Genomic DNA, 67,669 nt, shown 5'->3' with positions numbered 1-67,669 from the left:
TGTCTAAAAGGAAGAACTCCAGATTTTTTAGAAAATTCAATCATTGTAAATGTCTGTAAAGTAAATCTTTACATACTTAAAGTAATAACATTCAAGGTTTATCAAGCAAAGACAAATGCATTAATATTCTTTGCCTGATTAAACAAGAAATCCATGACTTGGAGGGTTTATCAGAGCTACAGGCGGTCAGGCAGGTCAGTGAGAACGGACGTGTTGTGTGTAGAAAGGTAGTGGCCTCTGTCAGCTTGGAAATCCATCAGTCTCCTGAACCCTGGAAACTAAAACACCCTCCTCACTGCTGCTGCTGCTGGGCCGACGCTCAACAAGGCCGCAGCCTTTCTGCTGCGAGTCCGAAACATCCCGACAAACTCACAGAATCGAGGAGGCTCAAGCCTCCGCTAAAAATGTGTTTCGGTCCTTGATGTTCACCTCACAGCACGCTCGCACCGACGTGTGTCCCTTACCTGGTATCCGTATGAAGGACCATCCGTGGCGGGGGTAGAGGGCCATCACGCCGCCGGGGCGCGGCGGGCGAAAGGCGGTGGCTCGCGTGTCCCAGTCCGAGGCCAGTTCAGGTGAACCGTACAGGAAGCACTTCCTGAAGATGGCGCCCCCTCCGCTGCGCGTCACCCGCCACTCGTACTCGGCGCTGCGGTCGTCGCAATAACGCTCCATGGGGAGCGCCGTCACCTAGGAGACCAGGAGATAGTACTGCGTGATGGAATTTGACACGGGCGAACGTTTGCTTTGCAGGTGGCTTTCAAAAACACGACCACTGATCGGTTTATGGCAGAACAATCGATGCTGCAGATGGATGTTCACTGCATGATTAGGCTGAATCAGCAGGTTCTGTGTGTGTGTGTGTGTGTGTGTGTGTGTGTGTGTGTGTGTGTGCGCAGGAGGATGCTTGACAACTGGTGAATAGCCTGAGTAAAGAGCCCTTTTTTTAGCGGCTGTTTGTTTTAGATGCAGCTGGAAGGCACTGATGTCAACCCCACACACACACACAAACACACACACACACTCTTCAGAGATAAGAGTCTCTTTGTTGGGGGTCCACAGAGGCATCGTCCACAGCGCTTCCTACTTCCACGACCACCCAGACTCTTCACTGTCCTCCATGTCCTGCAAACTGGCTCAAAGCTTTCACTCGAGAGCGATTTGCTCTACGTACCCTGGGCGTGGCCGCCAGCAGGAACTTGGGTGGCAGCGTGGGCTGGCAGGGCCGAACCACGGTGGCGGCAGAGCTTCTGCTGTGGATCACCACGTCTGTGTGTCCCACCATGCCGGGCCTGGAGGCCGTGAACACCAAGTCCTGGAAAAAAAAAAAAAACGAAAAAACCCATAGCCACACACGTACACATTAACATTGCTATCTTGATCCACTGGGGGGACGGACTGTGTAAATTGTAAGTGGTGAAATGCCTTAAAAAGCAAAAAATGTCCATAAACACCACGACTGTCATTACAGCGATTTCCTGGACGCATTCTTACTTTGAACTGCCGCGACATCGGGAAACAAAAGAAAACTAAAAACCCACAAATTATAGGCGATGCGGAGCAGAAGCACACAAATTGGAGCATGTAGAGGTTATTGAGTCCGCCGCTCATGGGTTCAGTATGTTCAAATTTAACTTGCTGTGTTTCTCAGCCGTTATATAACATTTCAGCTAAATGCTAAAACTATTATGTAAAATGTATGATTAATCCAGCTTTTATGAAATTTTAATTGCATATGTCACAGGATGAACTGGCTGCCTTATCGTGTAATCACACATTTGGGCACAAGACATGGTGTGGAAATGCAAATGTGAGCATGCACATGACGGACAGCTTCAATATAGCAGGGAGAGAGGCTTTAAAGGAGTGTAGAGATGTGCTGTGCATGAGTGTAGTGCCACAATGCCACCTAATGGCAAGTGGAGCGAAATAACTTCGACACAGAAAGTAGAAATTTCTCTTTTTCACTCAAAAACCGAAGGGAAAAAAAAAGGGTTCCTGGAAGATATTAACTTTTCAAAACAATGAATGGCCAAATATTTCAGGGAGTGAAGCAACAAATACTCTCATAACCGCTGTGGATACACCAAAGAACAACAACACACAGTGTGTGTGAGGAAAAATGAGCAGGAAGTCCTTTCAGAGTGTCTCCATAAATCAAAAATGGTTAGATTGTTGCGTGGAAGCCAGAAAATAATTGATGAATGTACATCAATGTTTTAAATGCACCATGTTTACCAGGTACACAGCATATAATCCATTTATACAACCACTATACACCTGCCTGTCTTGTGATACGTGGGTGGGATTCAGGGCGTAGCAGGAGGTGTTCAGTGCTTCTGTTTGTCTCGATCCTTCAGCGGGACCAGCAGGAAGGCTGAAAGCAATACTGACCGCTCTCTCTCTCTCTCTCTCTCTCTCTCAAAGCGCAGAGCCAGAACGAGACGAGCCAAGCAAAGAGAAGTGGCACGCTGTGCCAGCTCCACGCAGCTTCAGGAAGAAAAACGAGGAGCTGAAAGAAGTTTGCAAAAACTGTGGGAGTCTGGAGATCAGCACGAGCTCCCCAGGTGTCAGAAAGTTTCTGCCTCTCGCTCATATCTCAACTTGTTTCTTATATTTTTTTCTGCTTGCTCCTTCAAGCCGCTCTGGAGGGGGTCGAGGGGGGGGGCTAACATCTGAGACGTCTGCATGAGGAGGCCAAGACAGGAGGAAGAGGATGGAATTACCCCGTCAGCATTTACTTCTGAGCATTTTCCACCCAGAAAGGGAGGAACAACGAAAGCTGGAAATGTGACACTGATGCATATCACGGCTGAAATCATTGATCGATGTGTTTCTAACCCTTCTGAAAAGAAGACTCCAACAGTCCTGCAGCTGTTCCTCAGTGAAGAATATGCAGACGTGTGCTCTATATGTTTGAACTGGCCCATACACACAAGTACACACATCTTTTTTAGAACTTAACAATTCCTATATTGCAAAATGAAAAAAATAACAGTCGATGAAATATGTATCCTTGCAGCACTCGGCTGCAGAATCCAACACTTAAGAAGCCAGAGGAGTGCTGCAAAAAACAGAACAAACTTCTCAAACTGCTGAAATACCAGGATATTTTGATGGATCAAGACCAATTCACCACCTTTTTCCAAATCCCTCGAATAACATCGAGCAGCGCACACTGGTGCCATGTACCAATCCAACTCCTGTTACCAAAACTCCCCAGAGCCAGGACTCGAGTCTGTGCTGAAGGAACAGCAGACGCTCAAACTGTTTCCATTGGACGGCGTGATGGAGAGACACGGCGTGTCACTCAAAGAGTCTGCTCAACCGCAAGACGGTTCCAAATCATGTTGATACAAAACAACTGATCTATATAAACAAATCTATTAAAAAATGGTCGACCGCGTGCATATATGGAGCAGAATGATTCTGTGAAACAATTTAGAGTTTTAAATGGTCTTATCTTAACTGTCAACGCAGGATTTGCTTTAGTGCTTTTAGACCTGACTGCAGTGAACCACACTATTCTGCTTTCTTTTCTTGGAAACTAAAGCACAGTTCTGAGATTTTTCAAGTCATATCTGACGGATAGAAGCTTCTCTGTTCACCGCTTCAGCTCCGTCATGGCTTCTGTTGTGCACAGAGTGAGCGTCCAAACATTTCTCACCTGCAGGACAGGGCTGGTGTGAACGTTGGGGAAGGCGACGGGTCTGTTTATCCACAGAATCAAATCCCTGCGAGACAGGCGGTTCGTCCGGGGCTGCGGCTTTCCTCTGACCTCCTCATTCGTTCCGCCTCGACTCGTCTCAGATTCCTGACCTTCTTCTTCAAGGTCAAACAGGCGCTGATGGTGGAGCCGGTACGCGGCTTTCAAGGACAGAAAAAGTGCTAACCATCTGTGGAAGAGGATCACATAAGAGAAACAGCTAAAGCTGGTCACTGTTACTAAATCAACAACCGCTAGTGGGTTTTTATTTACAAAATAGTTTGGATCTTTTATATATTGGCTACATCTTAACCCAAAACCTTCATCTTGATCGGTTTCAACAGATCTGCTCATGGAAAGTGACACCCACCTCACCAGGGTGCCTTGGAGCATCTGATTGGACATTTCAGCTGGCGACACGTCGATGAAGCGCAGGAAGGAGAAACAGCTGCCTTTGTCGTCGCCTGAACCGGTAAAAAACACACAGTTTAGAAACCCTGAATAAAGTAGCAATAATCTGTGGAAATAAAACGAAATGGTGGGGCGATTCAAAGGGGTAAACAGGAAGCCGATGGTTTTATGAAGAATTGCATGCCTTCATGCTCACCTTTCCTGTGAAAAAGAGACTGCTGGATGTGATTTGGGGAGAAGGGAGACAGCAGCACTTGAAGCAATCTGCGGAGGACGCGAGGAGAAAAACCAGGTTACACCACGCAGCGTGACGAGCGGCAGGGCAGACCGGTCTGGTCCCAGTCCAACCCACAAAGTTCCTACGACTGCAGCCGTAATTGAGGTAATTGCCTTTTCTGAGTCGCAAATCAGCAAAAAGTCCTCAAGGACAAACAATTTGTCGGGAAACAGACGTATCACCCCTGCCAGTGTTTACATTGTAACTTTATAAAGAAACTCAATCTCACTCGAAACTGTCAGAAGAACTTTTAATGGATGTGTTTCCTGAGGATTTGGTGCACATTAGTGGATATCGAGTGTGTCTGTGGACGTCTCTGAAGGAACTCACTTGTTCTTGGCCTGGTTGTGTGCGTGGATGAGGCCCTGGCGGTAGAGGAACTTGGACATGATGTAGGGCTTAAGGGACATGTGGAAAGGAGAGCGCGTCTCCTGACGCTCAAACAAGTCGGGGTGGTTGCACACCTACACAAACACACACACACACGCAGCTGGAGTGAGTAAACCATGCAAAGGAAGCGGTACTCCATGCTTTAACTGCCAATTCTATGTTCAACCATTAAGACCTCATGTTTTCTCTCTTATTTCTGCAGAATGTAGGAAAAAACTATAACTGATGAACTATAAAAAATAAAACTGTATTTCTTGTACCTTCCTGAACTGCATGACCAGGTTCATGAGGGAGGAGGTGGTGCTGTGGGCCTGCTGGGCCGTGCCCATGGACGACTGCAGCAGATCCTCGATGGAAATCTTGTTTCTCAGAGCCTGGTAGAGCAGCCTCTGCCGAGACGTCAGCTGGCAGTAGGTCAGGATCTCGATCTGCAACAGGAGCGCGATTAAAACGCTGCACCTTGCAGCAAAGCTTCCGAGAAAAGAGCATTATGTTCTCACAATGATCTGCTTTCTCATGGTTGAGAGAGGAGATAGAAACTCACAGAAAGCGCTTTCCTATTTGTTATACGGTCCTCTGAGAAAACACAATGTTTTCTCAAGGACTGAACCCAGTATTAATTTATGGTTACAGACTCCGTGCCCAGTCTGCCAAACATTCTTAAAATAAACATCAACATGTTGGGTTGTTATCAAGTATCGTGTTTCAGTAAAAGCAGTGAAAATGAACAACAACGAAACACACGACCCCACACTGAACCTCGTCGGTTGGGGTTTGCTTCAGCTCGCTGGCCAAAACAAGAGAAACCAGAGGGAAGAGCAGAGGAAGCGGGCTGGCAGGGCTTCATGTGGGTGCAAAGGAAAGTGAAAAAGACAGATGTGGGGGAGTGGTGAACTCTGCCATTCCTCCGGCTCGGTGTGCGGAGACTCCCACAGTGGATGAGTGAGTGTGTGTGCGCCGCCTGTGACAGCTGGAGAACCCGGGTCCAGCATCTGTCGAGAGGATCTGCCAGCACAAGCATTGCTCAGAGACTTATGACGACGCTTCCCGTGTCACTGAGGCGGAGGCTGGCGTGGACGGAGGAAGCATTAACCAGGAGAGGAGGAGAGTGAGAAGACCTGAAGAAAGAACTGGTACTGTTTGAAACTGGTCTTCGCCACTTCTTTTCGGACCCTCATTTTGCAATCCCGATCTCCTAAATATATGATCAGACCATCTCAACCTCGTCTCTTTCACCAGCTGCTCACACTCCCGCTTACCTTGTCTGAGAGCTCGTTCTCCACATCCTTCTTGATCCTGCGCAGCATGAAGGGCTTGAGGATCATGTGCAATCGGGACAGCTGATCTGAAAAATATGCCCTAAATGTCATCGCACTCATTCTTCTGTGCAAACAAACTGAGAAATATTCTAATATGATTGAAGATTTTCCAAAAGATGTCCTTTCTGCAGTGCGACAAAGTGTTGTAAAATGAAAATTATGAAACGTTTCACAAGAGAAAAGTCAATAACTGAATGATTTAAAACCATCAGAACAGAGAAAACAATCGACGGGCAGTTGAGAGGGGCTCCTTTTTTTGTCTGTACTCACTCTCGTCGATGGCGGACTTGTTTTCGGCGTGGCTCTCGATGTCCTTGGAGAACCACTCGTTGAACTCTTCGTGGGAATCGAACAATGTCGGCATGATGAAGTGCAGCAGGGCCCACAGCTGAGGGACAGTAAAAACACGCGGCGGTTAACGGGTTGTGATTTTCTCACACTGACTCACAGGAGCGCACGGCTCCCAGCGCACGCACACACACACACACACACGCACTGTTCACCTCGGCCATTGTGTTCTGGATTGGCGTCCCGGTCAGCAGCAGTCTGTTTCGGCACTGGAACTGGAGGAGGATTTTCCACCGAACGCTGTGAACGCACAGAAACAAGAGACTGTGGTCTCCTCTCTCCCGGCCGCGGACATTCATCATCTTCATGCATTTTTATTCCAAAATAATCACCCCATCTACTTTCACTGGGAAAGGATCACAGAGCGCCCGAGATTGAACGTTTTCAGGACGTTTTCTGAGCGGACTTGTGGATTTTGGCCGATCTCCAATAGCGGCCAAAAAGCGACGCACGCAGCATCGCTGTGGCTCTACGGGCTGATAGAGATACTTTTCCAGAATTTTATGTTGATTGTAGAAATGATTTAAAGACTTGTGACACTATTCTGCATATTTCTAACTAATCGATGACAAACTTCTTCCACTTAACATTCCTGAAAGCAAGCTCTTCCAAACATGCAGCTGCAGGAAAAACTTAAACACAACGGAGTTATAACAGTGTGGTTATAAAATTGTTGTTTTTTTCTGAATGGGTCATTTATCCGATGAGGACTACAGCTGGATTGTAGGTCAGAAAATTTGATCGTTTATCTTTAAATTTGTGACAAATATTCGAGGCCTGAGACGCGAAAGGTTTTGGCATGTCAACCAAATTCTACATTTTGGTGCTTCAGTGTACCTGGTGCTGCTTTTTAGAGCCTGGGCCTCGTCCAGGACCATGTACTGCCACTTGACTCTCTGGAAGTACTTCACATCTTGGACCACCAGCTGGTAGCTGGTGATCACCACATGGAAGGGCGCGTTCTGCGTGTACAAGGTTTTCTATGGAAGATGAGAGGATGGAAAAAAAAGACGATAGATTAGAACATGTGTTGGTTTATCGTTGAATATTTTGAATTTTCGTCTTTACCTGGCTCCAAAATTTCCGGATCACTTTGCGATCGTGTGGATTTCCCCAATATGGCAGCACCTGTTGGATAAAACATAACAGTTAAGGAAAAAAGAAATGTCTTCTGCAAAAGCTGCACGACTATCGTGACCAACGCAAGAAAAGCAGAGATGTTCTCAGAGGAAAGAGCTCAGCATAACATCACGTCCGAATCACTTGTTGATGTGCAATGTAATGTGAAAAATTTACAAATCATTACATCGCTCGACACATGTTGGCATTCTATTGTTTTCAGTCGCTCTTGCTTTGAGAGTTCAGGAAGCTTATCTTCAAATCATGTAATGGGGTCTTTTCACACCTCATTAGCAAAACAAACTGGAATTGATTTATTTCCAAACTAGCTGAGAAAACGGGAATGGCCGAGCGCTGAGCACAACAAAGAGCTATGCGAGCGACATTGTCAGGATGTGTGTGTGTGTGTGTGTGTGTGTGTGTGTGTGTGTGTGTGTGTGTGTGTGTGTGTGTGTGTGAACTCCAGCACGGCTGACATATTGATGGGCTTGATAAATGATTTTAGCCTCCACACAGTCTGTCAAACACCAGCTGAGGCATGCAACAAAGATTTTTAGATGTTTAGGAACTGGATGAAAGTAGGGGGGAAAAAAAAGATCCTCCAACATAACGAGACAACACTGCCCCCTAATGGAACATTTACAGCATGAATCTTTCTTCTCAGCATGCTTGAGGAGGAGGAAAAGAAAAACAGCAGAGAAACAAACCCCTCAGCCAGCAGTCTCACCTTGAATTTCGGCACAAAGCGGGTGAACTCCTGGTGCCAGTTGTTGAGTGTGGATGCTGGAGAGATGATTAGGAAGGGACCCCAGATGTTATCTCTCTGTGTGGGGAAAAACAAAAAACAGCAAACACTGTAAAGTTGCTGCATCAGCTGGATCACAGGTGGCGCTGCATCCGACCGCCAGGAACACCGGAGGAATCTTCTCATCTGTAATATCTGACTGAAACTACTGTGGAGCTCTGAGTTATTTTAATCAAATTTGACTTAGTCATATAAAACAACAGGCAACGATTCAATTCCTTACGTTGACAAAGCACCTTATTGTTTCACTTCAATTAATGCAGTTAGTCTAAATATGAATGTAACTGTTTTTCGTATCTACCTGCATCATATATTATTGGAATTGTTTTGTATTTCACTTTCCATCCCACAAATGCACGTTCCTTCTGTTCACTCTCAAACTGGTAAGTCTCACCAGGCACTTTTTTTGTAACTAGAAAAGGATGCAGGTCCACATGGAAGCTTGTTTGATAAATGTTGTCACAAGCCCAAAATAAGAGAAGATGCTGGAATGCTCTGCGGTTGGTTAATGAAGCATTTATAGATGTTAACCTCTCCTACCTCTGCGAGGTGAGCCAACAGGGCAATACTCTGAACGGTCTTCCCCAGTCCCATTTCGTCTGCCAGGATTCCGTTGATGCCCTGCAAAAGAAAAAAAACAACACGAATTAGCCGATGTAGATGAAAAATCAGCTCCCTATTCAAACATCTAGTGCTAAAAGTGCAGTCTAATGTCATTCAAAGTAAATGAAAGAAGACAACATCTGGTCTCTGGGGTCAGAAAGGTCTCTGATCGCCGCCAGGTACCTGCTCGTAGAGGTTGGCCAGCCAGTTCATGCCTTTGAGCTGGTAACCTTTGAGTTTCCCATTGAAGATAGTCGGCTGAGGAATTTCTTCGCCTGCGTGGATGGAAGGATTCGAGAGGCTGTAGCTTTCACCGAAACCGGACGCGCTACCTCCACCCGACAGCAGGCCGGCAGCTGCGTGTAGAGAAGCACTGCGGCTGTCTTTGGCCTCCTCGTCAAACATTCGGGTCTACGATGAAGGAAGATTTAGAGATGAGCCTCAGTGTGGACTAGGAAGTGTGTCTGATAACTGCTTTAACTTACCCTCTCTTGGTGAATCTGGTAGGCCTCTGTGGCATTCCTCAAGGCCTTGGATTTGTAATATTCACTATCTGCGACGACAAACCACGAAGCTCATCAGCAGGTCACCATGGGATCATTCAAAATATTGCACCAGTAACACATTAAACTTGACTGAACCACTCGTACCGTAGTCCTCCTGCCCCATGTTGACCATCACTCCCCCTCCGATGTCGATCTGTCGCTGGGCTGCAGTGTCTTCAAGCTTTCTCAGGATTTCCTCCTGAGCTGAATCTCCCCCCGGACCCCCGACGCTGGCTTTCCCACTCATGAAGTGAGCATAGAGCTCCGTCTGAGTGATGAGGAAATTCAGCTTACGCTGCTGGCGCTTGGCCTGCGAGAATCAAAGAGAAACCAAACTGACTGCACAATCTCTTGTGGCAACCCCGGAATCCCGAGACAACCCGAAAAGTCCCAGTCTCCAGTCGCCTCCACGCCACTGACCTCTCTCATCTCCTCGTCCAGCTTCCGTTGTTCCAGAGCTTCCTTCTCGGCCCTCTTCCTGTGCTCCTTTTCCACCTTGTCGTATTTCTTCCAGTAGAGCATCATCTCTTTGGTAAGGCGCCGTGCACGGGGTAGCGTCTCCTTGCAGTTCTTCTGAGCCTGGATGGCCGCACGCCGGACTTCTCGCATGCACTGATGAGCCAACTGAGGCAAAACATTACAAGGAGTTAGATGTTTGGCAATAAAAAGACCAACATTCACACAGAAACACGGAGGACAGCAAGAACGGTTCAGTTTCTTACTTTTTTAGCATTGGTGAGCACAAGGTTCTTCGCAGAGGTCTTCTGCTTGAAGGACTGTGAAAGGAACAATCAGGATATCAGAAAATGATAATGAACATCAAAATAACCCACAAACACAAAACTGTGAGAAAAAAAAACAATGAGTCCGACCTTTCCCTTCCCACATACTGACCTTGGGGATCTCTTTTTTGGCGATGGTGAGCCAGACCTTCCGTCGACGTGCGTTCAGCTGCTCCGCCGTCAGATGTTTCTTCTTTACCACGGGCAGCGGAGCATCATGGGAAAACTTCGCAAAAATCTTAGTGATATAAGGTCGCTCATCGTCCAAAAACTCTCCCTCTCCCCGTTTTTTCTTTTTCTTCACTTTTTTCAGTTTGGCTGCAAGAAAACAAAGTGAATCATCTGTCAAATGTGGATTTCTCTTAGCTAAACTCAGGTGATCAAACTCATATCTTTTTTTTTTTTTCTTACCTTTAAATTTCTTCTCATCTTTGATTTTCTTTTTCTTTGGGCCCAGTAGATGACGCTGTTGCTCGTAAAAGGGGTCATGAGTGGACAGAAGTCCGGTGCTGTAGTGCTGATATTGGTGAAGCTGCAGGAAACAACATACAAAAAGATGTTTAAAATGCTCACCGTGGTCACTCTGATCAGCTGTAGACATCGGATTGTGTTTGTTTTTGTGTGTCTTTGTACCTCCCGATCAGAGTAGAACTTGCTCTGATGCTGCCTGGTGTAACGGTGCAGCCTCAGCATGTCGTGCAGCTCCTCCCGAGACAAACTGAAGTCAGCGTCATCGGAGTCCGTATCCGAGTCGGTGGTGTCGTCGCTCAACAGGATACTCTGCAGGACACGAAGGACGTTAAAGGAAGCAGAGGATGTTGTGTGTTAGCGTGTGGGAAAACAACTCGGCCACACAATCAAAGTGGTATAGACAACACAATTATAACAGAGCAGCTACTATTAATCAATGCGTCATTTGTTTGTGTTGTTTAATAAAGCATGAAGAAGGATGCAGAGGAATACTCTGTGTAAAGACCTTGAGCCATTTCCTGTTCTTCTTAAGCTTGGAAAAATTGTACAGGCTTGTTTTGTCTGTCTTTTGATCTATAAGACAAAAAGAGAGAAAGAACCACTATATAAATACACAACATCTTTCAAGGTGAGATAAACAATGCAACTGAGGGTGTAGGAATATGTGAAGGACATAAATATGAGTGTTTCCATGTTGTATCTTACCTTTACCCTGCAGGAGTATTCCATTTAGGGGCTTGCTGTCTGTCAAACTATCCCCTTGCTCACATGATTCACTCTTCACCGTCAAGGCAGCATGCTGAGCGGAGGAGTCCAGAGATAACCCCGTCCCCAGCGCACCATCACTGTCATCGCTATCATCGCTGCTACAGGAGAAAGATGGAGCTGTCAGCTCATCAATGTTACCATCAAAATGTTTCTCTAGGCATTTGTGGAGATATAAAAATAAAGAAAGACATTATTGTAAGCAATGCTGGACGTAATGTAAAGCGAATGTAAAGGAGATGACATATATACATTTGTAAAACTCAAAGATAATACATTTACATTTCCTTTGCTGTCGATGATGACTCAGGACTACATCTGAGTCACACAGAAAATGTGTACGCTGCCTTTAAAGTGTCCTCTGTGTGTACCTGGTTATGTCAGTGTTGAAGACAGTGGCCGTCTGGCGCAGAAAACTGTCCAACTTCAGGGATCTTTCCAAGCGCTGCAGGTAGAGAGGCTTGGCCAGGCCAGAGGTCCCCGATGCCCCAACCTCCGGCCGGCCGCCCTGCCCTGACGCCATGCAGCCCAGACACCTCTGCCCAACAGGGCAGCACCTTTCACTTCAAAGTTAGAGAAGAAGGATAAGAAATTGTAATAGCAAATTGGAGTACTTTTCCAGTTTTAAGGTTATTGAGGTAAATGAAAGCATTGTGCAACTTATGCGAAATCCCAAGAGTGGTTTTAAAATCCATTAACACCACCTGTATCTCAAACTTTATGTTAACAGGGTGGCTGAGAGACAGTGTGGTGACATAACTTCTATAAAATGATAATATATAACCTACCTTCTCAGTAAGAGGTGACATGGTTCTTCATTACAAGATTAATGATCACACAAAGATGGAAACCCTATAAAAGAAGATACTCAGTAAGGCACCACTGTTTTATTAAAAATATTGAACATTTTAGGAGTGCAAAGTGATTTTTAGAAAATATTATTTAAAGGATTTAGTTTATATTACTGTGTTTAGACTTATATGCATGTTATATTCTTATTTACCTTTATTACCTTATCTATGTGTTTACCTTACCTATATGTGCGTACATAGTCATATAATCGTGTATTTTTTAGATGTTTAGATGCATTAATCGATAACTTAGCTGTTGTGTACATTAGAGACTGATTTTTTTTCCATATAATTTACACATATCGACTTATTGGACTTGACTTTCTATTAGTTCACTTTCTCGAGCATGGAAAGGGGCCAGCAACTCAAATCCTATAACTTTTTTTTTATTATTAAGAAATGATGAGAATCTTCATTTAGTTTGATTTTTGTGTTTATTGTCATCTCATCGTTAATGTTTGATCTGCTAGCTCGTGCTGCTTGGCTAACCTTCACACTGCACTGTAGCCTGCAGGCTAACGACCGTTAGCTGCTTCCTCTGATCGGGGATGTTAAAGGGTCAAGGAGCCGCTGCTTATTCCCTGCTTTGGTGTTTACCACATCGAGCGCATCGCAATTTATGGCCTTCTCCATTACAGTCCAGCTTTTACTGCCGGACAAGCACCCCCTTGATGATCGTACACGTTAGCTGGCTAGCTTTGTGCACCCGGGCGTCCTGACACAGACGTCCTCTCACACCATTAATATGAAGTATTCAAATCGGCTCTGTCTCTTTAAGGCCGCCACCTCCCTGCCTAAACAATGTATTAAGATATGATATCTGTTTAATGGACATTCTTAAAGTTGTGTCTTGTCCCAGTGCAGCGACTGCAAGGCCCTGCGCCCGCGCCTTTCGTAGCCTCACCGCGGACACGAGCCGAGGCTCGGCTGCCTGGCCAGCGTATGATCCCCATCTTTTAATTCTTTCTCCCTCCCGGCCATCTTCCCCATTGCTCCTTCGCCATAACAACCACCACAGAGTCTCTCACCTCGGCCCCGTGTCCCCCTCTCAGTCTCTCTCGTCGCTGCTGCCGACTCTCGGTTCTCTGACTCCAAAATGGCGGTTTGAGGCGCCGAGCGAGTCTGTGAGCTTTGAGTCGGCAGCAACAGCGGAGAGGCGGCCACTTTCTGTTACTGAGAGAGCAGAGACACGACGCCATGGCGAGGGTACAGCAAGGAGCAGGCCTTTCAATCAAACGCCGAGAGCGGGACGCTCACCCTGCGATATTGTTTTAACACATAACAGAAGAAATTCACCCTGGCTGATTATTTTTGCAAAAAAGTTAGGTAAACTCTCACAACTGAGGCCATTTGGGCACGTTTGTATATAAATACTAAAAACACATCGATGAATTTCCGATGTTGATTGATTGCGCCTGGCCTCTGCGAAGATTACCGAGCTACGTGTTACGTCACTAAAAGGGACTCTGTTTTAGGTAAAGTGAGGCAGCCACACACCTACTCACAAAATGTCACAATTTAAATTCTACTCTCCAGATTTTAGGGATTTTCTAACAATTATTACAAAAACTATGCCCCAGAGAACTTTAAATATTCATCAGCAGGACAGTGGAAAAGTCTGACTTGTTTTCATGGCTTGAGACTCAAAACTGTAAGTGATCCAAATGGACTCACTTTGTATGTTACAATTGACACATTCTTCTTTAGTTTCTCCTGACTCAGTGGGTAGAATGGTCATCTCTCAGTCGGAAGGTTGCAGGTGCGATTCTCCATCTCCTCTTGTCCACATGTTGAAGTGTCCTTCAGCAAGACAGTAAACCCCAAATTGTTCTCAATGGATGGATTGAGTGCCTTGCATGGCAGCCACCTCCAATGGTGTGTGTGCAGATCATTAACAGTGTTTAGAGACTGCTCAATCATTAGAAAAAGGTAAATTATAGTGAACTATTTACAATTTTTTGGTAGTCCTCTAGACATCTGAATCCAAAGTAAAGCTTAACCTAGATTCCCCTTATAAATGTTTTAAAAAGCTGACTCCCAGCTATCCATGTCCCAAAGCCGAACAGGGCAAACCCAGACAGCGACACACACGCTGTCAATCTGTAGGGGATTTTATGGTCATCGATTATGTTTTTAAACTGGTGGGAGCTATACAGCTATCACACTCTCAGTAGACAGAAAAACAGAAGAATGTCAAAACTGATAAGCTTTAATTGTTCACATTTCAACTGTAAAACATTGCATTTTAAGAAATAATCCAACTTTCCATCTTAAATCAGGCCAAACGACAAAAGCACAAAATGATTCGAGCTCAGATTGAACTGATTATTATTAAGTGTACATGTAATGTTTTTAATCATCCAAAGAAGAGCAGATACATAATGAAATTTGTTTAGTGCAGTTCTATTCTATCGGGCCCATGTATGGTGTATGAAGAGTCCTGACTTGACTACATGCCCAAAGATTATTGCCCAATGTCAATTCCTACTTAAAGTGCAATTACCTTCCCATACATTTAAAACACAAACACAAAACGAGTAGTTTGTGAAGATGAGAATGTGTACAACAGTAGGCACTCTACCAACAGACAAACAGATGTCTGTATCCACTGGATTCGCACACTTTTAACATGTAGATAGCAGGCAGTTGTTTGTCTTCATTTCCTACAGACATGAGAAAAGTCACTGTTCATAGCCAGCTGGATTTCTCCTCCTCAAACTTCTGTGGATCGATGAAAGGCTTGTCGATGGATTTGATCATCAGTTCGCCACAGTACACGCACTCGGATGCGATGATGTCGTCAATGTCAGACTTTATTTGTTCGCGGCTCGTTCCTGCGCTGCCTTTTCCCAAGCTTGAAGTGTCCCCTTCGTCTTTTGGTGCCGGGCGGTGGCGTGATTTGGATGACTGTGCCGTCGCAGCCAGCTTCTTCTGGAGCTCCTCCAGACGCCCCTGCTTGTAGGCTGACAAATGAGGGGTCACCTCCTGGACGTTGGGAGACGAAATAAGAATGGACAGTTATTAAAGCAATAACGCTGACATGAAAGAGCAGTGTGGGTGCGCTCCTATTTAATTACCTGGAACAAGCAGTCATAGTGAAACATGTGCCCACACAGGAACAGATAGAATGGCCTGTTGAGCAAGGGGAAGTCACAAGCGGCGCACTTTTCCTGAGAATCCACAACTCCATACTTGTTCCTCATTTCTTGAATGTCCTCTCTGATGCGTTTAGCACTCTCTGTGGCCTCCTCCATTTCCTGCTTCAGTTCTTCAATGTGCTGGTTATACTCTTCTAGAGAGCCGCAGATGGCTTCCTGTGAAAGCAAAAGACAGTTAAACTGCATTCATTTGGGGAGAGGTGGTGAAGAAGTGTGTAGTTGCTCTGTGTGTGAGTTTTCATGTTCTTCTTGTGACCCATAATTGAAATGTGTGTAAATATTTATACACAACAAAAATGATGTATTTCAAATGTTCTCAATGACTGATTCTAATTCCCATTCAAAGAAATATGCAGCCATTTTGATACATGATCTGTTATTCACAATAGGAACAAGCTTTTACACACCTTAAAGTGATCAATGGTGACAAAATCTGGAAAGAAGGGCAGGATGTCTTCGATTTTGAGCAGGTTGCAGCTGGACAAACAGTTCATGGCTTTCTTCACATCTTTTTCCTCCTGTACCACATGCCTCGCAATCTTCAGCCAGAGCTTTTTCCTCATCTCCTCATCATCTTCAGGCAGATCAGCGCATACCTTGGCCAGATCAACATCCACCTACAATTGATAGAACACACACCATTAGTGGCACTTGGTAAAAAAGGTTAAAATTCAATCTGAACATGTATTTCTGTGCACCACCGACCCTAAAACCCGATATAACTTACCCGAAGGGCAAGATCCACTGCTTCTTCATATAGTTCCATAATCCTGTAAACAAGGACGCAGGCTCTGAGGTAGCCGTGCTCTGCACACAACCTGAGGGCGTACTTCAAGTCATAATGGATCTCTGATGCGTGTGTACCGGCCTGCTCCAGATACCACAGGAGAGAGTCGGGTTTGTATTTGGCATAAAGTGACAGGAGGTAGTTATGGATGGCCTCTTCTGTCACAGTCAGCTCGTACACACAGAACTCCATGTAGCGGATGGTTTCGTTGATTTGCTGGGTGCTGCCCATTTGACTGTAGTTCATCAGAGCTGGAATGAGCTTCTTCGGGTCCAGCCGTTTGCCCATTTGGATCCACGCGTCGACTACTTTCTTGGGAATGTGCTGCATTAAGACTGGGGAGAACTTGTAAAAGAGTTTTTCATCACAGTGCTTGGCGAGGACGTCCAGGGCGGCGCTGTAATCGTCGTGCTGACAGTAGTGGGATATCACCCTCTCATAGTCCTGCATGACGACTGAGAAGTAAACCATGTCTTCCACGTTGCCGTGGCTGGCCAGCAAGTCATAGATGGTGCTGCGATTGTTGAACAGACACTCCTTGTTCTTGGAGCTGCTCATAAACTGGCGGAACTCATCGCGGGTCTCCTGGAAGATGACGCTGTTGCCGTCACTCTCCAGCTGACCGAGGCGGTTCAGGTAGAGCTCGGTGAGCCAGGTGACCAGCAGAGTGATCTGCGTTCTCTCACTCTGCTTGAGATTGTTTAATTTCTTCAATAAGAACTCCTTCAAGGCTTCCTCTTGTTTGGCTTCGATGAACTTCAGTGCTATCTCTTCAAAATAGTTCTGGGTCAGAGCATAGCACTTGGCACTTTCAAGGTATCGCTTGTTCTGGAAGCAGTGCTCGGCCTCCTTGGCCAGCACCATGTCCATGCATTCGGGCCGGTCCCGGCAGTACTCCTTGGCCAGGTCAAATTTATTCATACTCATGTACATCTGCCACACATCTCTGGACTCACGCTGGATGTGATACCGAAAAACTGCCTTTTCAGTGTAGATCCAGACCAAGCCGCCGGCTGGATCTTTGATCATCCTCTTAAGGGTGCCAAATTTGTCTGGGAACACGTCCTCATATACAACCTGTCCATTCAGAGTGCAGATGGCCTTGACTCTGTCATGAAGCAGCAGCAGGAAGTGGAACTGTGTCAGCACGATGGAAATGGGCTTGTTGAGACTGAGGTCTACATCCGGAGTGTACTCCCATACCTGTTGGTTTGTGAAAAAGGAGAGATGAACTGAGTATGTCACACATGAACTGAACAACAACAGTGTTAGTGAACATAGGAAAAAAAAAAAAAAAAGAACTCACCTGCACGTCGCTCAGCAGAGAATCAGGTCTGACGTAGTCCAGCTGACCATACAGAACTCCATTACCCATCATCCACGCGAACGCCTTAGGAGAATTTCGAAGCTTTGAGGTGTAGAAGGTGATCTCACTGTATCCCATGTTGGCTGGGAACTCCTGGAAGCTTGGCAGCAGATCCTGATTCTGGTTGAAGATGGAGCTGAAGCCTTGCTGTTCTGATCCCTCGGCCACCTTGCCAACAAACTGGAACAGACGCTTTCTGGTGGTGGCTATGATGAAGTACTTGTTTTCCAGGCCGCGCTCTATCTCCAAGCAGCACACAGGTGCAGGCCTGCCATCCTCCTCCACAGAGTGGACCTACCACAGAAAGCAATACTGTTATGGTTCTGTTCAAAGCCGAGAGACAATAATAAAATGATTGCGAATCAATTTAGTGATCACTGAGCTTTATCTGACCTGTCTGAAGTACTGATCTGGATTGGTGTTGAACAGGCTGCCCTCTGTTGCAGAGATCTCCGCCTCAAAGATGATGCCTTGGCTGGTTCCCACCAGAATTGGTCCTGTGTTGGTCTCATTGCCCAGCAGCTTGTTCCAGCCCACACTCTCGATGAGGTGGCCCCTCCAGCGGGACAGGCTGCGAACCTTCTGGGTGTTTCTGTTAAGGTAGAGACACTCACTGGTGCTCAGGCTGATCAGCAGATGGGAGCCTGCAGAGGGAAAACACGGAGGAGGTCAGAGCTGCTGTTGTTGATATCATAGTCTTGGCACTGCTACAACCATCTACAGTTATCAATCTTTTCCATGTGCCTGATATTCTTAATTCAAGGATTTAAAAAAAAATCACAAAGGGGAACAATAGAGTGTCAAAAAAAATCAAATTGAATCTGTTCAGAAACTGTAAGATGTGTTAATTCCCCATATGGATGAGTAAGGTGTCTGTCTGTCTGTTCATCATTATCTATCATTGTAAGGAGTAAACTAAATGCATATATCACCATGTGTCTATCAGGCAAATCAGCAGTGAGAACAGTCAATCCTGCTGTTTTACAGACAGCAGGTTCTCTCTGCAATTTGCATGGTAGATGTGACTAGTTTTTACAGTTGACAGCTGTCCTGCTGCAACCAGGGTAAAGTACACATTTTTGAATTACAAACCAATAATATGATAACAGATGGACTATAATCATATAGTTTATGAGAGACAGTTTTGAAGAATATACAACTACTGTGGCTGCTCTCACCTGTAGGGTCCAAGAATAATTTGTGCACTTTGCTGTCATCTTTCCTTCCTAAATCAGTCTGGTTGGGTTGATCTGGTTTGGCTAAATCAATCCTGCATCAAGGAGAACAATAAAAAATCAACTTTAGTATGTTATAATAACTGCAAAATCAAGACAAACAATGCTCATGGTGACTCAAACATGAACAGTGAATAACAGAGTGACTCTGATATTTGCCTGAGCAGGGTATCTTTTCCCAGACTCATGCACAGCTGGTTGTTGCAGACCGCCAGGTGGTTTATCTTCTCTGGTGGTGTGAAGTCGATCCTCTGCTTGTTGAATATCGGCTTCTCTTCCTCGAGTCTCACATTGACGAAGCCTTATGAGAAGATATGAGAAAGTCTGTTGAAACCACAGGAGGCACGGTGATGTGCGCGGGGAGGAGGCAGACCTACCTGAGTGCGTTATCCCGATGGTGGATGCCAGGCGGCTGTGCTGCTGCGCGCTCGGCCTGCTGATCTGGGAGTCCTCGTACTCATCCAGGATCGAAGCCATCATTAAATGCACAGTCGGCTACTTACTTTATCAGTTGTAAAGAAATGAGATTTTTCCAAAAGCCCTCGACGATTCAGTGCTAGAGCGGCATGACGAACAAGCTAGTAGCTACTTATCTCATGAACGTTTCTCCTTCCTCCTTCCAAAGTGTAGAAAAACAAAAAAAAAACGCCAGTGGATATATATTCTGCCGCATAAACTCAATAGTGAATGAAATTTCAATCATTCGTGCCAAGTCATAGCGGATAGCTTAGCTTCCTTGTACACAGCATAGGGTGTACCCTCACAGTCAGGTGACACGTGGGTCACGTGACTTCCTCGGGTGTCGTTCTGTATTCACCGGCAGGGGGCGCAGTTCGTCCACAATCACACTGAGCGGCAGCAGACAAACAATAACCGTAACCATTTCTTATAATTTTCTGAAAGTACAGAATACTTTTTTAATCCATTGAAATCTATCTCTTTGTCTACAGTGTAATTACTGTTTGTGAACACTTTATTATTATTATTATTATTATTATTATAATAATAATAATAATACTACTACTACTACTACTACTACTAATAATAATAATAATAATAATAATAATAAATGTAAAAAAAGATACAATACTGTCTACGTTTCTATAGCTGGGTAAAATTGATAGTGGATGCACTATCGATGATATATTTCATTAAGCAAAATCCAAATAAACAAACTGAAGTGTCGTTCTGTCTGTCTGTGGGAGTGTTTATGTAAATCTAAACCTGTTGGAGCCGAGTTGTCCCGCCCCGCACGTGTGCCGTCGGTGCGGGACGCTCTTTCCCGCAGTATGTGAAAGACGGACAGAGAGAGAGAAGCATCCACCTCCCGTCTGCCTCTCGGCATTGACTCCCAGAGAGTTTTTCAGGCGCGGCTTTAATGTTTTGCTCGACATGCCACCTCACATGGATTACTTTTACCACGAGTCCCGAGTCCCCTCCGCGTGCGCGCTGACCCGGGAGGATGAGCTGGACCCCGGGGTCATCAGTTGCATGCTGGTCGGAGACGGAGCCGTGGGGAAGACCAGCATGGTGATCAGCTACACCACCAACGGATACCCCACAGAGTACCAGCAGACCGGCTTCGATGTCTTCTCTGGTGGGTCACCTCAGCCTGTTTTTAATTCATTGAAAAGTTGTCCAAGATTCTTTAGGCGCATCAATTATCTTGCAGTTTGTGTGTAAAAAAAAAAAAAAAAAAAAAAATTATATATAGACAGATTTTAATGTGTTTTGACCCTTGATGATGTTTTGAAACAGGTCAGGTCCAAGTAGAGGGATCTCCAGTCAAAGTTCAGCTGGTGGACACTGCCGGACAGGTTTGTGTTTTTCACCTGAAATCCAAAAAGATTATTCTGTTGTAGAATCCCAGACTTGATCCTTGTATTTCAGATTTGACATGTCAAATCCATCACTGTTGTTCCAGTTTTTGACATTATGGAGTTTGAAAGTACAAGTCATCACGTTGCTCAATCATATAGTGACTCAGTAGCAGGATTATAGCATGAATGTGAATGGGTGAATGTTCCTTGACAGCTCAGTGAGTCACTGTCTTTCTCCCATTCTTCAACCGTGAATTTGATTGACACTGACTCTGGTTTTGTCGTCATGCAGGAAGAGTTTGATGAATTCAGAGCCCTGTCCTATTCCCACGCCGACGTCTTCCTCCTGTGCTTCAGTATGGTCAACCCCACCTCCTTCCACAACATCACCAAGAAGTGGGTTCCGGAGATCCGGGCGTCGAACCCGTCCGCTCCCATCGTCCTGGTTGGGACTCAGTTGGACTTGATGCTGGATGTGAACGTCCTCATTAATCTGGACCGATCGAATGTCAAGCCGGTCCTGAGCTCGCGGGCCCGCAGCATGGCGGAGAAGATCAGGGCATCGGACTACATAGAGTGTTCCTCGCTCACACAGAAGAACTTGAAGGAGGCCTTCGACGCCGCCATCTTCGCCGCCATTAAGAACAAAACACGCAAGAACAAGAAGAGGAGGTTTTCAGACCGACGTACCAAAGCGTTCTCCAGATGCAGCTGGAAGAAATTCTTTTGCTTTATCTGAACACGGACTGTTAACCCTGTGGGTTGAACTTTTAATTTATTAAACTACTGATTCCCTTCACTGCCAACACATATCAAATCCGTGTTTGCATTAACGTGTTTGTCTGCTGGCCCAATCTACAAAGGGAAACAAAGAGGCGAAAAACAATGAGCGGTGGGAAGTTACAGAGAGGATTCTGCATCTGATTTCACACTCGGTCAGACTTACTCACGACTGCAGTTTTGTGTTTACACTACATTCAAATATTTGAATAGTCCAGAGTAACCTGAGACAATCCGGTCAATATACTGTGTGTATGCTTCGAGTTTCACGCATCACTGACATGAGACTTCAGGGACGGGAGCAACGAGAAGAGGTATCAAAAGTAGGTGAACCTATCCTGGGAGCAGCTGCAGAAAGGAGAAGCCACCTCCACGTTGCAAAACTCCACATTTGCATGCTTGGTGTTGCCATCAACCGCTGCTCGTATTGTGAGGTGAGGAGAAACAGAAAGGCTGTGTTTGAGCGGATGGGCGTTAGCCGCTTGCTTCACTGTTGCGCTGCTGCTGTCTGGGTGCCATCGCTCTATTTATATCCAACAGCCGCACGTCCAGGTTGCAATGCAAGGTGCTGCTGCATTCTTACCTGCATGTCAAGGCTTCCCGGGCTGGTTTGGTTGGGTATTTTGTGGAGTAAACCCCATGACGCTTACGTGAACAATTCTGTCATGTTAAAATCGTGATTTTTATCGCCGCAGTGGAAAATGTGTTTGTGACCAATGAGAAAAACAACTTTAAAACCGCTCTTGTCTGAGGTGGAAAGTTGCAGCCGAGTGGTAACCTTCGGCTTTTTGTTCCTGTTTCTCATCAATCTGCATCTGTAAAAGCAAGCTCTACAGGAGTCTTGACTTCCACACGGCTGGTCCTCCCACCTCCACCGACTCACTCTTTTCTTTGTTTTTGAGTTCAATATGCTCCCAATCACCTCCGGAGTCCTTTGTGTGCGTGTTTGTGAGAGGATAACGAACAGCCTTCCTGTGAATGAACAATGCCTTGACAACTTTGCGTACGTCATATTTTTTTTGCACTCCAGTGTTTTATGATCTGGCTGTTCTACAACCAAGGCTTTTCTATGCTTCTTGTGGAAGTGAACTTAAATTCTGTTTGTTAAACAGTTTTATTGTCAGATGGATGCTTATGAAAGACCATTAAAGAACTGCAAAATAGGCTGTGTTGCATTTTTATTGTTACAAATCAGCCTTCTTCTGTTGCAGAAATTGCAAAGATCGAAGAAAAACTTGAAACAGCACACGGAGAGCGTCAACACACCAGGCCCATTTCCTAAAGCGCTGTTCACCAGTCGCCCTCGGCCTCCCGCGGTTCTTTGGGAGGACCAGTTCTAATGCGGTCCACATGTCTGCTGATGGCGTTGGGCCCATGCTGTGACTGATTACTGACTGCAATTGTGAGCGGAGACACAGGACGTTGGCATTCCCAGCAGGATGCTTGAAACAAACTGATAGAGAATCAGCTGAATTGGTGGATTTATCTGTGCCAGAGAGCGTGGATTCAATAACCTGGTGAACTTGGCGGGGGAAGACAAGCGGCAGACCTGACAGCTCACCAGTGCATTTGTTTAAAGCAGGGCGGTTGAGTCATGGATGAACGAGGAGATCAGAAACACAAGCGTCACCCCGATTCATCAGAAAATCTGTTTGCCATTAGTCATTGTGTCAGGGCCCGGCTTGACCGTCTGTTATCAGGAGCTCAAAGCGGGACGCGCTCTGTCTCTGTAAGCTGACCCTGAATGAAGAGGTCACATTAGGCCGGGGGTGTTTTGTCATTTGACACCTCGACACAGGTGGACGCATGATCGACTCTGATTTAGCTTTCGGGGACCAGTTGCTACTAGCCATGACCTTTGGGAGCAGATGTTAGCCCGGCATTCTTGGAAGGCACCAAAATACTCCGAACACATTACTGTAACATGATCGTTCCAGACCTGTTGACTCTTTGCTACATAGTCCATCGGTACCTTCTGTAAGATACAGTAGCGCTTACAAACACTTCAAATTAGACAGGTGGGCAGTGTTAAATTAATAAGCCTCAACACTGCTGCTGATAAACTGGCGTTCTATTCTGTGACCTTCATTTACAGGAATAATTTTGTTTTTGCAGTTTGTTGAGAGGGTTGTAGGGAAAGACTTATCTGAAATGTGATTATCATCTTAATTCAGAGGTGATGTTTTTTGATTTTCAAGCACCCTGTTCAGAGAAACAAGCTTGTATAGTGCAAACTCTTTGAAGTTAATAGAATAAATTGTAAATAACTTTTTCTGTTTATTTACAGTGAGGTTTCAGCATTTAAAGTCAGTGAAATTATCAAGGTTATAATTTCTACATTTCTTGAGAACAATGCTGACTGTACCTTGACTTCATGGATTACTGACCGCCTCACCAACAGACCATGCTGGGGTTTCACAGCTGTATATCAGATGAGGTAGTCGGAAGAACATCGATTTCCACCACCACTCAGACAGCTGCAATCTCCAGAGGGTCTCTGATAATACAGTTATTGTTGATTGTGTAGGAGGTTAAGAATATGGTCACCTCCTTTGTTGACTAGTGTGATCAGAATGTTCTTCAGATCAGTGATATTACGGAGCGAAAGACTTCCCCAGGAAACAACACTCCTCCACAACTTTGAACGTCCAGGGTTTAGATGTTGAGACAGTGGACTTATGGCTCAGTTGGTAGAGAGGCTCGTCTCACAATCAGAGGGTTGCAGCTGCATTACTGTGCACCAAGTTCTTGGGGTTTTCTATATTCTCCAGGCTGCTTTTACCTTCAATTACACATAAAGAATTGACGTGGAAAAAACAATTATCCCGCTCATAGCCAGTCTGATCATGTGTTTGTTGCTCCAGCAGACTGGCTGCAGCGCTGTGAGCGTGTTCCCAGATTCCCAGGGTGCCCTGCCGTCCTCATTGATATTTTTTTTTTTTTGTGCGAAATGAGATCAATATGACCTCAAAGCTGTGATTAACTAAAACCATCTACAAACTCGCACGCAATTCTTATGTCGAGCAGTTTTTGAAAGAGTGGTAGGAGTCTTTTAAAATCTAATCAGACGTTTCAGGTTAGTTTAATCTGCAGCATCTCTTTTTTAGTTTGTGTCAGTACCAAATAGCAAAACACAGTCACCTGCAGGTTGTGCAGTCACGCTCTAATTGAGCAATTTTGCAGGCCATGCTGGACAGGTTTTGTGTTCCCAGGAACTGAGTGAGCTGTTGCTCCTCCTCTCTTTTCCTTCTCATGGTTAGTCATCTATTTTTCTGAGGGCTGGTCCTCCTCCCAGGGTCCCCTGCTCCTCGCGACTGTGTCAGGAGCTGTCATCCAGCTCTTCCTCTGGCTCCGGGCCAGTTTCACTCCTGCCAGGTTTCACTGTTGTCGAAAGGCTGGCAGGGAGGCCTGGGAATCAGCAGGTGCACCGACAGGTCCGCCTGGCCCAGGACAAAGCCGATTGGCTCACGGCTGCTCCTTCTCGGCCATCCAAATTGGCAGTTTGAACAGTTGTGCTTTGGGGGAAGACTTGGCAGAACTCGCAGCAACTTTTTCACACAGACAAAAAAAAAGCCTGGCTGTTTTGATTTTTGTTCTCCTGTTTTGTTGATGTTTTTGAAGTCACTATTCTTCTGATATTCACATAGGTGTGTGTGTGTGTGTTTGAGTGTGAGAGTGTGTATGTGCAGCAAAGCTGCTTCATAAGTAAACATTACACTTAAGTATAGATATGACATTACACTTTATTTAACCAAACAAAATTGAAACACAGTAATATCACATATGAATACAGTTTCTTTACATGTGCTCTATTAAAATCATAGTCTGTTATTCGCGTTAGCTGTGCAGATCTATGGACAAAAAACAAAAACATCTGTCAGTTCTCTCAAAGTAAACTGTCAGTTTCGACATCAAGCAAAGCCAGCATGAATTGTCCCTGTTCCCGACAGTGGCTCTGCCTGGAGGCGACAACGCTTGCTCCTCTCTCACAGTCAACAGAGAGCAAAGTTTGCTCCATAAATCTGCTGATCTTTTCATACACACAAAAAGAAAACAAAAGGGAGTCTGAGATGAAAGCAGGAAATTTAACCACCAACTGCAGCGAAGCAGTTTTGCTTAATTTGCATGACTGGGCATGGCAGTTATTGATCCATCCAGCTATTTATCAGATGCTAATTTCTGCTGAGGTCACTTTTGACCTGAATCCACATTCATCAGTGAAGAAATGACGACTTCAGAAAGACAATCAGTGATCACAAATACCTGAATCAGTGATAACCTACAGAACTCCTGGCTTCCGAGATTAGACTTGCAAAGCAGGATTGACATACAAACCTTGTTTCAAGGGTTTTCACGAAGCTGATAACAGAAGTCTGCCTTGACGTCGTCGGAGCTGGGCACCAAAGATAGTGAAGCAGTAGAGAGACGACGGTGAATTAAACCGTGTTTTTGGAGCAACATACAACTGTGTAATGTGTTGACGTGTTGCTGTGTTTATGGGCTTTCAATAATTAAAACAAATACAGAGACATTAATGCTGAAAACATCAGTACCAAGGTGCCAGCGGGGAAACTCACAGGCATGATGAATAAATACAACAAATAAACTGTGGCCTCGAATTCTTAAGTTATTCAAGTAGATCTTTCAAAAATGTCTCTTCAAAGGTTCGTGATCCCTGGTTTCACGTCACGTCACGTCACGTCACGTCACGTCACGTCACGTCACGTCACGTCACGTCACGTCACTAACTAACTAACTAACTAACTAACTAACTAACTAACTAACTAACACCAGCCATATAATAACAAAAAGAGGATGCATAAAACAAACATCCACTAGTAGCAAGAAAACTGTTCATCCTTATGGATATAATATTATATGAACTAATTAATAATTAAAAGCAGCGCCCTTTTCTTTAATTTCCAGACAATTTGAACATTTCAAAAAGCTTGTTTTTCTCATTATTTGTGACTGATCATTTATATGTAGGTATGTTAGTTTATGTGCTGTAAGACCGCATCTTAATTATTGCTTGTTTTGGCAATCCATGATGTGTTTAAGTGAAAACACAGGTCGTCGTCGTTAAGTCTGCATTTCGGTTTATTCATTAAAGGTGAGGGTCTGTATTATCTTTCTAAAACAGTGAACGGAGGACGTCGTCAGACGTTATGGAAATCAGGGCTCTGTGTCTTGTACTACGTCTCCGACTCGCTATCAAGCGCGAGACACTGATTGTGGCTTTGAACAGCCGGGACGATCACTACCGTTAGAAACAAAGGTCCTTTGAAATTATTTTCTGGAGAAGAAAGGCAAGCGGTTGATAGTGGACGTGAGTTTCTCCAAGAGTAAAGCGAGATCAGAATGAACAGAGGACTTCTTATCAATTTTGACCATGTTGCAGTTTTTTTTTTTTTTCTTTTTAAATTCTGACAGTTACCCGTGATTCGGAGGGAAAACTGGCTGTCTTTGCATATGGAAAGTGTGTGCTGTGATTGGATCTGGGTTTGTATATTGGGTGTGTTCATGTCTGGGAATCAAGTGGGTGAGGTGTTCTCACAGAGGCGCTGGGGGGTGAGAAACGGAGGGAGGCTGGGGGTGTTGTAACATCTACACAACACATGTGGCGGCGAAGAAGCAACCCTTTAATGTCCCGAGCACCCTCACGCACGCGCGCATACAAATACGCAACTACACAAAAAGAAAGAAAACAAACAGTAAGAGGTAAGGGTACACCAGTTACGCTGAGAAAGACAGAAATCAATCGACCAAAACACGATCAAGTCTGAACGGCCGATGACAATAGATATTGTAAGTTTCAGTCGCCTTTCTGGGAGAGCAGTAATCTGTGTCTAAACTTGTTCGGCAGAGAGTGACTGGATGACATCTGATTACTCACAGCCGAGTCTGAAGCGGCTTACTCAGCCTGCTTGTGTCACCACCATTACAGGAGAGAGCCTACGTGGCCACGGAATAAAAAAGAGATTAAAAAAGGCTCTTATAAGATTCAGGGTTTGGGATCGCCAGCATATTTCTCGGTACCTGCAGTAAGTAATCCGATTAAAGTCACACACGTCATGTAAACACGTCTATCTGACTGGATTCACTCTATCTGATTGAAATCACAGCCGTGTCTGTGGAGGTGGTTGAACCCTGTTTATGACTCCATCGGATTACATGTAAACAACACATCGGGTTGCATCCTTCTGTCGAAACTTTGCTCGTATGGCTGTTAAGCAACATCGCTGCAGGACTTTTAATGCATGTTATTTTGAGATGCTGCATTTAATCATTTTCTCCTTTCTTGCTACTCTGACTCTTAAACGTTTCTTTAATGTTGCAGGTTCACAATAAATGCAAAAACACCAAAAATCACCTTATAATTACAGGCTTTAATGTATAGTTAGAAGACTGTGTGTGTGTGTGTGTGTGTGTGTGTGTGTGTGTGTGTGTGTGTGTGTGTGTGTGTGTGTGTGTGTGTGCATGTTTCAAATGACCATCATCAGAGTACAAAGCATTATGCAACTGAAGTGGTTCATATTCTTGGTGCATATGAACCATATGAACCCACACATCAATCTGATCATTTTATTTTGTGCTTATTTAAACAGGATCACCTGATTGCTCAATCAGAATGAATTAAAAAACACAGTGACAAAAAGAAAATGGCTTCTACTATTCAAAGAAATTTGTGTTTGCTATACGGTTGCTATAAAATTGCCTGAATGTGTTTATCTGTCTGTGTTGGCCGTGGCTCAGCTCCATAAAGTTGATGTCAACAATGGAGGAACATGTGAATCCTCCCACTGAATGACGCACTGCATATTAAAAAGGCGCTGGGCCTACGTTCAACACGTGAAACAGCAATGATGCCAAATCAAATGTGGTAAACAGATTAATACCTCAAGTCTTCCTAAACAGAAAACAATCCAAGATAAACAACACAGGTAGGCTATTCAAGAAACAGTAGCTTTGGTTTGATCCTGAACATTAACAGGACTGTTTCATAATGAGGTTAACTTGTTCCACTGTCAACTACTATTTCCAGAAAACAACAGGAGGAGAAATGTAGGGAAAAAAAATTCTCTCTCACTGTTTTAAGCTGTTTAGCCATAATTAAGATCTGAATGTTAAATTTGACAAGCTTATTAACTCTTGAGAGCAAAAGACACTGAGGCACTGGGCCCCTCTGTTTTTGTATAAACTAGTGTTTTGGGTTACAGGTCTGGATGTGATGCAACAGAAACCCGCTGCAGGGCTTTTCAAACACAAGCTTGAACAGACTGTCTGTACTATGGATATTTTCACTGATGATTAAACATCTTTTTATTTTAAACAAGAATAAATTGACACCAGACGTTACATTTGCTGCTAAATGAATATATAAGTCCACTGACTCTTTTTGAATCAATCTGGATTGCAAAAAAAAAAGAAATCTTATCTCATCTATCATCTTCACTGTATGTTTAGCGCTCTCACCCACACATCCTGTCTATTGTCTCCTCGGTGGCGTCATTTTGCGTGTGTGCTCGCGCCATGTGGTCACCTTGGGGGTACAGGTGACACAACATCTTCATAATTTGCATCTTAGAAACATCTGATTACAGAGCAGCCTTCTTCCTCCCTCACACACGTACAGTATCGGTGCTTGTCTGTGTTTCATCACCTATGGAGCGGCGAGGTCTGTCATTATGGCTGTTTTTGGTGTTGGAGTGATTCACAGTCAGTATCAACAAAACATTAGGAGATGAGGAGTCGTGTAGATCGTTCAAAAGAAACGAATAAACGGTATTGTTGTGATTGAGCAACATGGTCGGATTGCTTGAAGCAACGCCTCATTGTAGAGCCACACTTATGGATATGAGTTGTCCTACTTTAAGTTATTGCTCATTTGCAAGAAACTATAATCACAGACAGAGCGGCACCAGAGACACTATAGAAACTGGGAAGCTGTCATCAAACAGTAGTTTATGATTTACATGGGAGAAATGTTCAATTCGGACAATCACAAAGCAAATTGTGTGAAAATGAGCCCATCATAGTCTGAATGGGGCTGTTAAGGCCAGCGTTTCCACACACACACCAAACCACATGCCCATGCACACCAGTGACAGGGGTTTAACTCTATTCAAAAGAGACAAACAGACATAAACGGATGTGTGTTTGCAGGCAGCTGGCTGCCGTCTGCTGGCCTGACAGACCTGTAGAGCAGGCTCCTTCCTCTTATCGGCAGCCGGCTGGTTTGGCTGGTCGTTTGCCTCACTTCCCTCACATTGGCCAGGTGACGCTGCAGCAGAGGAGTGGCCTGGAAAGAGTCAAGTTCATCCAATTCCTAGAACTTCTTTTTATATTATTTGCATTCAAAATGTGAGGTAGATTAGAGGATGAATCGGGATTGTTACTGTGTAAAAAAGGTTTAATACTGACTCGTAATGACAGTAATATTAAGCCTTGGGTACTTGATAAATACTTAAGACACCAGAGTGCCAATATAGTATGTACTGTTTATTGAACACTTGTATTTTACCATCTGTGGCTGTAATTGGTTAAAAGCATGAATCAGAAGCTTCACTGAGAGAAAGATGTGTTATTGATTATCGATTTACTATTAAAAGCTGGAGAGAACCAGGAAAAAAGGGAGGTTACCAAATATGGTCACTTTAACCTGTTTAAAAAAACAAAACAAAGACTGAGTCTTAAAGCAGACTGAGCTGACATACACTTGGGTAAATACATTTTTAAATCCCCATTCAAAGCCAAACAATGGACAGAAAGCAGCTCTGGACTTTCCCGTCAAAGTGAGAGAAAACATTGCATCATTTTGGAGGAAGATGTTCACTAAACACCTTTAGTTTGCTAAAAATGACTTTACACAATTATAATTATGGGTTAAAGAGAGCCAGAGTACCGTACGTCACTGCCAGTGAGCCTTTTTAGTCTCCATTCACATTTCGGATGAGGACAAACCTGAGTGGAGACACGCCCCGCTTTAATTCATTCACAGTGAGCTGCAGCTGCATCTTTCCAACAAGCTTTCAGTCAACTTTTTGTGTCAAGCTGCAAGGATTATAAAATCAGGAATGATAAATCATTAATGGAGTTCAGAGAGGGTTTGAAAACAATATCATACCACAAACCAGAGTTTTCCACAAATTTTCTGTCTCTTTGAACGACGTGAACCAGTGAGTTAAATAAGGCGTTTTGATCAGACAAGAGTTATGAACCAGTCTGTCAACCAGAGATTATTTCCTGTGATGAAAAGGAAAATGCAAATGTCTTTCTCACAGAAAAATAAACTTCTACAACATTTGATAACGTCTGAAAGAAGTGACCGGTAAAACTCTCCCCTGTCTTTCCTGTTTTGTTTTGTGGTTTTTTTTTTTCTTCGCTCTCTTCTAGATTCAAATCCAAACAGCTCTCATGTTACTTCTGCCTGTTTAAACTAGTAGGCAAAGAGGATAAACTGATGCATTTCAAACAATACCATCACGGTTTCTTCCCTCACCACCTGTCAGCCTGGAACCCAACACACCGAAATAACAAAGGAAGAAAAACAACGTCACCTTGAAGAAAGGCGTCCCGTGTGTCACATGACACACCTGTACATTACTGAAGAACGAAGCTTTATGGTTTTATTTTGCTTTTAAAGTTCATTTTGCTGAAATCAAGGATCTCCATTGCAATACCTCTGTATGCATTTAGTCTGAATGTGAATTGTGTTTCACTGCATTTGATCTGTGACGTACTCTGCCTTCACCAACTCTCTTTTACCTCAATGAAAACGAACCTGTTTGTGCTGCTGTCAGCTCAATTGCAGTTTAGTCTTTCCAGACAATGGGCACTGTGTTTATGCCAAATTAATAAATTATGATTATTTTTCTTGCTTGAGGTTTCAGACAGACTCTCGGGATTAAATTATTGTTTGACCTTAACTTAAAATCTAAGCCATCGGAGCTCTGTGAGAAAGCAAATAAATTCTAGCAGCAGTTAATTAGCGTCCTATACTCTTAAAACCTTCAATGTTGAGGAGTATAAATTCAAGGATTCATTGTTTTAAGATTTTGAAGCTACACCAAAAAACAAGTATTGGCTAGCAGTAGCTCTTTGGTAAAAAGTGATTATTTCTAGTAAAATAGTTGGTTTGTTTTTGAATGTTGGTTGGAAGTTTTTTAAAAGTTTACTTGAGTCAGAAGTGCAAAATCTCAATAAAAGACTGTAGACTTATCGACAGACCTAAGAGTGTGGAAGCTGTAGACTTGCGAGACAGTGGCAATTTCCTAATGAAATTGTACTTTTGTTTTTATTGAAATGTACTTTGAAGACGCCTCGCCGCCTCTCGGTCTGTCACGATGATGTAAGATCGAATGTGTGTTTGCTCCACAGGTGGTAAAGGAGTGACTCCCCTTCTCGCGGGGTCGACTCTCCCACCTCTTCCCATAAAACACAAGGTTCCCGCTAGATAGAAAAACACAATAACCTCTCCTGATTGCATGTAAAACATTTATTTGATTGAAACAAATTCGACTTTTATTCAAAGCACCATCACTGCTTCCTAATGTGTGTTTTTAGGTCACATAAGAAAAGTAGGAAATAAACCACATTCATGGATAATTACATCCTTATTTCAAACAGTGGTGGTTAAAAGTCCACACCTCTGACTGAAGGGAGCCCTGCTGTGCTTTCACACTGACAGACTCAAACCTACCTGTGGGGGTTTGCAGCCACTGTTTTATGAGGCCTATACAGAGACTGTCAGGAGGCCCTCCACACCACTCCCCTGCACCCCCTCAGGCTCACTAATGGCCGTTTCACACCTCCAGGAAGGACTATTATCCTGTCAGAGAACTCTTCTTCACAGCAGTGGAAGCTTTGCTCCTGAAAATCACACCCTTCTGCTTGTTTTGTTGACCTGTGGAGTTCACGCACAGGTCTGAGCGGAGGGGATGGAAAGAAACGAGGTCGGGGGAGAGAACAGTGTGGTGGTAAACCTGAGAATTAATACGGTGTTAGGTTGTCATTACACACATAGTCACGCTGGAAAATCCGGTCATCATGTGTATCTGAGGCTGGAACAGTCTATTAGTTCAGACAACTTGTGCACCGAGGAGGTCACTCTGAAACCGACGCTTCACTCCATGAGATCACTACCCTCGGACTGTGAGGTAACGCTGAAGGCATTCCTGAAAACAGGTCTGCTGCATCCACAATCCAGATATACTAAGAAGTGAAGGTTCAGATATGAGGAAGTTGAAACATACTGAAGGCAGAAGACGTTCCTCTGAAGTGTCTATATCCATTGATAAGCTCTACAATAGACTTGCAAAAGTTCCATGAGAATATTTAGAAACAGGCATGCCTAACAGAACAGTTCAGTTCAGATTGTTCTTCATAATCTCAACTGATTTTTGGATTCAGTTTTGCAACAGCTTTATGAGGTGTGCTGCCCCCTGCTGATCGAAATAAGTACAACTCATCACACCTGAAGGAACGACACAGCCAGCCTCCATCCACCATGGACAGGTGAAAAAGCAAAAATGTTGATATTCGGTTTTGTCTGATACTTTTTAATGAAATACAGTACAGATTTCCCTGACAAATAGAAACAACACATTCAGTTGAAAATAAAATGCCATACAAAAAAGTTATACTGACAAATTTTCTTAAATGTTTCAGATTTGGTTACATTTTTGTGGGATTTTACAGGTAATCTAACACCAAAGCTCAGATTTATGTAGCTACACAACTAAATATATTTTATCAAGCTTGGTCCTTATTAAAATACATCCATTTTTAATAAATACAAAACACTGTTGTTGGTTTTTCAAAAATAATGTTTTCCATACAATTTTATGTCTCACCATTAAGTACTGCCAGGAGAAAGCAGTTTGTAATGCTACATGCTACACTGTATATCACCTACTGAGGTGCCCACATGTCGGAAAGGTAAAGACATTTTTCTTTTGGTTCTCTATAGATGACTTGTAAGAAATGAAAGAAATGACAGAACAGTTTAATTGATGACTGTAATTAAACCTTTTGTACATCGATTTATCCAATATGTCATGTGGGACTGGACAGGGGGATGGTGGCTCCCAGATGAAACACACATATGTTGAGAAAGGCTAAAAAAAACGACTATACTTAGGAACACTAAGCACTACACCACTCTGTCATCCAAATAACTTTAATTAAGTTACTACATTTGTTACAACTAGTTGTGTTCACACAACACCGGTAATCATAAAAGTGTAAAAAGAAAGACTATAACTGAAAACTATAAACAGAAAAGAAGACATTAGGTGATTTAAAACATCCAGTGTTACAGGAATGAAAGCTTGTTCAAGACTTGCGAGTGTCATTGGCACTTCGACAGAATCTCCTGACAGCTTTTGTATACTTTCACCAAGCAGTTGAGCCTCGGCTTGGAACTCTGGAAAAGAAAAAAAAAAGATACGATGTTCATTAGATTCAGGTTTCTGTGAATGACAGTGGTTGTGTTGCTAGCGGTGTCTGAGAGGAACAAAGCAAAAATTTGCCCATCGTATCCGTGACATGAAGTCATGGATCCTCACCTGAAACAACGGCACAACACTGGACACTGCATTCAGTTCTGACGGGTCCTTCAAGAGTACGCAAAGGTAGTAGATGATTTGATGCTTGAAGGGAAAAAAAAGACAAGGCATTACTCAAAAATCACATGCAATCAACAAATCAGCTGTAGAGTTACGACAAGACCACTACTCACGTACCATGTAAATAGCTTCATTGATGACAATATCTTTGATCTTGCTCATCTCAATGAAGGTGGTGACTTCACGCCCTGAAGCGTAACTTGAGGAAACCTGGATGCCTAAAGAGCCGATAATCAGGAGGGACTCATGGTCCACCTTCACAAAGTGGATGTACAGCATCATGCCCAAGAGGGTGACGACTATAGCACCGGACAGGACAGCCGTGTTCTGGAAAGAAAAAGAGGAAAAAATTCATCAGTGAGTCCTGATATGACATACATGCTTGCATCTTTCATTCTTTTTAACACAAGAACAAATTATTTCATAAACAACTCTGAAAATAGCCATTACAAGCTGTCAAGGTTTATCGAAGAATGAAATGTAACATAAAAATGTCAGAGTCATGTGTGTGACTACTGTGCTTTAGAAATCATCAGATGAAGCCCTTAATCATTCAGGATCACAGATGCATGAACATCGTCATTCTAGTCAATAATATACTCTGCAGTAATAGAAATTAAACACAAAAAGCAAGGAAAATTAGGTTTGGTAGATTATTTATTTAAAAAAAAAGCTATTCTCACACTTCGGAAATCATTCTTTCTAGGATGTCAGTGTTCACAGTAGGAAAAACTGTTGGTTCTTTTGAAACACAAACAAAATTAAATATATAAATTAGATTTAAAAAGAAATATCAGTAATTACACTGCTTTTCAAAACACCACTTATTTCTACAGGTGCTGGAAAACCAAAGATTAAAACAAAACATATAAATTTTTTTTATAACATTGTAATGTCTTAAACTGAACGCAAAAAGTCAAGTCTTAAATACTGATAGTGTGCTTCATGATGACAGCACGGATGGGCAACTAATTTACCCAAAGGATCACATGAAATAAAGCACTATTATTGAGGATGGAGACATAAACTGACTTCAGTTTAGTTCAATATTAATTATCTGTTGATAGAAAGCATTTTATGATAGAATTTTTATGAGATACATTTGCGTGGCGTCACTTTCTCAGTCTTCATCTGGAAATCATTATTACAGTTTTTCAGTTTTCACCTTTTTTTGAAATCTATAACCTTTATACATTATCAGAACTTCTATTTTGAATTTCATATTCCTGAAATGATTTAGCTGGATGCATAAAACTCCACTAAGCCCAATGAGACAGGTGTTGATCCTGAGAGAGTAAGTATAAGGTCAAAAGAGTCAAAACCATAGGAATGACAAGATCACGCATATGCTCAAGTTGGTCTCTATTATAACGTCAGGTTTAGCATAAATAGTGGCGATCTTTGAAATCGATAAGACATTTCTCTTTTTTTTTAACATTTATATATCTTTTCAACAGTTCTGTGACAGTGACTGTGATTATTAATGCCACGATGAGTGAATAACGTAACATGTTATGAAATGACGATGAAACAACTAAATGTTAGTAACTATTGACTTGCAATAATAAAGGAAACTGCATCTCACCTGTGTGAAGAAGAACACGACGTAAGCCAACAGCCACACGCAGCAGGTGTACACCAGCACCTTACCGATGGAGACTTTAGGGGAGCTCACAGTGAACTCACTGCAGAAGCTGGAGTGTTTCTGGCAGTCCAGAGAGATGGTTTTACCACTGATGTCAGTGTATTTCTCGTCCTCCATTGTGCGTGCGGCAAAAACGACGTGAAAGGAGAAGAAAGGCGAGCATGTAGACTACAGTTAGCCTTGAGCTAACGTAGGTTATCAACTCCAGCAGAGGTCAGCAGCTTGTAATAATAATATTTAGAAAAAAATACAAAGTCGCCGTAAAAGGTGGGATGATAAATACATATCCGGGTTACAAAACAAATAAAAAAGCATATAACGGCGAAACTTTTAATACTTGCAATATAACAACGCTCCACATTCCCTTCGGCTGGTTGGTTAGTTAGTGACACCGGAGTGTCCCGGTTGGACGGAGTTTCTGTAAGTGCTTCTGACTCAGTATCGGTCAAGTTTGTTAGACGTGTCAACAAGATGAGAAAATCACAGCAATAGTGACTGATTAGCAGTGTGTGACACTTAAAATAAATTCAACAGGCAGTGTGTCTATACAGGTTGTCTCCCCCTCAGCTGTGATTTCGGTGTACGCCGGTGAAACATTCAAGCATATCTGAAGCAGCTGGAAAGGACAAAGCATTATGGGTAATGGCTGTGGTTATTTCATGTTTGTTTAATTCCTTTTCAAATATTATTTTAGAAAAGATTGTCTTCAAAAATTGAACCAGTAATATTTTATAAATACTTAAAAAAATATATAAGACAGTATGCGCATCTTAAATACATAAAAACGACTCGTCTTGGTGGAGAGGATGATACGTAAGAACTTTATTTCCCAGAATGCACCGCCGTTCGAAATGACCTTTGACCCCTGGATAAAAACAAGCCGATCAGCTGATGTAAAAGCAACAAAATCTTCAGGGGTCCGACACAAAATACCCCAGATAACTTTACCAGCATCGGCAGCTATTTGTACGGTTGTACAGTACAGTCTCGTTTTAGATCGTGTCGAGGCGGCGCTTAGTGTAGTCGTCGTTCGCCGGACTGGTAGCATCTGCTAGTAGGTCAGTGGACTGAAATGAAGGTTGTTTGTTTCTTCAGGAGTGTGTCTCTTTGTGTAGCTGCTGTGAGCTAACTGCAGGTTATTATCGAGCTACTTGTAAGTGGAAACTTACTTATTCAAGCTAACTTACTATAATTACAAATATATGCAGTGGAAGCTAATGTTCGGTAGCGAGATCTTGTAACAAAACAAACTACCGGCAACGTTTGAAGTTACAACTTGAGCCTGTTTACTTGACATCTTTAGTGTTTGGTTTGCTTTTGAGAAACGGTTTTTACCATTCTGACACAAAGTAGTAATAAGGTGCTCAGTTGATGCGATATCGGCAGCTTTGTGCTTGAGTGAAATTGAGTGAAAGGGGTTAAATGACATCTGGTCATAGATATTTACCTCGCCGTGCCATAACTTGGTGTCCAGCCTTGCACTTATTTCGCAATCCCCACTTCGGTTCTGCAACTCTTCGGAAGCAGGTGTTTTGTTGTCAGGTCTGACATGAGTGGTCAGGGTTCAGCTGTAGATAAAGGCATGAACACAGTCCTCGTCTGCCAGGAGAGCTACGCCTGTGGGGGTTCAGATGAGGCCGCGTTTGAGTGCGATGAATGTGGCAGTCTGCAGTGTGGTCGCTGTGAACTGGAGCTGCATCGGCAGGAGCGGATGAGGAATCACGACCGGGTTCGGATCGCACCGGGCCACGTTCCTTTCTGTGACTCGTGTAAAGGTGACAGCAGCTGCTCTGTCAGGCTCAGAGCGGTCGTGCGCTGCCAGGGTTGTAAGATAAACCTGTGTTTGGATTGCCAGAAACGCACCCATGGTGGAGTCAACAAGAGGAAGCACCCACTGACACTTTATCCCCCCGCCAAAGCTCCTCAGGAGAACAGTGTTAGTGCTGGGGAGAGCGAGATGGAAATCCTTAAAGCCAAGCTGGAGAAAGTGTGCAGCTTCCTGTTAGTGGATGAGAAGGAGGAGATGCAGGTATGTGCCAGAGAAAACACATCAGCATTCCAGACCTAACTTCTTCATTCTAGTCTGCTTGTATTTCAAGATGAGAATGAAGGGTATCATGGCTTGCAGAAGAATTTAAGACATGTTGTAATGATTTCGATGATATCGTGTGTGGATTCTCAGGTGAAGGATGAGGAGGACTTTGTCAACAGATTGGGCTGCAGACCAGATGAACTCCTGAAGGTGGTCTCCATCTTTGGAAACACCGGGGAGGGAAAATCCCACACCCTCAACCACACCTTCTTTCTCGGAAGAGAAGTTTTCAAGACCTCCCCCACTCAAGAGTCCTGTACTGTAGGAGTTTGGGCAGCTATGGACCCTCTTCACTGGGTTGTAGTCATCGACACAGAGGGCCTGCTTGGAGCTGGTAGGTGACAAGCCATTCTCCCTTTTTTTTTAATGTTTTAATTAAGATTGCTTTTTGTTAATATAAATAACCATCTTTTCTTCTCCCAGGAGCCAATCAGGGTCAGCGTACCCGCCTGCTCCTCAAGGTCCTGGCTATTTCTGATGTTGTCATCTATCGAACACACGCTGACCGTCTCCATGATGATCTCTTCAAGTTTCTCGGTGATGCATCAGATGCCTACATCAAACATTTTGCCAGGGAGTTGAAGGCGACCACTACCCGCTGTGGCCTGGATGTCCCGTTGTCCACTCTTGGCCCTGCTGTGATTATCTTCCATGAAACGGTTCACACCAAGCTGCTTGGCTCAGGTACACCAAAGAAGTCCATTTTTGCTTTGAACTGTACTTTTTTTTTTGCTTTTTAGGGATTTTCTAGTTTTGTTGAATTATCCTCATGTAATCATATTGTTCATTGTGTTTGTCCTGGCTGCTGCGTGTTCTCAAAATGAAGACAAACCATCGGAGTCAGCCGACCGTCTGCTCCAGGAGCGTTTCAGAAAGCTGGGACTGTTTCCTGAAGCGTTCAGCTCCATTCAGTACCGTGGGACTCGGACCTACAACCCTCCTACAGACTTCAGCGGGTTGCTGCGCAGTCTGGAGCAGCAGCTGGACAACAATACCACTCGCTCACCACGATCTGCCAGCGTCATCTTCAAAGCCCTACAGGTTCCTATGTGTAACACATGTGTATGGATTACTTTGTAAATGAACATTTTGGAATGTTATTCAGATCTTCTCAAATCTCCTTCGTTCAGGCCCTGAGTGAACGCTTTAGTGGGGATATTTCAGATGAGCACATGACGAGCAACTCCTTTTTTCCCGATGAGTACTTTACCTGCTCCAGCATCTGCCTCAGCTGTGGGTATGTATCTACATGCAGAAAATAAAGTAGCCTAAAACTAAATTTGTAGATGGTATAGTGACCGTCTTACATGGAAAAGGGTGATGTATTCCATTGTCAGATTCTCTCGGGCTTATTAATCTTGTTCATGTTACATATTCACACAGTAAGTCTGTCCTTTGCCTCTGAGCTGGTGTGCTCCCTCTTTCAGGTCAGGCTGTAAGAGAAGCATGAATCACTTGAAGGAAGGACTTGACCACGAAGCCAAACATCGCTGCCGCTACTCCGCGCAGTATGACAACCGCATCTATACCTGCAAGGCGAGTGCAAACACTCTGCGCGTTGTGCGGCGTGTCTGTTTGACGGTGGTTCTGAGTGTCTGCGTTGAACTCCACAGGCCTGCTACGAGGGAGGAAAGGAGGTAATCGTGGTTCCCAAAACGACGGCCTCGTCTGACTCACCGTGGTTTGGCTTGGCCATCTACGCCTGGTCCGGGTGAGTCCAGCTTCTGCTGCCTCAAGAAATTCAATACTCCCCCATTAAGTGGGATGAAAAACTAGGCCACAATACGAGATGTGATCCACTGTCTGTCCATGTGACATCTCTGTTTTTGCTGAAACTGCGATCTTTTTGTCTTTGTACAGATACGTTATTGAGTGTCCCAACTGTGCAGTGATCTACAGAAGCAGACAGTACTGGTATGGAAACCAGGATCCAGTGGAAACCGTGGTCAGAACTGAGATCCAGCACATCTGGCCAGGGGTACAAGATAAATAGATTCTTTTTGAATAAATTAAAGACATTTGGAAGCCAAGATTTTTTTGAAGTCAAAAGAATCAAGTCACATTTAAAATATAGTGCAGTTTGTTCTCAAAGTAAACAAGCATGCTGATCAGTGTTGTGCGCCAACGTTTTTAATGCTAAATGAAAATTTCCATAGATGATGCTACTGTACATTCGTAAAAATGAAAACAGGAAGTTGTTATATATTATCATGAACCACTTCTCTGTAGTTTATCTTAACTCTGTTGTCCTCTCTGTGTCTTTTTCGTAGTCTGACGGCTTTTTGAAGGACAACAACAATGCTGCACAGAGGTTGTTGGACGGAGTTAAATACATTTCTCAGTCCGTTTCCGAACTGAGCGTCAAGCCTGCCAAAGCTGTAACCTCCTGGCTCACAGACCAGATTGCTCCTGCCTACTGGAAACCCAACTCCCTCATTCTGGTACAAGACTTCACTAGGAGTGCAGAATAACTGAAGCACATAAAGCACAGAGAGTGGTATTCTCGCCTATATATGTACTTCGTTAAAGTAAATCCAGGTTCCTCTGTTTATAGAAATGCTATAAGTGTGGCGAGGAGTTCCAGCCGAATGACACGAAGCACCACTGTCGTGCCTGCGGGGAGGGCTTCTGTGACGCCTGCTCCTCCAAATCGCGGCCAGTCCCCGAGCGGGGCTGGGGCCTCGCTCCAGTGAGAGTCTGCGACGCCTGTTTCCACAACAGAGAAATCCCAGCCGGTACGCAATTTATGTGAATTTACCACCCAGCAGCAATCCCTGTTAACCTTCACAAGGGTTATTTTGTCAGCAAACTGTGATGTCTGGTTTGATCGGTGTGTGTTTCCCTGTTGTAGAGTTGCTGGATGCCGCCCTGGAGGAGGAGGGAGGCACCCTGATAGCCAGGAAAGTTGGAGAGGCCGTTCAGAACACCATAGGCGCTGTCGTCGGCGCCATCGACATACCGCTTGGTGAGCCTGCGAGCTCTCTCGTTTTGGAAAAGATAGAATTTGTACAATACAGAACGCTGGCTCTTTCCGTCCAGGCCTGGTGAAGGACGCAGCCCGCCCGGCCTACTGGGTCCCAGACCAGGACATCCACTCCTGCTGCGCGTGCCAAAGGGAGTTCAGCCCGCGCCTCTCCATCCATCACTGCCGTGCCTGTGGACAGGGCGTGTGCGACGACTGCTCCCAGGAGCGCCGCCCCGTGCCGTCCCGCGGCTGGGACCACCCTGTGAGGGTCTGCAGCGGCTGCAATCAGAAGTCCGGGGAGCTCTAGCAGCAGCAGGAGGCGGAGGAGAAGGAGGAGAAGCGTTTGGATGGTTTAATCACCTCGATAAAAACTGGAAGTGACGTTTTAGTCTGGCTTAAAGAGGCTTAACTAAGAGTTTTCTTGCCGGCAGGATTGACAATTCTTTTTTGTTGATTTTTTTTTTTTTTTAACGCTGGTCTTGTATCACTTCAGTCCTTTTATTCTATTTCACTTCAATATGTGTGTAATTGACACTGTGAAGAGAACCAGTCAGAGTGAGACTTGAATATCTACAAGACGAAACAGCAGCGATGATGAAAGTGACAGCGGCTGCATAACAGCTGAGCACAGGTAATTCTATATGCCCCCCCCCCCCTTGAATATACCACTGCACAAGAAACCCCCCCACCCCCCAACCTCACACTCCTCCCAGATGTGACATACTTATATTACATGCACCTTTATGTCTGGGTTGGGGTACACAACAAAACCGTTTTTTTTTAAAAATGGAAGTACTGACTGATTTTATACTGAAGCGGTATCAGGGAACGATAACCCCTCCCCTTCCCACACACCGTCTCCTAAATTACCCACAATTAATTCTGATCCATGTTTAAATGGTTCTTAAGTCATGTTCTTCCTACTCAGTATTGATTGTGCTCGTTGGCTTCAAGAAGAAAATACTAGAACAATCGGAAGCCGTTCAGTAGCATTGAGATGCATTCCAACTTATATACTTAGTAATTACTACTTACATAAGCCCTGGATCCTTTGTGGTTGTGTGTGTGTGTGTGTGTGTGTGTGTGTGTGTGTGTGTGTGTGTGTGTGTGTGCGTGCTTGAATGGGCAGATGTTAGAAGAACAGCCTTAATAATGCTGTCCAGAGTAAGTGTTTCGATTTTATTCAGAATATACATATACAGTAATAATACATATATGGGGGAAAAGTTTACTTTATTAGGGAAATTTTTAAATTGCCTCATTTTGTCTTGAAATGTCAAAACTACTATATATTAGCAGGAATAGCGTGACTGAAGTAAGTAGGACTCATTGCGACAGCTTTTCTAGAGTGGCTGGCTCACAGTAGCTAAAGATTTCAAACCATCTTTGAGGCTGGCCCCTCAAAACAGGAGCTAATTACACAAGTTTATTTTATTTTTTCTTTTCTTTTTTCTGTCAATTCAAAAACTGCAAAGCTTTGAATGAGCTGCAGCATCAGGTCAGTCGCGTTTAAGGCTGCTCGTATTGAAACAGTAGTCGCATTTTCTGTTGACTGTTTTAAGATTTGACTTGATTTAGTATCAGACTTTGACTTGAGTCAGAACAATCTCATCACTGCTTCTGTCTGGTCGAACGAATATAAATCTGTCATGAAACCAGTCACTATCTTCTGTTTATATACGCTCATACGACATGTATTAAACTCCAAAAAAAAAACCCACAAGAAACATGGGTGTATGTGTCATTCAAGAAAAAAAACGCATGAATCAGTTTATTAAATCTTCACTGTCGGGATTGAACAGGAATTAGAAAAAGTGGTGATTTACAAAGAAAACAGCACTGCACTTTGAAAAAGCAAGTCAGCAATTTCTCGTGATTATTAAGAAAATCAGAGTAAGTGCACTTCTGTTCAAAAGGGAAGCAGATTTGGAAAATAAAAGCATGAACAAAAAAAATATTCCCCTGAGAATAAAGGCAGCATATTTCTGAGCTCTGAGTAGAACTTCCTGTAAAACATAAATCCTGGCTGATGGGTTAAAACCACTTTGTTGGAGAAGTTTTAATCGTTGCCCTCGGCGCTGGCTCTCAGCTCTCCTCCCTCCTGGTAGTCGGTGTTGTACGGGAAGTAGTAGAGGTCGTGCTTGACGGCCATGAGCAGGCCGGGGAGCCCCCGGCAGCCGCCCAGGTTGGAGGAGAACACCACGCTGGGGATGGAGTCGTTAGCGGCCGGGTGGGGGGACGGGATGGTTCGCAGGAGGTGGCCGTCCTTCAAGCTCCATAATCTCGTGTAGCAATCTTGACCCACTGCGGGGGGAGAAAGAGAGGGATTCGGTCTGACTTTAGCGTAGAGAAGCTTTTTGATGGTTCTTACGACCTTTGATCTTGATCGTCCGGTACCTGCCAACAGGAGGCCCTCACGCTCGTTGACGTGGACGGGGAGGTAGGCGTGCTCGTTGTGATGACCCTGGTACTCCTGCACTGGCTTTGACACTCGCACATCCCACAGCTTGATCTGCACACACACAAAAAAAAGAAAACATGCGGATTAAGTACTGCTAATTTCCGAACATTAACTTAGCAAAACAAATAAGAAAGCGCCTGACCTGGCCCAGCATGTCAGCAGCCACCAGGTAGTTCTCGTCCTGCAGGACGCGTACGGAAGTGATGGCCGACTCCTGATGGAAGCGGTTGGCCTTCCAGCTCTGGTCCCGGCGGCCGCGCTGCCGCAGGTCCATGCTGAAGATCTCCCCGGATCTGCAGCCGTTGAACAGGACGGGGACCTGGAGGAGTTACAGCGCCTTCAGCCTTTGTGCTCCTCTTTATGACAGGATGCCTCTGAGGTGAAGATCAACTCACCCTGTGGGCAAACTGCTGAGCCAAGACATCACTGCCGACGCTGTACGTCTGCGTTCGGCCCGTCTCTGCATCCTTTATGATGACCCTGCGAGAGAGGCCTGTCCACACACACACACACACACACACACACGCATAAAGACAGTCATTTTAGAGCGGTGAACTGAGGAGGAGTTATTGTTACTGATCAGAATAAAACGGAATTAAACTGACCAGTGCTGAAGGTTTTGTCAAACTGAGGGTTGAGACACCAGGCACACGACCAAGCCGTGGAGATCTTGAAGCTGCAGAGCATCCCAGGCTGATCTGAGGAGAGACGGTGACAAACAAGAGGATAAGTGTTGAAATGAGAAGGTACAAAGCAATTAATCCTTTTTTTTAATTAGAGTCTGCCAACACATGAGAACACTACCAACCCAGTGATGGCTCAGCAGTTAAAGAGAATCATGCTCATTCTGATAAAGCTGTTTCAAAATCAGTTTAAAAACTGAAGTGTTCTGAGGATTTTCAGCAGTAACAAAACAAAACCTTTGAAATTATGTTGCTATCGTGACATGAAGCAGTAATACAATGCGTAATAGAAGCAGTGTGATGAGCTGGACAGACCTGGGTTGGAGTTGCTAAAAAGGGAAGCAGGAAGCAAACTGACGCAGCCGGGAGTGTCTGCCACTCCCACCAGACAGAGCCTGGCAGTCACTCCAGTCAAGGAACGAACAAGGGAGCACTTGTCAAAACAAAACCCAAAAAATCTGAACAGTCAAAACTGTTGGAGTCTTTTTAAAAACAACTACAAATCCTTAATTTACTGTCAGCTGTGATTTCCAGCTCTCAAAAAGCTGAGGAAGGATACAACACATGAGAATCGGGATAGTTGACTGAGGCCCAGCAGATGGAATTCACCTAGAAAAACATTGAATCAGAGTGAAGATGTTCATAACAAGAACATGGACTCATATTTGGATATTCTCAACGCAATGCACAAAATGAAGGGACAGCCACCTTGCGATTGGTGAAATACAGGTTGTCGCACATTTCCACAGACAGGGAGCCTCGGCTGCTGCTGCTGAAGTTCATGATGCCGTATTTGCAGCCGCCGTGGTAGACGTCGTTCACGGTGAACACTCGCTCACACGCCGAATCTCCCTAAAATAGCAGAGCAAGTCAGAAAAGAAGTAAACAAACAGCGGATGCAGATGTTTTAAACTGCAACTTAAATTGAAAATGTGTGAGTTTAAGTGATGTGTGTGTGTCAATATGTGTTTGTTCTCACCACTATGAGTCTGAAGTTGTCGGTGTTCGGGCTGCTGTTGTCTGTGCTCTGGATCTCCAGTTTGTGGCGTCTCATCCCGCTGACCTTCACCTCATGGATGAGCCTGAAAAACAACAGGAGTGCTCATCCAGAAACAACGCACTACATATAAGCTGTTTCTTGAGATGCATGACAGCTGTGGGTATTGAAGTGAAGAGTAAGGATATAAGATGAAGATGAAGATGAATGCATTTTGCATAAGATAAACCATTTTAAATGTACACGTGCATACAGTACCTGCAGTAGGAGTTCTCGGGTAACAGGCCAAGGTGCCGTTTTTGCAGCAGCAGTGAGGTGTTTAGTCCTGTCCGTGGGGCTTTCTAGACCAGAAGAGGACACATGTTCTATCATCAGAAACTAGATTCTGAATTTAATGGAGAAAAACCTTTTCTTTTTGATCGTCTCAGAAATGCACGATGTGAAGCTACTACATTTGCCTCCACACCCAAAATGATTTAAGAGCTGGGAAAGCACGTTTGACTTGAAGACCATTCCTTTATATTGATAACATCAACCATTCCGACAGTGCAGTAACTATACAAATTGAGTTTCTATAGTGTGTGCACATGTACAAAATGAAGCATATTATTATAAATAAAGCTTGGCAGCAAAAAAAAAAAAAAACAAAAAAACTTACTTTTCTTGACTTTTCATCCTCTTCTAGCAGCTTGCTTCTCGTTTTTTCCCTTTCCTTCTCCTGCAGCTGCTCTCTGGTCAGTGGGTTACAGTTGTTATGTCCAGGCAAAAGGCGAAAGTACCGGTTTTTCTCAGGGTCGAAGTAAAAGCCCGGCAGCTCTGGAATGACGCAAAATTTAGCCCATGGAACTGGTCTAAATTTGAACTGCAATCATTTTTGTCAGTGTGTTCATAATGAATTCCAAATTGCCTTCAGTGTATTCATATAATTGTTGCAAAAAGACAATGAATTTATGTTCAGCTCCTGTATCGGTAATTAGAGGTGGGAGAATGTTATCAAGACATACTGCTCAGAAGTTAGCTGCTGGAGGAGCACTGGTGTCTCATACTGACCTGGTGCAGGACTGCTTGCTTTAGAATCAGACGAGGAAGATGAGGCATGTGAGGAAGACGGTGAAGATGAGGGCGGAGGGGGAAGTGATGCCGCAGAAGACGGGTTATGGTGTCTCCTCTGAGGTGTTCTGTAGGATGGCCCTGCATCATCGTGTCCATACCTGTGATGAGTGACATCTATTAGCAACACAAACACTCTTCCTTCAATAAGATCAGACTGCAGAGGACTGTCTAACATCATCAGTATCCAACATTTCTGACTTGACTGACAGACACATCCTGTGACTGACATTTTTATACCACACTTGAGTGTGTACATATGTTTATATGATGATGATGTCTTAAATATGCTTACCACTGTGAAAAAGTAGGGCTGCTAAAATGAGTTTCGTTGCTTCTAAAGCAATGACAACAAAGACCTTCCTCTTCAAAGAACAGACAAAATCCACCCAAACTGGAATGTGTGTGTTGGGCACACTTTGCTAATCCACTCTGACTTATGCTAAATACATTTCTAGATGAGTTTGAAGACCTCTGCTACAGAATAATCTGGTTGTAATACTTGATGGTTGATTTCAGTACCATCTGTGTCAGTACTTGTTGAACGTACCACTGGTCGTCCTGTGCTGATCTCTGCCTGGAGCCTCTGAACCATCCCTGGCGTTGGCCAGCACCCTGTCGCCTGCGCGGTCGTTGTCCTTCTCGCCCGTTCCACTTCCTCATACCTTTCTTGTGGGTTTTTAGGTCCGGATCACGTTGTCTTTCTGTCTTTCATCCACTTTCTTTCGGTGTGTTTACGTCTCGGCTAACTTAGCAACTTAGCTTTAGCACTCTGAAGCTAATATCAGCGACACATGTTGAGGGAAATCTGTTCTGTGTATGTCTTCCACTTAACACGAGTAGCGAAACTAAGGCTCAAAGAACCAAAATCCTCCTAACAAACTTTATTTTCGACTTATACTAAGGACTGGAGTAAAGTTAGAAATATCCAAACACCATGAGCTACCTACTGTACTGTTGCTGCTCTGTAGTCCCGCCTCCACACGCCGGTCATTGGTCAAATCTGAACCTCATTGCGTGACGTGTCAGATGTTGATTGGCTGGTTGACGAGTGACGTAAGACATTTGTGTAAATATTGGCAAATGATTTATTGAGAATATAAATTTACCGCAAACAATGTCAATGAGTTTAGAACCTGGCGTTTATTAAGAAAAACAAATTATTTACTATCGGATTCAATCTAAATATAAATTAAAACGCAAAACAAAACAATTTATAGAACGCCCTCACCATTATATGATGCACTCTGCGCTGATTATAATGAAAGAAATTAGACCAAATTAGGTCTGTGTGTAGTAGGATCACAGTCTGGGGTCTGGGAAGGTAATTTTGACAGATTTATCTGAGGCCACGCCTAATGTCTCCATGCTGGTGTTGTATTGGTAGGCAGCGCGGTGCACAGGAGCGCATTGGCTGTTGTGTTTTTTTCATAGGGGTCTCAAAACTACACCGAGATTTGGAATATTACGTTACAGTCCGGCTGGAAAATGGCGACTGTCATTCATAATCCATTAAAATCGTAAGTACATTCCTTTTGTGTAATTTTACCGTGGTGGTCTGTTTGATTTTGCCAATGCGAATCAAGTACACGTGGAGTTGAACGCGCTTTTGGATGAGAAACACTAATCAAACACCTTTCAGTTGCGCTTGGACACTGTATCTTCAGGTATCGCCACCCTTTCGCTGTTGTTTAGTAATGTAATTAAAGCGCTGGAAGCGCGCACGCCGTGCAGGGAAAACATCTCCATCTCCGCGCGTAAAATCGCCACATCCACGTTTGTGCGTTCTGGGTTTCGCTCATCCAGAAAAGTTGTCAACAATCTTATTTCTGGAATGCGCCTGATAGAAGTTCGCACGCGGGGCTCTTTGTCGGTTTTGACCCCGTCGATTTGCATGGACGTTTTCATGCAAGCGGTGCCACAAAGCGCGCATTGAGCGCGCGCTGCTGCGCGTCTGTCAGATTCATATATACAATGCACAGCGGGTTATTGTGTGTTGGGTTATAGAATCATCTCCCGTTTATGCAAATAGGTGTAACGTATGGATACATTTCTACTTTAAATGTGTACTATATTGGTGACTGAGCTGTAAGATCGATACATAAATACCCAGTTACGTAGCTTCTTTACAGCTTTTAATGCAGCAGTGTGATCTAAACAGAATATTGGTGGGATTACTTGGTTAAACTTTTATTCCAGAACATATTTCTGGATGTTTGTTTGTTTTCATGCTGCTGACAGCAGCTTTTATCTCTGGCTGTGTGAAATGGACCACACAGTTATTCAAGGAATGGACTGCGCAAAATGCCATGCTTTTATTATGAGGATATTCATCTTACGCATCAGACTGACAAATAAGGCAAATAGCACTTGATTTGTCGAATTGCTATGATTTGCAGTCTGTTTCTCTCTCTCTCTGTACAGTTCATGTATTATTTAAGCTCACATCGAGCGCTGTCATCAGCAGAGCAGTCATGATATTGACTTTCGTGATTAGAAACAGTGCTTCAGCATTAAAATTTAGAGGTTTTCCTTCAGTCCACAGTGTATTAAATCCCCTATTTTGTGAAAATCTTTGTTGATTGCAAAAAAAAAATGTAACTGTACAACTGCACTTGATGGGGAAAGGGATTTAAGCTGCTGCATATCAAAACAGATTAGACTGGAGAGAATGTAGGTGTATGTGTTTTGCCTTTGTGTGTCCACTGTGCATGTAGAGCAGCAGATTATGAGTGTCCCAGTATTTTTCCCGGGTCCATCTGTTAAGAGAGAGGTGCATATAAAGAAAAGCAGAGTGATGCTGGGGCAGAGGGAGGGATAGAAGGAGTCCCATCTGCCCTTCACGTGCAGCAGGGGCTTTCTCAGTCAGGCCCCCCTCTCATATCTACAGAAAGAGAAAACAATGTGCATGTGTGTCAACTGAATGCAAAGACCCCACTCTCCAAAACAGGCATGAACCCAGAGCAAAAAGAAAGAAAGAGCGAGAGAGGACTGTAATGAAAACTGTATGATAAAATTCTGTAGGAATGCAAGAGCCAATATCATGTAACAGATGACTTGCAGCCATGGGAATAAGTGTTGTGGTTTACTTTCCACTCGGCTCAGTGGTTTGAATCCACTTTGTTTGAAACAATGGGCCTGACTTCTCATCTGTCCTCAGGATGTGGCCGGTAAATCATATGCACTCAATAAGGACATGGTAATAATCTAACCCTTGCTCTGCTGCCAGTGCTCATGCTCTGAAAGATGAATTATAACCATCAGCACCTGGCAGCAAGTACGCTTTGCTTTCTGAACCGCTTCCAGGGATATTTACTTGAATGATTTAAAACTCTCATTTTTACAAAGACTTCTTTGTGATTGAAACCCGGGAGGCCTTGTGGGACGGGACTTAATGAGAGGCTGACATGAGAGGTATTCAAATAAGCGTTGCAATTCGTATGCAGAGATGTGCATAATATGTTACACACCCACTTGTCCTTCTTTCTTATCATTAGGTAAATAATGAATAATGAGAATAATGAATATGAGAGCTCAGGTGGGAAGTGGTTTGCTTGTGTTTGCACAAGGATCAAGAAGACGTGGGCTGAGATTACGGGGAATGTAAAGGAGATGTGGAGAAAGAAGGAGGGGGGGTTGCTATTGATGTATTTGAGGTTGTGTGTTTCAATCATGTGTTTTGTTGCAGACGTGCGTAGACGTGCACCCCTCCCCCAGTTTGTGTGTCAGTGAGCGTGAGTGAATGATGGAAGTGGGTTGAGGGGGGGGGGGGGGGGGGCGGCGAAGGAGGAGTGTCTGTCTGGCTGCTTCTAGGCCGACTGCATACGTTTATGCTCCAGCCTCGGCACAGCAGCGAACCCTGGCCTTTGTCTGTCTCAGCTCGAAGAATGGGAATGTCCGGGAATGGTTTCCAGGCATGGGGAATTAAATGGCCGGGAACGTTTTTTTTTTTTTTTTTTTCAACAGAAAGCTCCATGCAGGGATCAATCTTATTTTCCATTCTGCACATGCAAGTGGCACAGTGTTCTGCTTACTGATGCTGATGTGCACTCCTTGCATTTGGCACATAGATAGCAAGGCATATATAGCATCATCTATAAAACATGATCTTTTGGAGGGGTTTTTTTTTTCTTTTTTGCTGTTCTTTACTGACTTGAAATGAGTTATTGCCTAGCCCCCGGTCTGCAGTTTTTCCTCCTTCACCCCCCCCCCCCCCCCCCCCCCCCCCCCAGTCCATGGTTCAACAACAGCAAGAGCATCTGAATCAGGGTTTCCCCTCTTGCAACACCCTTTCCTCTTCAGCTCACGCTCTGCCTCTCTCCTTCCCCCCTTGTCTTTTGGGCTGCACTCTGCACCTTTCACTTTTACACCCTTTGTGTGTCTGTTTGTGCACATACAAGGGTGCGTGTGCGGGTGCGCCCGTGCGTACACACACCCGTGTGTTTGAGAGAAAATGAGTGTGACAGGGTTTGAAAGGGAACACGTGTGCCCCAGGACATATCGAACCCCCCCCCCCCCTTATCTCCGCTGCCCTCCCATTCTGCCTCCTGGGCCCCTCCTCCTCCTCCTCCTCCTCCTCCTCCTCCTCCTCCTCCTTCTCCGTCTAACCCCGCTCTGCTTCATGCTCTGCCTACAAAGTGCCACAAGACACCGATCAGTACCCACACGCTGTTACCCTTCCCCGCGCTTCCTCTCAGGCCCCTTTCTTAATCCGAGCCAAAGCCGAGCAGCATCTCTCTTTTCAATCTTACGTCAAATATCTGATTAAACCCCATAATTCTCTGACACTGAGTTTCCTTCAGAGATGTATGTATTTGCAGTTGGCTTATCTACAGAAAAAGAAAAAAAAAAATCAGTGGGAAGTCCTGCACGTCCTCCTGATTGCTACTTGGAGAAAGACCGACTTGTTTATACTGTTTTCCATTACTTGGTGCTCAGTGGTCTCAATGAGGTCATGCAGTCAACATCAAAACAGGCAGTCGAACTGTTGCAGTTAATATGTAGACTCCAGGAAACTCTTCTCAATTCGATATGAACTGTATATTTCTGCAACAACCTCATGGTTTAACGTTCTCGTCTCAAAGCGAAGGCTCTCCAGTTTTCGTCCAGCTTTTTGTGTGGATTTTGTGTGTTTTCCCAGTGTGCATTGAGTTTTCTCCAGGTACTTCACTCACCAAATATTGAATAGAATTTACTACAATATGCTGATATGATTTGTATTTTAAGAGCATTCCACTGTATTGCACAAAATGTTTAAACTGAACAATGATTTGAAATACATTATTGAGCCCTTATGTTTAAAAAAAGACAGGAAAGGAGAAAGTGCACCGTGTACAGTGTCTCAAAACGCTTCATGATAGTTTTACCATGTGGTGTTATATTTTTTTACTGTGGAAAAGTGCCAGTAATTGCAGCAACAGAGTAAAATGTAACACTGACTTAGTTATGCTCCACACTCACTAACCCCGGAGTCTGCACACATGCATGCGAACATGCCGGCCCCCAGACACACACTCAGTCTGTACTGAAAGCCAAGTTATTCCAATTAGTGGCATCACTTTGTGGTAGACCATATGAGACTAAATTACACGTTGGGTTTCTGTGCACCTAAAACATTGTGGTTCATTTCCATGTAGCAGGTATAATCCAATTTGAATTCCTAAAACACTCACCATATTAACAGTTTGAACAGAGCCTAATTTAAAGGTTTCTCTTCTAAAATAATGTACAGGTTGTAGAGTCCCTGCTTTTATTTGTGGTTGTGTAGTTTGTGCATCTGCGAGGCAAATTGTGGCAAGTGGTGTTTATGCATTAGATGCTGGATTTTTGCCGATCTATTCTTTTATCTGAGTTTTTTTCCTGTGAGACAGAATATCTTTACATGATTTGTGTGTTGCTTTATACGTCCCGTGGCAGAGTGTGTTTAATATCCGATGAACTTCCTGTGATGTTCTCAGAAGAGGCCTCACCTCTGCATTTAGCTGATAAAGAAAAATGAGAAAAACATGTGTTTTTCAGATGAGGAGGACATAACAGACAGGGATTTTCTTTTATCTGGTTTTATTTAACACAAAGAATACAAATAAACATGATGGAGGTGGCTTGTGTGAGGAAGAGGAGACCGAGAGAGGAGGCAGGAGATGACTGATCGGCTTCAGAAAGGGTAAAATGCCTAAAGACCGCCTGTCAGCAAAAAAAGTCTCAGACAGGAACTGAATATGACATTATGATCGCTTTGTTGTGATAAACAATCACACAAACAAAGAAAAGTGTTGATTCTGTATGTCTGAGAAGACATTACTTTTGGAAAGTTTATGCTTGAAAAAGGACTGAAATAATTTTGGTCAGTTGTCTTGAACCTGTTTCTCTTGTCAAAATTAACTTTTTTAGGCCGCAAAGAAAAAAGATAGAGTTGAGAGATTTAAAATAATGCTGATTTATGCTTCTACTTGTGGGCCCTATTAGTGATGAATTATTCTCCTGGGTGAAGAGGAAGAAGACGGGCTGTGAATCACACAGTGTGGACCTGATGGGTTATGGATTCATCATATAATGATGAACTTAATGTAAGCTTGAATATTCATGATGTTTTTTTTTAGACTAGATGGAAGTACTTCAAGTTCAAAGCAAATGAAGTTGTCCTTTTCAGCTGGTGAATGGGGTTTTCTTTTAATAAATGATTCATGGACACCTGCTTGAGTAGTAAAATAAACAGGGTAAAGCGGTGGGACTGAAATGCAGAGAAGGGCCTGTCCTTCCCTCATCTCCTCTCCCCTCTTTTTAACCAACACTTAGCCCATCAGAGCTTCTGTGTTTTGCGCTCCACAGATTAACAATTGTACACAAAGCTTCTCTGTATTCGTATGGGAGCAATTCAGACAAATCATAGTGGTACACACACACACACACACACACACACACACACACACACACACACACGCACACACACGGCAACTGCAGATTCCATCAGTATCCAGGAAGCTGTTGTCCAACAGGAATGCGTTCCCCTTGCCCGACTTGCAACGCTCAACTTATGTAAGCTCCATCAATGGGATCAGAAGTACAGTCAACTAATGGGTCCAAACGGGAGCGCAGCACCGTTTCCTATGGTCGCCTCCGTGGCTTTGTCGGTGCTGAAGACTCTCTCGCCATGCTCCGATGGTCTTCCAGACACTCGTGCCAACTGTTCCTTTACTCTCACATAATGAATATTGTGCACGGACAAATGCACGGCAAACAGGCATGCACAAACACGCACTTATGTAAGAGTTTATGAAGCCGCCCGGGGACGTTACGCAGACGCTTTGTTGTTGGAAATGGGACAGACGCATACATGCGATACAGGATGACACAGGGACGGGAAGAAAATGAGGGAAGAAGGATGAGGACAAATGCCCGCAGATCTGCACACGCACACATGTACGTGCACACACACTCCAGTCCAGCCAACAGATAGTGACAGCAGAGATGGGACTCTACCTCTGGGAATGTGAGTTACGTGACAGGAAGTCTCTTCTGGAGATTCAGTTTTGGCCGGATTAATGCGACTCCTGGTCTGTGAAAACACGCGTTGCCGAAAAGCACCAGCTGCATTCTTCATTTCTGTGGGTCTCCCGGCGGAGACCTCGGCTCGCACCGCCACATGCGTTTAAGCCCAGACGTCATACATGTGGCCCTAAAGGTGCACACGGAGGCAGGAGTTACTGCTGCCGTTGCAGCTGAGTTCTAACCGCCGTGAGGATTGGAAAGCCAGGTTGTATATCACAGAATAAAATGCCTTTAAATGTTTGTTTTTTAATCCAGATGCTGTGACTTTCAGGAATCACATCTGGTTGTCGTTTCATTTGAAGAGGTGACCCTCTCTGACATCAGTCTGCAGTCGTTTGTGCTCGAGTGTACAACAGAATAAAGCTGCAGAGTCTAGAAAATGATGGCTATTATGCTTTATATGACTAATCACGCAAATTACTGGGGGATAGAAGCACTCATTAATGTGTAAAATGTACATGTTGATTGTACCCTTGGTGTTTTTATCTTTCAATGACTCCTCAGAGGGAGTTTCATTCATTTCCAAATGTTGTATTGAGCCCCGTTTAAGAGTTAACTTACAATCCTGAGTAAGAGTCGAGCTATCAGGTGAGTCTGAGAACAGAGAAAACCACCGAAGTCTTGAAATGTAAAGCAGCTGTCAGACGGAGAACTTAAACTCCTGTCTATAGTTTCCCTTTCTATTCATCTTATTCATTGTTATATTTCATTCTTCATGCCTCTCCTCTTATGTAACCCTCCACCCCTTTCCCTCCTCCTCCCCGTACCTGTCTCACCTCCCCCTCCCCTCCCCCCCAAACACTTATAATACTTCATCCACTCTCCGCTCCCTCCGTCTCCAAACACTGCACATCTTTGTGAGATTCAGTGTGACCAGAGTGCTGGTCTTTGTCCAGCTTGGCATTCTTTACATATCTGTGCAGAGTATCTGCAGACCGCCCGGCCGGGGGGGAGAGCGACGGCTGACGGGCCGGGAGACACATAAACAGAGCAGGAGACGTTATCCTGCGGCTCTGGAGGAACTGTGGCCCTTCTGGTGTCATTTAAAAAGAAGTAAAGCATGTTTGACCTCTTCGTCACTGAAACATTCCTCCGCGAGAAGAAAGCCTCCTTTAAAATGTGGCTCCTTTGCCAAGGCTTTTAATCTTCTGTAAAAGTGAGCTAATCCGGGTTTGTTTTGACGGCTTCTAACGATCTAAGCTGCAAAACCCCTGCCTCCAGTCCAGACCGAGGCCGCTGAGATTATCGATGGCTCGCCTCCTGATTTATGCCGCCTTGTCGGTTGGCAGTGTGTGTGTTTGTGTGTGTGTGCGTCTGTGTGCCTGCGCCCATCGATCAGTTTGATAGGATGAAGCAATTCTCCGATTCGCAGGATTCATCATCGTTTCCTGTAGGCTTGCCCACATTGTTCTCATCTTGTGTTGGCATTTCTCTTTAGCTCCTCAGCTTTCATGCTGCTTTTGATTTATGCAGCGGTTGCCAGATGATCGGGGGCCAGAACGTGGAGAGTTTGCGTTTTACTGAGTGCAAGATGGTTTCCCTTCCTCTACCTGTGCTCAGGCTCGGCGATCAGTTCTACAAGGAGGCCATCGAACACTGCCGGAACTACAATGCCCGGCTCTGCGCCGAACGCAGCGTGCGCATGCCCTTCCTGGACTCGCAGACCGGCGTGGCACAGAACAACTGCTACATCTGGATGGAGAAGCGCCACCGTCAGCCAGGTGAGGAAGACCGCAGAGGCTGAGAAGCATCAGTAACACAAAGAAAACACACATCTGCGTTTTAAGAGTCGATGGCTCTTTACATTCTGCCTCATCCTTCGCCATAAGTGGGGAAGACTGTTTTTTTTTTCAGTTCTTTTGGATTATAACATTTTCTCTTTGACATTTTGTGGGCAGATGAGAGGCTGTGCTGCTCTGAGCGTCTGTGGCAAGCTGCTGGAGCATTTATTCCATATCCTTAAATGCTGAAACGGCTTCTCACGAGCCTCCAGCGTCTGCTCTGCGTTTGCCAGTGCAGTGGAGCAAGGCAACAAAGTACCATTGTTTTCTGTGCCGAGTTCCAGTCACTTTAAATACTTAATGAACAATTAAACGAGACATTTTCATGAATTTACTTGGAAAAAAAACCCCTGTTTGTGTCGGACAGTATGTGAAAAGAGGACATGTCAGGGGAAAGAGAGCGTTTAGTCAACATACTGCTTCCCAACCTCGAAGTTAGCATCGCCTTGGTTCCTTTGACATGTTTTTTCATTGGATTTATTTTATATAAAAATGCTGGCGTGTTTTATCCTTTCTGCTAGCTGAAGAGCAATTTCAGGATTATTAAAAGTCAGGAACTGCTCCGTTTCTGAAACGCTGCTGTAGGTGGAAACAACAGAAAGATGTGGTTAAAAAAATGAATAAAGCAAAACAAACACGACATAATTGCAGCTCGTAAAAACTGGAATTGCAAATCCCAATGCACAAAGCAATTAACATCACGCGCTCAGGTGTTTATTTATTCATTGCACATCAAATTGTGATCCTCAACATATTGCGTCTCACAGGTTTAACTGATATCACGTGGTTCTGTTACTGAGTCCTTAATGAACATACATGTTATTATTAGAAGCAGCGAGACGCGCAATAATGAAAATCACATCAGTTTATGAACAGAGGGGCAAAACTTTTCATTATGCCTCTAATTTTAGCCGGTTCGCCACTTCCTTTGACAAGGGCCTCCGCTGTCAGTCGTTGCAACTTCCACTGTAAATGTGGCAGCTTTTTCAGCCAGATGCTCTTCCTGCCGCAACTGGAATTCAAACTGTGGTCGGCCACAATCTGACAAGGTTGACAAGGTCAAGAAATAACCCAATGCACTGCGAGGAGGGGCGATTATCAGCCACTCTGAATTTCACTAAGTGACGTCTTGTATAAACTGCTGGTTGAAAAATATTTAGTGGTTTTATAGAAGTTGTTCAACTGAGCCTGGTGGGAAATCAGAGTTGACTCCAGAAAGCCACCTTGTGATATGTTATTATATGCACTTCGTGGACCAGAGAGTGGTATTGATAGTAAAAATCAAAAAGTAAAAAACAGTTTAGAATATTGTTGCCAGCATACATTAAGGTATGAAGGACAAATTCTCTGAATCTCCTTCCTCAATAACAAAAAAATCCCGTCATCCCTTCCTCTGGATGTTTTATGAGCTCCCACTTGCTGATTTATCCTGAAACAGGCAGTCAGAATGCGTTATGCACATCTGGTTTGTCTGTACAGCCGGAGGGAACAATCCGCTCTTTACCGAGAGCCGGACACAAATAGCCTGCGCTCCATCTTGTATGCAAAGCCCTTCAGGCCACACCCTATACTTTGTGGCAGACCTAGCACACATTATATGCATTTATTCTGGGCTTATCCCTGCCCCCTCCCTGTTTAGATTTTTTTTTCTCTCTCTCTCTCTGCTCATGCAGACATAAAAACTGTCCTTTCCCCTCATCTCTGTCTTCTAATGATGGAGTATGATTAAAGGCCACAGCACACGTTAAACAAAGTCAATGTATGCTTTGTTTGTGGTTTGTTAAATAATCACCATGCATGGTTGATAAAAATCTTCGTGTGTTGTGTTATACACACCTGCGTGTGTGTCCAGGTCAGGCAGCAGGACAGATGTATACCTACCCTGCTCGATGCTGGAGGAAGAAGAGGCGACTCCACCCTCCCCTGGATCCACAGCTCCGCCTGTGCGAGCTTCGCCTCGGTGAGACAAGCAACACACACACACACACACACATGCAGAAAAGCATCTCAATCACAGCGGACACAGCAGTACCGATCCACAGTTGCACATTAAAAGTCACTGCAGCCACTGCATGTTGTTGTTTTAGGGTTAAGTTTCCAGCTGCGACCCTGATCTATGTATTTTGTTTGGGACTGTTGTGGAGCCGAAACGCTCGCTATCTGGCCATCTGGCTCTGGTTAGCCAGTCGCTCTCGCCAGGTCTCCAGGTTCATTCTCCTCCTTGAATCAATGCCCCTTCTCACTGTTCTGTGGCTGTAGAGACGCACGCACACACACACACACACACACACGTACACATGACTCTTGCTCCCCGCTGCAGCAGGAGCACCCTGACTGGGCCTCTATAATCATTTGTCCATGAGGCATTACAATGTAAGTGAGTCTTATGAGGTGGAAGTGTGTGTGTGTTTTTTTATGTGCATCCATGCACGCATACAGTATGTGTGTTGGGGGGGGGGGGGGGGGGGTTTTGGGAAGGAATGCCCCAGGAACCCGATAACGGGTGGAAGTAAAGGCCGGTCTTTGTTTCTGCTTTTCGACTCCATTGTTTCCTTTTCGCTGTCTTCCAGATGTAATATAATACTGCAGAGTTTTCCTGCTCAGACAGATTCTGCTTTAAGCAGAGGGGACGGGGTCTCTGGAAAAATAAGCAACGGAACAACCATTCAGTCTACTGAACAACGTGAAGGGGTAAAATAAAAATCGAGAGCTGCACTAAAGTTGAAAAGGCTGAAAGCAAAAGAGAAAAACTCCTCAACTTTGTTTTTCAGACACCCAATTGTGCAGTTTGGCCTAGATATCTATCAAAACATGACAGAGGAATGTAAATTCTGCCCTCCCTGGCTTCAGCAAATGCTTTATGTTTATTTAATGCTTCCTGAAAAGAGAGGATTGTCTCCGTGTGGATACATGCAGGCCGTGCCACAAGGTTACACCGAAAGAATCTTTAATTCCTTGTTTTCAGATCCCTCTCTCACTTTTTTGTTTTCTCCATGCTCCAGTTCACTTCAGAATCTGCTTCTATGAAGCCATTTTGCTTTAGTCAGTTTGTTAAATCTGCTTGTTTTGCAACGCATGTTTAAAAAGTCATCTAACTTTGCTCTTGTTGAACAAGTAGGAGGTAAAAGACTCACAATAAACATATTCTGAAAATAATTAATAAGGAGCTTAGTCATGATTCTACATTTAAATATGAAGAAAAAGTTGTTTCTCTCAGAGGTGAACTTTCAAACTACAGATTCTTAGCTTAAATGTGAGTTATTATTGTGAATATTAAACCCTAAACTGAGAAGATTCATCCTGCTCTCTAGGCTTTATCCAAAAGGCAGGTTTTAAGTCTGATCTTCAAAGTAAAAAACCATGTTCGACCTGTAAATTGAAAGGAGGAGCTGGTTCCTTATGAAAGGAGCTTGATAGCTGAAAGCTCCAATAAGCAGCACTTCGACACAACAATGAGACAAACATCTCCTGGTTTGGTAACGGCGTGGTTGTTATAAGCTTAAAAGAAGAATTTTAAAGTCTAGACTTGAGGAACAAAGAAGAGAAATCGATATGAGAGAAACACTCTGCTCATGTGAAAAAAAAGAAAAGAAAAAAACAGCGACCTGCTAGATGAAAACTCCAAGTCGGTTCAGATCAATAGGGTTTGCATAAGCGCTGGCGTTCCTTTATAAGAAGCTTTTTTTGCTGATGGAGGTAAAACAACAAAAAAAAAACCCTGTCAAAGAAAACATGAGGCGTCTCACGGGCATGAAAGGAAAGGATACAAAGAGGAGCAAAGGAAATCAAGGTGGGATTCAGTGTACGGAGCAAAAAGACTGACAAGGCGCAGAAGTCAAACCCACAAAGAAATGAGAGGAGGAGGAGGAGGAGGAAGATGCTGCTCTGCATTCAGTCAGCTTCCTCTGTTGTCTGCAGACGTGCCGCCGCTCGCTGCCTCTCTTATCTCATCTGCGCCTTCATTGTGTTTTCATCCTGGTATTAGAGTTCAAAGGGGAGCGAGGAGAGTCGGTGCTGCAGCGAGTTCATCTCCACGGAAATGAAAAGAGCGTAAAAGAAGTATGAAGCCGACAGGAAAGAAAGCAAAATGACAAGTCAAAAAATTAAACAAAAATATATGAATCTAAAAGTATATAACGCTGCACACCTGACATGTTTGCTTCAGGTTGACGTTGAGTCTGTTTTTTTTTTCCCACTTTACAGTTTTTCCAAAACGGCCATGGAGGGGAAACATTTATACAATGTCCACACTGTTACTGATAACTTGGCTCTGCGTTGCCTGCTTTGGCAGAGTGGAATTATGGTAATTATGTCTAAATTACTGAGCCGCTCGCAAGAAACCGAGCCTCGGGAAAGTGCTTTCTAGATAGAATAACTGCAAAAAGCCGTACGCTCAGAGCTTTAGCAGTAAAAGTGGACTGAACTGTTACGAGCCTGGGCCTGACGCGGAATCGCCACTTCCCGCCTCTTTGTTTTCTGCAGGGTTTTAAAATCACGTGTTTTATTTATGAGGTAGCATTTAAGCATTTTAGCATGGACATGCGTGTTGAATTCACTCTGTCAGCAGCAGGATGACACACAAAACGGCATGGAAAGTAGAGCAGCTCGATTAAAAAATAATGCAGAGTCATATAAATATTTCGACACGAGGTCTGGGCGTGATTGTGGCTCATGCAGGACACGTCTTCACATTTCTGAAGTGTATGAAAGAACAACTTCTTCCCAGCTTGGTGTCGGTCTGAAAACGGTGAAGCTGAACGATTTCCTGAAACGGACGTTTTTATGAAGAAAAGCTGTGAATCCACAGTTCGTAACACACTCGGCTGGCGATGCGATGCAGATACACACACCTCAATCGCTCTTTTCTGTTACTTTCTCCTGTTTCCTCTCTTTAGAAGCAGAGCTGGCCCCCAAGCGCGAGGGACCGCCGGGGGAGGCCACGGCCTTGGAGGCCCTCCTGAGGGGCGACAGTCTGCTGGAGAAAAAAAACAGCATCACGAAGGAAGAGGAGACGTTGCTGGAAATACAGGTATACGAGCAAATCAGCTTTATCGAAACGATCTCACAAAAACAGTATTTTTTTCACTGTTTTTTTAAAGCCGAACTTGTTGAAAAGTTGCACAGCTGCAACATTCAAAATCAAAGTGGCTCTTTTTGGAAATGTCTTCAGAATGCACAGGCCTCTGTCTTCAGGGTAAATGCAACATTTTTGAAATAACTAGTACTGTACACGGGCGATATGTTTCTGTCAATAGTGTCAGTCTAATCCAAGCCCAGAATTGAGCCTTAGAGATTCCTACTGTGAGGCAAGCGTGTCAGCCACTCCATCACCGCTCCGCCTGACACCTTCACATAATTCTATTTTTCTGCAGAGAGTCCTGGAGGCAGAAGAAAACGGGGACAGCTACCACGACGACGACGATTTTGAAATAGACACTCCGAAGAGAAAGAACAGAAACAGAGGCAAAGTGAGTGTCAAACACTAAAGCTGGTGCTTATATATATTTTTTATATGATAGAGGAAAAAAAATCTATTGAAAATAATTGATTAAAGTATGATTTCAGACATATTATCTGCTGTGTTTGCTTCCAGAACAGAGGATCAAGTCGCAGAAGGACAGAGCCTGCGAACACGGACGACCAGGATAAACCTTACGTCTGTGACAGTAAGGAAAAACTAAATTTGCTCCGTTTACAGCGCCATCCTGTGATCGGCGCCATTAGTTTGTACGTTACCTGCTTTTCCTGAAAGCGACAGAGCTCCTTAGTTTTAACGGTTAGGGGAGGATAAAGTGTTTTCCCTTCATCTTCTGGTGACAGCCCTCTCTCTGTCTGTTCCTCTGCAGTCCTCTGCAGCATGAAGAAAAAGAGTTTGCTGTTATCTCAGCCCTGACTAGCATGCCACTTATGTACCTGGACAGAGTCCAGGAAAGAATGGATTGCCATGGGGATGTGATAGAGACGCTACTATATGACCGAGCCGCCAAACAAACCGATCTCATCCTCATTTTTGTGTCTTGATCTGTCTTTTCCGTTATTGTTTTGCTTTTTGTGTCTCCTCTGTTCCAGATAGATACAAACAAAAGTTTAACTCAAAAAAGGCTGAAGAAGGTATCTGCACCTGTCGCCATCTTGTCTTTTTATTTAGGGGGAAATACATCAAAAGGGGCGCCTGTTGTGGGAATGGCTGGCTGAATGCTAATTTCTTCGCACCGCTGCATTGCTTTACAAACGCTTTTACGCTAGTCCAGGCTGCTCCGACAAAAGCACTGCATGACACTAACGCTAACGCCGCGCGCCCCCATGCTTGCTCTCGTCGCAAAGCATGCGCCGGACGACGCTCGGGCGGCGGTTCAGCTGACGCGGCGGGGAGACGTGCATGTGGCGTGACTCTCATGGGTAGCCATTGCAGAAGTGTTCACACTGAGAGGGTCTGGGGAGTATAACTGGACGCATTTTGAATCGAAACAATGAGGCTAATGAAAAGCGACAGCTACAGGAGCGTGCTGGTGAGCTGCGAGATGAAGAACTTCTATAATGGCTACGGCTCCATGTGCTCACTGAAAAAACAAAATACTTAGATGAAACCTTGACAAGCCAGCGTGTCAGTAGGTAGTCAAAATAGTTTTGTCCAATCAAATGCCTGATTTTACATTCGCTGTGTGTCTCTTGTGTCATCTTTATCAGTTATATTTTAACTCATTCTCACTTCGCTGTCGGATTTGAAGGAGATTATTAAACCTACAGTCGTATTTTTGCTTCCCAACAAGAAAATCCATGATTCCTGTGTCACACTCCTGCTTGATTCTGATGGTACCTGTGCCGCTTTTTTTTATCTGTAGTCTGTGGAAAGCGCTACAAGAACCGGCCTGGCCTGAGCTACCACTACACCCACACCCACCTGGCGGAGGAGGAGGGCGAGGAAGAGAAGGAGACGGAGATGGCTCCGTCTCCTCCGCACAGCTCCGACAACCACAAACGTAAGACCTCTGCTGGAATTTAATCAAATCAATCAATTTGATATTATAATGCATAAAGTATTTATTTATTTATTTATTTGTACATGTTCATATTCTCGCTCGCAGCCCAGAAGGGCCCAGACGGCGCCATTATCCCCAACGACTACTGTGACTTCTGCCTGGGAGACCAGGACTCCAACAGGAAGACGGGGCAGGCCGAGGAGCTGGTGTCCTGCTCCGACTGCGGCCGCTCTGGTGAGTGCTCCGTCTGCTTTCCAGTCGAGAAGACACTTAGAAAAGACAATAAAATGGACGTGATCGTCGTATGTTTATTCGCTTTTCGACACCGGTCATTTGGATTGTCACGGCATAACTGAGTACATGAGTTTGCCAGCCAAATTAGTTGGCCCCACAATTGCATTATATTGAGTGTGTTGTGTGAAGTTGATGGAGAAGGGTGCAAATGTCACCAGACCTTAAACCTGTATTTCTGTCGACAAGGTAAGTGGGAATCTTACATCACGTTTGAGGTTTCCTCACAAACCTTATTGTAACAAGATTCTATTAAAAACAGATGGCAAAATCTGCTGGAATCACACTCTACTTTTTGTCTGCTATTCATCTCATTTTGTTTTTCTTTACTTCTTTTTCTCCACAGCCTTGTTTGTGTGTGTTCTTTGCTTTCTTGCGCTGTTTCTCTTTTTCTTTGTCAATTTTTTTTACCATGTTTCTGAAGTGGTTTATAAATGTAATGCAGTTTAGGATTTTGCATCACTCACAAAATAATCAAACAATTTTTTTCGGAGAGGATTCTTTGGAATTATCAAAAATTGTGCAGCATCTAAGACCTTTAAAGTCCTGATATGAGCCAAATGTGAAACTTACCCGTTGCTGTGTGTTCATGTCAGGTTATTTTTGGTGTTCAGTGAAGAAATCATCCAGCTTGCCTCAACGTCTTTTCAATGGGTTTTCAATGAGCCTCACAGATCGTCAGACTTCCAGAGTTTTCATGTGAATCTCTCAGGATCTGCTGCTTGCTTCCATCTTGCATGCTCCTCCATGTCTGCCTCGCCCATCCGTCAGGACTTCTGCTTTCAGACGACATGCCTTCACTCCTTTGTTACTCGGTTTCCATGCATCACCCTACGGCCCCTTTTCTTCTCCCAACACTTGCCCAGAAGACGCATCGCTGGGAAATCTCAGCAAGTCCGTTTTCTTGAATCCGCCGCAGTCCGATCACAGAGTGTTGGGTTGAGCGCGATGTTTTGGATTGACGTTTGTGGCCTGTGTCTGTGTTGCTCTGACGCTGATGTTTTCATGGTAGCTGGAAGAGGAGGAGTGAAGAAGGATGGGAGGAAGCCGAGCGCTCTTGAGGAGTTGTTCGGCAGCGCGTCCGACAGCGAGGCCTCCACGTTTCATGGCTTCGAAGACGCAGAGGCGGAAGACATTTGGTTGTCAGACGGCTGAAGACGGGGCGTCCTCACGGAGAGATTCTCTGATTAAAGGTTACGATTGAGGGAACAATGGAAAACTGAAGACTCGTCATGGACTCCAGAGACTCGTCCTGAAGACATTTCTGAAAAGTCAAGGGACTATTTTAAACCTCTGGAAGAGTTGTTTTTGTTTATACATGAAGCTTCTTCTGGGAAGATTTTTTTTTTCTCTTGGATACAGTGATTTATTCTTTTTATTGGATTCAAAAATTCTTATCTCAATAACAAACTGTAATATTCTGCTTGCATTAGATAATCAAGCTCACAGGAGAGATTATAGAAAATAAGAAGCAACTATCAAAACCTTTTCACAACAAATAAAGACGTAGCAGGGGAAGGGATGCACACGGACTCGTGAGTCACCCCAAAGACAGCAGGGAGATGAGAGGTAAGAGCCAGTCACCACCCCATCGCGCCTCGCTGTCTGTCTGGATGACTTTTATCTGTAGATGCTGACGAGAAGCGCTCATGGTGTCGCCTGCTGTCGGCGAACGTCAGTTAAAGTTAATCCGTTCAAACGGCCACAACCCGTTTCCTGTCCACAAGCAGCAGCTCGACCGTCTCACCGCATTAACTCTGCTCCACTGTCATTTGGTTTTTTTTTTGTTTTTTTTTTCACTCATTAGAGGCTGATCAGTGTCTTTGGCATCTTTCCAGACATGAATCGAGGATTGTGGTTCATTCACGGCTCATTGACTTCCCATTGACATCGACACTGTGATCACTATGGTGACAGCATTGTGTTGCTGTCGGACACACGAAATCCAACAAGTCGTAGATACTTTACCTCAATATACCAAGTTTATGTGTTGATACAGTTTTAGTTTTATTTGAAGTTAAACAAAATAGATCTTGACTGTTCTTGCATGATTTTCCCTTTTTCTTATTTGCTTATTTACTTTCTTTATGTGTGTGTGTGTGTGTGTGTGTGTGTGTGTGTGTGTGTGTCAGTTTGCCTATGCATATTGATGATTGTGTTTGAGATTTGGAAAAGCTCCACAGATTTGTGTGTGTATAATTCATGCTAGTTCTCACATTTGTATTTACACTGCAAAATCTTTCTGTTCAGTTAGATCAGTGTGTATCTGATACAATCCACACACTCCAAATATGTTTGAGACCAGTAGTTTCTCTCTCTCTTTCTCTCTTTCTCTCTGTCTCTCTCTCTCTCTCCTCACCTCCTGAGCTAAAAAGCCTTCATAACACTGAGTAGAACGATCGTTAGAAATGTCTTTGTGATGTTCAGTGTAACATGAAGCCTGGTTAGATCCTGGTTCAACAAAAAGTAGCTCACACAGACCGCAGAGTGTCTACCTGCGTGTCTGGAAGGGAAGGCAGAGACGTTTACAGGTGGTTGATGGCACACACACACACACACGAATCACACACACGAATCACACACACCAAACACATGTCAAAGCAGTATCATGCACGAATGGATGAAAATACACACCGTTCAGCTCTGAAGACTGGTGCAGGCGCCATACACCAACGAACATCCTCGCAGACACGCAAATGTCGTTGTGCACAAAGAAATATACATTTACATATACAAATTGAGACGCACGCACATGCATAGCTTGGTCCTTTGAAAAGGAGAAATTTGAATGCAGGGTGAAAAGGGTATTATTGGGGAATAAAGGATTCTTGTCAAGTGGTGATATTTATGAAAAAATAGTTCTTGAGAAAAAACAAAATGAGATTGCAGAGTTTTAATCTGCTGCAGTTAAATGATCATATTCCTTTCACACGTCTTGAAACCCGCTCTTTCTCCCTTTCCTTTGTTATCTCGTGCCGTCGCAGGACACCCGACCTGCCTGCAGTTCACAGACAACATGATGCAGGCGGTGAGGACGTACCAGTGGCAGTGCATCGAGTGCAAGTCCTGCAGCCTGTGTGGCACCTCGGAGAACGATGTACGTATCGGATAAGGAGGTCTCGTCCAATCATTATCATCCCCACAAACGTCAGTTCTCACTTTGGACTAGCGAAACCGGTTTGTTTTTTTGTTCGGTTTTCACACGCGAGCTTCTTCTTTGAGACTTTCACTGAGACTGAAAATAGACATCTGCATAGAACTCAGCAAAAACAAGCAAGCTAAACATAAAATGTTTGCAATGAATTCATATCTCGTTAATGCCTACAAAGTATAAAAAATAAGCCACAGAGTCAGTCTTTTGAACAGCTCTTGATTATAGGCTGTGAGTATTGTGATGAACTGTTTTTTCATGCTTTACCGAGTTGTTCAGGCACGTCTTAACAAACTCCTGCTTTTCTGCGCTTCTCCTGCAGGACCAGCTGCTGTTCTGCGACGACTGCGACAGAGGATACCACATGTACTGCCTGAAGCCGCCGATGACCCAGCCTCCCGAAGGTACCGCAGCACAGAGCCTCTCTCGGGGCTTTCACTAAACACCGCCGCAGCGATACTATACACACATGTCGCGCTCTGCATGCGTGAGGATGACTACAGACGAAGGCTATATATGGAAGAAGCACCGATTTGAGCCTCTGTCTTTCTCTCTGCAGGGAGCTGGAGCTGCCACTTGTGTCTGGACTTGTTGAAAGACAAAGCCTCGGCCTACGGAGAGGCCTAATAAAGCCCTGGAAAGACCTCCACACACACACACACACACACACATATATGTTTCTAACATTAACTCTCTGAGACCGTCAAACACTCACACACACACACGTTCAGCCATGCTCCAGTGCATTAGCAGGCTCAGGGCACAGACGTCCACTACCTCTCATGTCGCCACGCGGACACTCGACACATGCGGACGCCATCAGTGTGAAGTCTTGACGGCGAGTCAGCGAACAGCAGCTTTGCCATTATTCAGTCATTTCTCTACCTCACCATTTAGCGGACGGCAGAAAAAAAAAGAAAAAAAAAAAAAGCCAAAGCGAGACTGACGTCGGCCGACACTGTGTGATGCACGTCTTTGTTTTTGGACACACCCACGATTTTGAAGTTGCGTCGCTTTCTTTCTTGGGCTCTGGAAGGTTTCCCGTGAGGAGCAGCGAGCGAGTTTGACTGATGTTTGTTTGAGCTCCTGCTCCTGCTCCTCTCCCGTGTTTAGACCTTACAGTGACGTTCCTTGTTTTATATCTGGACAGACTCTTGTGTTTAGTTATGCCATCTCTCAAAGGTTTTGTCAAGCCCCATGAAATTTATAGAGGCTGTTACGGGGAAACGGGGCCATAAAGTCGGCCCGGCGATCAGTCCTTTTTGTAGCATGGTGAATTATGTCCTCCGTGCCGGTGTATTTTTCCATATCTCAGTCAGGATTGGGGTAGATCCTCTCATCTGGTCCACAATAATCCCCTCTGCTGAGTTACCTCACCAGCAGACCCGTCCAAAATACACTTAAAATAAATGTCTTCAAGTCAGACTCACACCTCTCGCTCTTTTCTCCAGGCAGAAACTGAAATCTTTAGCGTTTCTGTTTGTACATTTTGTTTCGACTCTATTCCTCCATTATATTTATTACATATCATTTTCTTATAACATGAAGTTGTAAATCGTTGTCTTTCTCTTTTCATTTCTTTTCTCAAAGTGTTTTTATTTGCTCCCCTTGTGTATCTGTCTAAAAACATCCCATCTTCTGACTTCTTCACAAGTCAAACCATAATCCTAATAATTCAGCTTGACAGTATGGCAAAAATGAAAAAGAAACACTTCTTCATGATTTTACTTGTCCAGTATTACCATCCACATTTATCAGTGCTGGAAAATCAGTGGTTCCCAAATATTGTGCCTAAATT

General features: G+C 44.1%; 7 protein-coding genes across 12 annotated transcripts in view; 3 read left to right on the top strand and 4 right to left on the bottom strand.

Annotated features, from left to right (window-relative positions):
* Positions 1-13,567, bottom strand: part of LOC115401540 (chromatin-remodeling ATPase INO80-like) — a 27,438-nt gene extending 13,871 nt beyond the window's left edge. Inside the window, 27 exon segments of the mRNA XM_030109788.1 lie at positions 465-690; positions 1,175-1,315; positions 3,668-3,896; positions 4,077-4,170; positions 4,314-4,381; positions 4,725-4,858; positions 5,045-5,212; positions 6,044-6,129; positions 6,374-6,491; positions 6,607-6,691; positions 7,289-7,431; positions 7,520-7,579; positions 8,298-8,393; positions 8,916-8,996; positions 9,162-9,389; positions 9,464-9,531; positions 9,629-9,833; positions 9,944-10,147; positions 10,246-10,299; positions 10,418-10,623; positions 10,717-10,837; positions 10,939-11,085; positions 11,282-11,349; positions 11,482-11,639; positions 11,913-12,104; positions 12,330-12,393; positions 13,421-13,567. Of these exon segments, the coding sequence (XP_029965648.1) occupies positions 465-690; positions 1,175-1,315; positions 3,668-3,896; positions 4,077-4,170; positions 4,314-4,381; positions 4,725-4,858; positions 5,045-5,212; positions 6,044-6,129; positions 6,374-6,491; positions 6,607-6,691; positions 7,289-7,431; positions 7,520-7,579; positions 8,298-8,393; positions 8,916-8,996; positions 9,162-9,389; positions 9,464-9,531; positions 9,629-9,833; positions 9,944-10,147; positions 10,246-10,299; positions 10,418-10,623; positions 10,717-10,837; positions 10,939-11,085; positions 11,282-11,349; positions 11,482-11,639; positions 11,913-12,064 (3,340 nt within the window). The 5' untranslated portion in view covers positions 12,065-12,104; positions 12,330-12,393; positions 13,421-13,567.
* A 1,018-nt stretch (positions 13,568-14,585) lies between these two features.
* LOC115401945 (vacuolar protein sorting-associated protein 18 homolog) lies at positions 14,586-19,689 on the bottom strand. Its single transcript, XM_030110338.1, has 9 exons — positions 19,316-19,689; positions 19,098-19,239; positions 18,882-18,973; positions 18,097-18,347; positions 17,644-17,997; positions 16,278-17,540; positions 15,958-16,167; positions 15,470-15,706; positions 14,586-15,377 (listed from the first exon to the last, which is right to left on the bottom strand). The coding sequence occupies exons 1-9, from the start codon at positions 19,416-19,418 to the stop codon at positions 15,081-15,083; spliced, it is 2,949 nt and encodes a 982-aa protein (XP_029966198.1). The 5' UTR covers positions 19,419-19,689; the 3' UTR covers positions 14,586-15,080.
* Positions 19,690-20,241: 552 nt separating this feature from the next.
* On the top strand, positions 20,242-22,718 carry LOC115402239 (rho-related GTP-binding protein RhoV-like). The gene is made up of 3 exons (XM_030110752.1): positions 20,242-20,535; positions 20,697-20,755; positions 21,051-22,718. The coding sequence occupies exons 1-3, from the start codon at positions 20,331-20,333 to the stop codon at positions 21,495-21,497; spliced, it is 711 nt and encodes a 236-aa protein (XP_029966612.1). The 5' UTR covers positions 20,242-20,330; the 3' UTR covers positions 21,498-22,718.
* Positions 22,719-33,106: 10,388 nt separating this feature from the next.
* Positions 33,107-36,177, bottom strand: LOC115401747 (phosphatidylinositol N-acetylglucosaminyltransferase subunit H-like). The gene is made up of 4 exons (XM_030110053.1): positions 35,753-36,177; positions 34,285-34,494; positions 34,108-34,191; positions 33,107-33,965 (listed from the first exon to the last, which is right to left on the bottom strand). Exons 1-4 carry the CDS (start codon positions 35,927-35,929, stop codon positions 33,891-33,893), a joined length of 546 nt encoding a protein of 181 aa, XP_029965913.1. The 5' UTR covers positions 35,930-36,177; the 3' UTR covers positions 33,107-33,890.
* LOC115401745 (zinc finger FYVE domain-containing protein 1-like) lies at positions 35,515-42,089 on the top strand. 5 transcript variants are annotated; one of them, XM_030110047.1, is made up of 13 exons: positions 35,515-35,525; positions 37,173-37,841; positions 37,995-38,238; positions 38,328-38,588; positions 38,731-38,945; positions 39,035-39,141; positions 39,332-39,440; positions 39,518-39,615; positions 39,765-39,882; positions 40,175-40,345; positions 40,459-40,639; positions 40,756-40,869; positions 40,944-42,089. In XM_030110047.1, exons 2-13 carry the CDS (start codon positions 37,362-37,364, stop codon positions 41,174-41,176), a joined length of 2,331 nt encoding a protein of 776 aa, XP_029965907.1. In that variant the 5' UTR covers positions 35,515-35,525; positions 37,173-37,361; the 3' UTR covers positions 41,177-42,089. The 5 variants fall into 5 exon arrangements, with proteins under 5 accessions (XP_029965907.1, XP_029965906.1, XP_029965910.1 ...); XM_030110050.1 differs by lacking the exon at positions 35,515-35,525 and adding an exon at positions 36,672-36,865 and having other exon boundaries at positions 37,666-37,841; XM_030110051.1 differs by lacking the exon at positions 35,515-35,525 and adding an exon at positions 36,672-36,870 and having other exon boundaries at positions 37,668-37,841.
* Positions 42,090-42,604: 515 nt separating this feature from the next.
* On the bottom strand, positions 42,605-47,092 carry wdr21 (WD repeat domain 21). The gene is made up of 13 exons (XM_030110052.1): positions 46,671-47,092; positions 46,061-46,221; positions 45,669-45,826; positions 45,269-45,351; positions 44,993-45,095; positions 44,722-44,865; positions 44,573-44,622; positions 44,329-44,408; positions 43,936-44,028; positions 43,726-43,823; positions 43,473-43,649; positions 43,267-43,381; positions 42,605-43,173 (listed from the first exon to the last, which is right to left on the bottom strand). Exons 1-13 carry the CDS (start codon positions 46,781-46,783, stop codon positions 42,929-42,931), a joined length of 1,620 nt encoding a protein of 539 aa, XP_029965912.1. The 5' UTR covers positions 46,784-47,092; the 3' UTR covers positions 42,605-42,928.
* Positions 47,093-47,524: 432 nt separating this feature from the next.
* Positions 47,525-66,808, top strand: LOC115402130 (zinc finger protein DPF3). Of its 2 annotated transcripts, XM_030110578.1 has the most exons (12): positions 47,525-47,640; positions 55,229-55,389; positions 57,302-57,409; positions 60,345-60,478; positions 60,822-60,917; positions 61,043-61,115; positions 61,519-61,560; positions 62,292-62,429; positions 62,535-62,663; positions 65,705-65,817; positions 66,194-66,275; positions 66,431-66,808. In XM_030110578.1, the coding sequence occupies exons 1-12, from the start codon at positions 47,609-47,611 to the stop codon at positions 66,496-66,498; spliced, it is 1,176 nt and encodes a 391-aa protein (XP_029966438.1). In that variant the 5' UTR covers positions 47,525-47,608; the 3' UTR covers positions 66,499-66,808. The 2 variants fall into 2 exon arrangements, with proteins under 2 accessions (XP_029966438.1, XP_029966439.1); XM_030110579.1 differs by lacking the exon at positions 61,519-61,560.
* Positions 66,809-67,669: the final 861 nt, after the last annotated feature.

The sequence above is a fragment of the Salarias fasciatus genome, chromosome 15, assembly GCF_902148845.1.
Source record: "Salarias fasciatus chromosome 15, fSalaFa1.1, whole genome shotgun sequence".
Lineage (NCBI taxonomy): Eukaryota > Metazoa > Chordata > Actinopteri > Blenniiformes > Blenniidae > Salarias > Salarias fasciatus.
This window is presented reverse-complemented; position numbering and strand designations above follow the sequence as displayed.

Bases quoted from the DNA above. Each gene is read 5' to 3' on its own strand.
- LOC115402130 (XM_030110578.1), top strand. From the start codon at position 47,609: ATGGCGACTGTCATTCATAATCCATTAAAATC. The intron at 60,479-60,821 runs GTATACGAGCAA...ATTTTTCTGCAG, and splicing joins AGACGTTGCTGGAAATACAG to AGAGTCCTGGAGGCAGAAGA. The intron at 66,276-66,430 runs GTACCGCAGCAC...TTCTCTCTGCAG, and splicing joins GATGACCCAGCCTCCCGAAG to GGAGCTGGAGCTGCCACTTG.
- LOC115401945 (XM_030110338.1), bottom strand. From the start codon at position 19,418: ATGATGGCTTCGATCCTGGATGAGTACGAGGACTCCCAGATCAGCAGG. The intron at 17,998-18,096 runs GTCAGATAAAGC...TTTCTGTGGTAG, and splicing joins CAGATCAGTACTTCAGACAG to GTCCACTCTGTGGAGGAGGA. The intron at 16,168-16,277 runs GTAAGTTATATC...TATCAATTGTAG, and splicing joins CAGTGGATCTTGCCCTTCGG to GTGGATGTTGATCTGGCCAA.
- LOC115401745 (XM_030110047.1), top strand. From the start codon at position 37,362: ATGAGTGGTCAGGGTTCAGCTGTAGATAAAGGCATGAACACAGTCCTC. The intron at 38,589-38,730 runs GTACACCAAAGA...CTCAAAATGAAG, and splicing joins CACCAAGCTGCTTGGCTCAG to ACAAACCATCGGAGTCAGCC. The intron at 39,883-40,174 runs GTACAAGATAAA...TCTTTTTCGTAG, and splicing joins TCCAGCACATCTGGCCAGGG to TCTGACGGCTTTTTGAAGGA.
- wdr21 (XM_030110052.1), bottom strand. From the start codon at position 46,783: ATGAGGAAGTGGAACGGGCGAGAAGGACAACGACCGCGCAGGCGACAG. The intron at 43,824-43,935 runs GTCAGTTTAATT...GTGTGTGGACAG, and splicing joins TGACAAAACCTTCAGCACTG to GCCTCTCTCGCAGGGTCATC. The intron at 43,382-43,472 runs GTCAGGCGCTTT...GTGTGTGTGCAG, and splicing joins CTGCTGACATGCTGGGCCAG to ATCAAGCTGTGGGATGTGCG.
- LOC115401747 (XM_030110053.1), bottom strand. From the start codon at position 35,929: ATGGAGGACGAGAAATACACTGACATCAGTGGTAAAACCATCTCTCTG. The intron at 34,495-35,752 runs GTGAGATGCAGT...TTTTCTTTCCAG, and splicing joins TCGTGTTCTTCTTCACACAG to AACACGGCTGTCCTGTCCGG. The intron at 33,966-34,107 runs GTGAGGATCCAT...TTTCTTTTCCAG, and splicing joins GTGTTGTGCCGTTGTTTCAG to AGTTCCAAGCCGAGGCTCAA.
- LOC115402239 (XM_030110752.1), top strand. From the start codon at position 20,331: ATGCCACCTCACATGGATTACTTTTACCACGAGTCCCGAGTCCCCTCC. The intron at 20,536-20,696 runs GTGGGTCACCTC...GTTTTGAAACAG, and splicing joins CGGCTTCGATGTCTTCTCTG to GTCAGGTCCAAGTAGAGGGA. The intron at 20,756-21,050 runs GTTTGTGTTTTT...GTCGTCATGCAG, and splicing joins TGGTGGACACTGCCGGACAG to GAAGAGTTTGATGAATTCAG.